Source organism: Pinus tabuliformis, chromosome 7 (genome assembly GCF_031772625.1).
Source record: "Pinus tabuliformis cultivar Carrire ecotype Pingquan chromosome 7, CPIR1, whole genome shotgun sequence".
NCBI classification, from domain to species: Eukaryota; Viridiplantae; Streptophyta; class Pinopsida; order Pinales; family Pinaceae; genus Pinus; species Pinus tabuliformis.
The window spans coordinates 169,812,636-169,884,724 of NC_142293.1; the positions used below are offsets into that span (position 1 = coordinate 169,812,636).

General features: G+C 38.9%; 4 pseudogenes; all 4 read left to right on the plus strand.

The window, feature by feature from the left end:
• The first annotated feature begins 24,933 nt into the window (after positions 1–24,933).
• On the plus strand, positions 24,934–25,479 carry LOC149246372 (protein DETOXIFICATION 16 pseudogene; annotated as a pseudogene).
• A 5,576-nt stretch (positions 25,480–31,055) lies between these two features.
• LOC149246373 (protein DETOXIFICATION 16 pseudogene) lies at positions 31,056–31,601 on the plus strand (annotated as a pseudogene).
• A 5,575-nt stretch (positions 31,602–37,176) lies between these two features.
• Positions 37,177–37,722, plus strand: LOC149246374 (protein DETOXIFICATION 16 pseudogene; annotated as a pseudogene).
• A 5,574-nt stretch (positions 37,723–43,296) lies between these two features.
• Positions 43,297–43,842, plus strand: LOC149246375 (protein DETOXIFICATION 16 pseudogene; annotated as a pseudogene).
• Positions 43,843–72,089: the final 28,247 nt, after the last annotated feature.

The window sequence follows — 72,089 nt, forward strand, 5'->3', positions numbered from 1 at the left end:
TGGACAACCTTGGGATGTCTTGTACAGCTTTGATCTTGCTGATATTGACCAGATTTTCGAAGCTGGTATGTCCAAGTCTCTTGTGCCACAACCAACTCTCATCTGCCTGACTCAAGTAGCACTTATTTTCCTGAATCTTGTTCAGAACGTAAATATTGTCTGGTGTTCTCACTCCTTTTGCTACAAGTTTCCCAGAGGCAGAGTTCCTTATTTCACAGTCTTTGGTGCTGAAAACAACCTTGTGTCCTTGATCACAAATTTGGCTGACACTCAGAAGGTTGTGTTTGAGTCCGTCAACTAGCAGAGCATCTTGAGATTTCCCTTTTCCATTGATCAGAGTAACTGTTCCTCTTCCTGCAATTTTGCCAGTTCCACTTCCAAAGGACACATTCCCTTCCTTTTTGCTCAGTGAGATAAATTTCCTTCTATCTCCTGTCATGTGTCTGGAGCATCGACTATCCACAAACCACTGGTTTCCATTATTTTGCGCAAATAGAGCCAGGCCGCATTTTTCCATTGCAGAGATCTTGCCACTCGTCTTTCTTCCTTTGAGTGGGCAGTTTTGTTCATAGTGTCCATTATTGTAGCAAAAAGAGCAAGTCAGATCAAATTTAGTCAAGGGATCGAATGAATTGAAGGTTTTGATTTGTCCCTGTCTTTTGGGAGCATATGAGTTGATTACTCGGTCCTTTTACGTTGTCTTTTCACTTCTGCGAGCCATACAGTGTCTAGCTTGGTGATCGAAGTTTTTACAGTGAAAACAGTGTTCAAGAAATATGGTTTTGAAGCAACCACGGTTTAATTCTCTTTCCTTTCTGAGAATTACTCCTCCCTCGTCCTTTGGATTTTTGATGAGCCCTTGGTGGAGTACAGGTTTGTATTTGCTGTAGTGTCCATGATTTGACTCCACATTCTTCTTTGGAGTAACTATTTCTTTATTCTTGGAATCTGGGATGCACTTTTGATAAGATACCTTTTCATCTTTTGGGTTGCAGGAAAGTGCATCGACATAGCTTTTCACACTATTCTTAGTGCTTGAGGATTCTCCCTTGAAACCTATTCCAGACTTATCATGTTGAGGTTTTTGATTTTTCAGAATAGTATCAAGTATTTGAAAGCTTTTACAACCCTTTTTAATTTGCGCCAACTCCTTTCTCAAAGATACTACTTCGGCCTCACGTTCTTCACAAGTCTCTTCTTTTTCCTTAAGCTTTGTTTCCAAGAGATCTTCTCTCCTTCTTTTTTCCTCGTTTTCCACTTTGAGAGAGATAATTTTGTTCCGTAGTTTCTCGTTCTCTTCAATGGCACTTATTAACAGTTCATCCACGTTTCCTTCTTGCCCCGAGTCATCATCATCTGTGAGTGCCATGAATAATGCTTCTTGGCTTTCATCATGATCGCTTTCCTCATCTGATTTCTTTTTGATGACCATAAACTCATCCTCATTAGACTCATCTTGCTTGGAGAGAAGGTTTTTCTTATTGAACCCTTTCTTTTTGTATGTCATTATTTTAGAATTTCTTTCATCATCACTGTCATGTTTATTAGGACATTTTGCTGCATAATGACCTATTTTACCACATTTAAAACAGATAAGAGGATACTTGCCTTTAAGCTTATATCCTCTCTTCAGCTTTTGCACATATTGAGCCAATTCAGATTCCACATCTGACTCATCACTATAGTCATTCTTTTCTTTCCCTTTCTTTGACTTTGAGGCCTTGAATGCTGCATCTTTGGAGCTAGGGCCACCTTTCCTCTCGTCTTGGTCTGTTGGAAGAGTGGAAGTCGCTCGGTATTCAGTTTGACAAAAATGCCAGACTTCAGGTCCAAGGGACATTAAATAGTAAGTCATTCTTTTCTTCCAAAACCCAAAGTTAGTGCCATCAAACAGAGGAGGTTTTCCTGATGCTTCATGATTTCTCATCATGGTTGCTGATCCTTCTTCAAGCTGTTAGGCTAGAATGAAGAACCCTGGCTCTGATACCAATTGTTGGAAATACTGAGAGGGGGGGTGAATCAATATTTCTTTTTCCACTATTGTTTTACCAGTTAAAACATATATATTCAGAACACAATATGAATAATAAGAATAAATGCTTTTATTAATATAACTGTGCAGAAAAATAAATACAATATATAGATGGACACAATTGGTTGCCAAGATCCAACTTGGACTTTGGTGAGGCTCCAACCTCCAGGGCACCAACTCTACTTTGCCAAGACACCAATTTTGGACTTAGGAGCACCAACTCCCAAGGACTACAATCCTATTCAATTCTGAGGCTCCAACCTCTTTGGTATACACTGGTGTGCTGCTGCACTCTTTTCAGCTTCCACTGCTTCTGCTGCCCCCTTTGCTTCTGCTGCTTCCACTATCTCATACACAGGTTATCCCATCTGCCAACCACAACAACAGTTCTCTGTTTTTGCTACTTTTATATGCTCCATGCCCCTGTCCATTCATTTCCTCTTACATTCTGGCTCTTTGGCTTCCTCCTCACTTGATCGCTTGACACTTCAGCTTCCTCACTTGTTGGCTCGTTTGTCGCTGTAGCTTCCTCTGTCCATTCGTTTTCACAGGACACGTTGAATCAATGGGCAAGGATCAAGTCATCAGTGGAAAACACAAGTTCAAAACTTGTAACAGCGCTGCTTTACCAATGATTGTGGGTATACACAGGGATGGCATTATTTAACGGACAACCACGTCCTTATCATCATCATAATCGCCATGATCTGGTCTCCCGCACTATCGGGACTGTTCCTCACAGTATTTTCGCCTCCACACTTTAGAATCAGAGCCACCCTTTTTTATCGCCGCTTTTATGTCTATCGGAAGCCTTTCTTAGGCTATATGCCTTCTATAAACCTTGGACTTACTTAGAATTAGAGCCACCTTTTTATCGGCGCTTTTAATCACCCATCGGAAGCCACCACCCAAGCCTTTAATCAACCATCACCGAGCGCTTTAATCAACCATCACCGAGAGATTTAATCAACCATCGAAAGCCACCACCCGAGCCATTAATCAACCATCACACAGGCTTTTAATATATATCTTAACCCCGCAGCCATGTATCATATAATACACGGAAAGCATTATAAACCCCCGCTCTAATTCAAATGCCGGACTTCAATTATTATGCACCCGTGTTATAGACATTTTTGTGCCTTACAGCATTGAGCATGAAATGTCCATAATCTAAGGGATCCAAAGTCCCTAAACATGTTGTTCCTACCCTAGAGGAATAAGGCTAACAAACCACAGCAATTCACAGAAGTTCTCCACCAAAAACTGCTCAAAAACAAGTCAATTCAGGATCATGTCAAGAGCTCTACTAGCTGTCTGTGCTGAAATGCAAAGCCAACACTGGCTACCTGCACTGCAACACAGGTAGAAGCACTACCCAGGTGCGTTGAGCGAGAAATGCCAAATGGCAATGTCATCCAGCAAGGTGTCCAAGCACTGGAAGCTTCCAGAATCTTCCTCAATGACACTTGCCTCAGTGAATTCGACTATTGATGAGTAAGAGGCTCTTAGTCTCCAAGTGGAAGCAAGAACCTCCAAGTGGAATGAAGAACTGACAGAGGGAGAGGACACTAGTCAGATCTCAAGCTGACTCATCCTCTCTCCAAACATCTATATATGGATCTCTCCTCCATGAGATCTAGAGGCTGGAATTTTGTTATTGCAAAGAATTGCTGTTGGTTTGAGATTGGAATCATTGGTTGCTTAATGATTTGAAGGGGGTGAAGATAGGAATTTCATTTGCTGGGAAGGAGATGCTGGATTGGAGCCCTTTGGGTTGTATCTCTTCCTGAACCTTGTTATTCATCAATAAAGCTATCTTGGTTCCTCCTATATGCTGATGTATTCTTGATGTATGATTGCATTAGTATGTTTAGTTTATTTCTAATCCAGAACTATTTATGAATATGAATCCATGTCTTTGTAGTGTTCTCTTCTTGTGATCTTGTAGAAACCTCTTGAAGCTGGGCGAGCGAGAAGGCAAGTAGCTGGGAACTCCCAAAGAGAAGAGAAACTGGATCGAGGGACAAACGGAAGACACCGGTGAGTCCATCCATCTCTCTTCATTCTTAATTCATAAAGGAAGAATATTAGAATAGCTGTCTCTGTTTGTTGCTAAGGCACTGTCACACCTTAGGTGGATAGGATCGTCCTGCATAGGCATTTTTCCCCACAACAAATTGGCGACTCCACTGGGGAGATCTGTTTAGTCATTTTATTTGTGTCTCTATCATTGTTTGTTTCATAGACTCAACAGCAACAATCGAACTGCATCTGCTATTCTCAGATGCAAAGTAAACAGTTGCTGCTTTGATCCAATCACTGGATTTGTCTATGATCTGAACAATAGACTCACAAATGATTTGATGATCCTTTGTGATAGATATTAGTACTCCCTCAAAGCATCCCTTTGATTGCACCTTGCTTGTTGCTTTTCTTTGGCCTGAAACAGTAGATTAATCAGCAATCTGTGACCCAGAACCTAGTGAGAAACTCTCGTTTCTCCTTCAGCGCAGAACCTGTGAAGAGGTTCTGCATTTCAACGCAGTTCCTGTGAGGGATACCTGCGCTGAATGTCAAAACCCCTGTGTTGAGGGTGTGTTGATCCAGTTTGGCCTTGTGCAGCTGGGGTTCTCTGCTTTGTTTTGCCTTGTTTTGATCTCTGATTTTTGCAGCCTGTAACCAGCATAGGTACCAGTCTGATAACTCCTTTTCTTTGCTTAAATTCTGCCTCCTTTTGTGCAAAAATACTATGAGTGTTTTTATGTGTTTGTGGCTTCATTCATGGTTTTCCTTTGCAAGAGCAAAATAGTCATCCTGTAGCCCTTGATTCAGATATGTTGATTGTGATCTTAGGAGAGAGTTCATTGGCTGTTTGCAGATTGATTATACATTTACTTTTTCTTTGGTTTGAGTTTGTCTCTTTTAAGTGTCAAAACAAGTATTCATTTCAGAAATCGTTAAGTGTTGTAATCTCTTCTACCCTCTCTGATTTCGAAAAAGTAAACTTGTTTGTATTTGTCATTTGAAAGCAAATTCAAAGTTGTACAAAAAGCTTTCTTTGTAGGCATCAATACTAAGAAAGCGGAAAACAAACACTTGCATTGTGCATTTGCATCTTGATAGTTTGCATGTTTGATTTAGGAAAAGTGCATTAGAGTGTGCTGATTTCTCTTTGAGAAAAGATGGCGTCTTTCTTTTCCCTTTGTAGCTAGGATTTTCATCTGTTGAAAAGATATAAAAGCTTGCTTATCATCTTTAGACTGCATTTAGGAGTTGTACCATACATCTCGTGGTGATCCAAAAAGGCAAACTTCTAAAAAAGATCAACCTAAAATAAATTGAATGAACTTAACAACGCTTTGTAACATAACGCACAACATAGAGGTCTAGGCTAGAGACATGTTCCGACGTCGTAAAACCTGGTATCTTACCGTTGAGTGGTTGGGTGATTCCTCCACGGTGAAGCGATAAGTATCAGTACGGATTGTGCTCCCATGTACCGTCGCGTATATATTGGGAGACCCCTATAGGAATAAAGCCTTTATCCATAGGAAGCCGTGTCGGCCGCCCTACTGATCGCAATGCACTGAACACAGCATTCGGGAAGATTGACCGCCCGTACCTTAAAAAGTATTCTGTGGTTTTGCGAAAAGTTTGGCACACCCTCTACCTAGAACTCCAGAGCAGTTCCTTTTGGCATTTTTAAGACTCTATAACGGAAAAAGTCCATCCGAGCATTTGTCACTTCGGGCTCGTTAAAACATCGAAGGAGACTAGAGTCATCTTTAGCTTTTTCTCGACTCTTTAAAATTGAAAAAGCAAGTTGTGTCTAAAGCGTCGTTAAAATTTATTTTAAACAGAACAAAATCACCCCCTTTTCGTGCGTTGATCTTTCGGTTGGGAAAATGGAGCACACCAACCAAGGAGTTCCCCTTGGTGGAAATCCTAGTCCCTTCTCCTCTTGGGGAGATGTTGGTGCGCCCCATATGGCCACATTGTCGCTTCCAGGACTGACAATTGGCCTGCCCATCTGGCTCTTCTCAACCAATGTAGTTCAGAACACCACTATTCCTGAACAGTCGAATCGACAGCTAGATGAGTCTAAAGTTACCCACCAGCCTTCTACCTCTTCTAAATCTTCCTCTCCTCCTTCCTCTTCGCTTGAGGGAACTGGTAAAGCTAAAAACCAAGTTCCTAAGGAGAAGAAGGAGAAGAAGAAGAAGGAGCCAAAAGCGCCTGGGGGCAAACATGAGTCATCTAGAAAAAATCCACACACAACACTGACCGGGCCTAAATCGCCATGTGTCATATGCAGAGGAGACCACTTCCATAGAGATTGTCCATGTATTCCCCGGATACTAAGGGACTGGTCCCCTCGGTTGCACAATCCGGTAGCATCAACCTCTGATAGCCATGTTGAATCCTTACCGTCAACTAGCGAGAGTGAAGTTCTAGGACAAAGAGGGAGAGCTAGATCTCCTTGCAGACTGTGTGAAGGCGATCACGCCATCCACCATTGTCCCTTCTTAGACGAGGCGAAAAGAGTTTTGGAAGATCGTCCGTTTTCACCGTTACGGCTTCCTCCTGGATACAAAAAACTCGTGCCAAGTCCTTCGTTAGTTGAAAATCCAGCTGGCCCGCTCAAGTGGTCAGCTGAAGCGTCAGTCATTGAAAATGAACCTACTGAATCCATACCTGACGAAAGTTAAAAGGTTGAAACGACAGTTGACCCGGTATTGCCTTCAGAGGATTCATCTTCGAATGATTCCATCATTGAAGAGAAGAAGGATGACACCATCCAGATTCTCTTCATTAACACAGACTCCGACGAACAAGGGGGCACCCCTCCCATTCCTTTATCGCAGGAAGGAAGTTCGTCAGAGCAATATCCGGCCGTCTATTCGGTCCCACCACCACGCAACCTGGTTGTGTCCTTTGATTGGAACCAACTAGGCAGACCCCGCTTGCCAGCAAGCATACCATTCAGAATTATCGTCCAAATATACAGAATGGTTATGGTTGGCACCATCATTGATGAGGGGGCATCTGTGAGTATCCTTTCCTCTATTGCTTGGAAAGCACTTGGTTCGCCAGCGCTTTTGCCTGAGATGAGAAATCTATCAGGCTTCGATAAAGGAACCAGTCGACCTTTAGGGATCCTCCCCAATGTGCCCATAACATTGAGAGGGAAGATCGTTCAAATGAACGTGATGGTCGTTCAAGGACCCTTGGATTATAACCTACTCCTTGGACGAGACTATATATATTGCATGGGAGCCATCGTCTCCTCACTCTTTAGAGTAATGTGTTTTCCACACGAAGGAAGAATGGTCAAGCTCGTAGACCAACTTTCATTTCTGGGATCACGCATCGCAAATAGTCATATACCAACCCTAAATGGTCTATTCACTCAAGAAATGTCTCCACCCCCAGTTCTTCTTCCCGATGAGCGCGAGTGATTCGGAAAGATGTAACTGGAACCCAGGGGGCATGCATCCTGGTCTGCTTCGGGCAGAGAAAACTTTGGGTATAGGGTAGGTTTCCGCGAGAGAATATGACTAGTCCGTACACCGTCCGTCTAGGAAGAGGGGTTGTTCTAGAATAAGATTCTTTTTTCAAAGTTATGTGAGTCGGCGAGCGTCGTCGCTCACCTTTGTCTATTTCGGTAGACATTGCCGAGGAAGTGTTTTGTTTGAAAATATTAACGAGACAATCTTTGGGTAACCTGAAAGAGGTAAGCCTCTCTCGTTAAAACAAATGTTTTGACGGAAAAGAAGTAGAGGTAACCTTGAAACTCTGTCTTATGCCTGGGGGCATGCAAACCTTTTGGAGTGCAAGCAAGGGGCGGCTATTTATTTTTTAAATTTTTAGGACCTCTAACCCTTTAAACTCATAGGATTAGTCGTTTCCGAACGTGCATAAAGAAAGGATCCGGAGCAAAGCTTACGTAAGATCTAAACTCCCTAAAAAATAGCATCTTCAATGAGACACTCTTATCATATGACTGGGTTAATCGAGCAGTTTTAGCACACAGTTCATGCTCGTTAAAAAATAAATGCAAGATCCGAGCAGTTTAGCGCATAGTTCATGCTCGTTAAAAAATAAACATAAGATCGAGCAAGTGTTTCAACCCGTGTTTAAGCTCGTTAAAAAATGAACTACCCGGTAAATAACCACTGCGAAAGTAAAATTATCAGCCATTAAAGCCTTGGTCGTGTTTGCACTGTCACCTCCACTTTTCTATTGGCCGATCATTCACCTCCATTTGATTGTTTACCCATTTTTAGGAACAGTTGTGAAGAGTGATTTCACTAAGCCATCCTTGTGACACTGCCGTGATTGGAACATTCCAAGCCGTACTTGGAATCTGCTGCTACCCTGTTTATCACTCGTTCCTCAAAAGACGAGTCTTCTTTAAGCTCTTTTCAACTGACTCGTAAAATATGAAAAGATTGCCGAGTTTTGGCCTCCCAGCTCGTTAAACGACTGGTAGAGCTATCCCTCCTCTAGATTTTAATCTTTTTGGACCTGAGGGATTATTGCACAAAAAGATCGAGCGCTTGTTTAGTTCGGCTCGTTAAAACTATCGAAAATTCATCCCTTCTGTATTGTTTTATACTTTTTCGGACTTAAGGGATTAGATGACGAAAAAGGAACTTTGGAGTTATCTTTACGTACCTTTTCAGACTCTCTAAAATTGAAAAGGACCGAGTTATCTTTGTCGTTAGACTCGTTAAAAGCATTAAATAGCGACAAACTTGTCTTTAGACGAGAACGAGTTTCCCTATCGCTAGGCTCGTTAAAACATAGCGATGGGCTTGCCCGAAGGGCAGGTTATAGAACAAGCATATGTTATCCTCCTCAAGCTTGACAAAAATAAAGAGGTACTGGTCAGCAATGACTGGGGAAAAATTGGGAGAAACTCAAGAAAACTTTGATGGTAGCAAGTCGCTCTTGAACATGACACTTTTCCTCCGTACCACAATCGGGTTGGGTTGTTTCATTCACCGGTCACATCACCATGGTCTTGCCATACGATCCATATTTGGGGTAATGCTACCGATCCATCGCATCAGTGTCGCCATATGTTCAAGAGAAGTCGTTCAGAAAAGTCAACCGTGTCCCATCCACTGCCATACATTATCCTTCATCCTTTCATGACCGCCACCCTGAATCATATGTCACAGATCGTTTTCACCTCCATCAAAATCATTAGCTCCGTTCCGTGTCACTAATGTGGGATACATCAAGGCCCTCCTTTGACGGATCGCTTCTTGTCGTCATCAGCTCATTATCCAAGAAGTGGATCTAGGAACAACCCCTTCAGTATGTTGGGTCCCTATAATACTAGTGATTACCCCATTAATATTGTAGTTATACCCCTTATTTATATTGTTGTGCCCCTATTACCCACATATTGTTATTTCTGTGCCCCTTAGAATCCCTCTATTATTATTTTTGTGGCTATATATTATTATTGTTAGGTTGGCTGGATTATATTGTGACTCCTTAGACTCCTATATATAGAAAGGAGGTTTTGTCATTTGTAGCATCCAAGAATTGTTCATTTATGTAATGTAAAGGAGGTTGCCCCCTCGAAGAGGCTAAATTCTAAGGCGTGGATCTCTCTTTTCTATCTTTTTGTGAGCTGGTTTCATAACATTTGGTATCAGAGCTTTGGATTCTAGGGTTTCGCTGCTCGAAACAGGTCATCGTGGAATTTTCGCTATAGCTTTTTTTCTGTGACGTTTCAGAAGTCGCAAAAAAACCCATTTGAGAAGAAATCGTGCTGAACCTTGGGTCCGAATTTCAAAGTTTTTCGCGCGATATTTTCGGAGATATGATATGAGGAAGTTGGTCTTTTTGCAGACTCCTGAATTACACTCAAAACAGGTGACCTGGGGAAAATTGTCATAACTTTCTTTCTGAGCATCGGATTGAAATTTCGTAAGAAGGTACAGAAAGAGGACGGACTGTAGTTTTCTTTTATATATTTTTCAGAGTCAAAGGTTGAAACAGTGACACGTGGCATGTCGTACAAGTTCGCTCTACTGAACTAGTCTATAATCAAGTCACTGTGGGAGATTTCACATAACTCTTCATTGGAGAATACAATTTGGGTCAGACTTGTGGCATTGGAAAGAGGACACAGAGGGCTACTACAGGTCACAAATTCAGAACTAGATAATCAGAAAGTACATAGATACATCGGAGGCAATATCGAGCTCCTACAAAGTGAAAAAAGGTGTGTAGATTTTCTTTAATTTTTGCTTAAGCTTGGTTTGAAAATTTATTTTGAAGGAATTCAAAAGGCATATTAGAGAATTATTATCGGTAACTGATTCCCCGAGGAAAGAAAATGCAAACACCTAGTAAGGAGCCTGAAAGCTCTAGCATGACTCATGAGGAAGAAGAAGAAATGATATATGATATATCAAAATTACAAGAACAAGTGCAACGAGTGTCACTTGCACAAAAAGCAACAGAATCTAAAATGGATGGTTTAAGGAAAGATGTAGAAGCTAAGATGGATGGTTTAAAGAAAGGTGTAGAAGCTAAGATGGATGGCATGGAAGCTAAGGTGAATGGCATGGACGCTAAAATTGATGGCATGGATGATAAGATGGATAAGTTGCTACAAGAAATAGTCACTAAGGGTGAAAGAGTACTAAAGGAAACTCATGATGAGAACAAAAGAAATGTTAATCATGATTGCATAGAATCTAATGTTGGATCGAAGACTCACGATGTTCCAAAAATCGATATGAGGAAGTTTGATGGCAAGGATCCCGCCACATGGATATTACAGATGGAGCAATTCTTTGATCTCAATAATGTGCAAAACACACAAAAGGTATGTATGGCAACTTTATATTTGGAACCAAATCAGTTTGTATGGTATCAATGGCTTTGTTCTCGTAAACAGTTTATCACTTGGGCAATTTTTACGGAAGAATTGATAGCACATTATGAGGATACAAAAAGCAACACTTTTTTTAGCCAATTGATAAGTCTCAAACAAAAGGGTTCAATAATGGAGCACATTGAGGAGTTCCAAAAATTGAACATAAGGGTAAAAGATATTCCAGAGGAGCATAGGATTGATGTGTTCATAGGGTCTTTAAAGGATAATATCCAACATGATGTGCGCCTTTGGGAACCTGATTCATTAGAGAAGGCATTCAGGTTAGCAAGAAAAATGGAAAGCAAAATTATGGCAACTAGGAAGCATACCATTCACAACTATAAAGACGGAAGTGTTGTTGCCCATAGTCTTCCACAACCTACAAGGTTGACACCACAACAATTGGAAGAAAAAAGAGCAAAAGGGCTTTGTTACAATTGTGATAGCAAATACACAAAAGGTCATAAGTGTGCTGAGAAGAAATTATTCTACATAGATTGTGAAGAGGAAGAAGAAAAGGAGCAAGAAAGGTCAAAAGAAGAGGATATATTCCAGGAACAAAGCCTAGATGAAGAACAAATAAACCCAACCATATCTTGTAATGCATTGGCGGGAATTACCACTCCTCAAACCATCAAGATAGAAGGACAAATCAAGAAGAAAAAGGTAATAGTGTTGATTGATTCAGGAAGCACCCACAATTTTATTCATTGTAGGGTAGCAAAAGAATTGAATTGCTTCCTATATCTAGCACCAGTCTTAGCTACACCGGACTTCACAAAAACCTTTATTGTGGAATGTGATGCTTCAGGAAATGGAATTGGTGCTGTTCTAATGCAAGATGAAAGACCCATTGCTTTTGAAAGTCGTCCAATGATCAAGGGAAAGTTTTTAAGAAAAGCTATTTATGAGAAGGAAATGTTGGCAATACTCCATGCACTTAAGAAATGGCGACCCTACGTAATGGGAAGACACTTCAAGGTAAAAACGGATCATGATAGCCTTAAATAATTTTTAGAACAAAGATTATCCTCTGAAGAGCAACAAAAGTGGGTCACAAAGATGTTGGGTTACGACTTTGAAATCATCTACAAAAAAGGGAAGCAAAATGTGGTGGCAGATGCACTCTCAAGAAAGGATGAGGATATGGAAGCATTGTTGTGTGCCATTTCTATTATCCAACCAGATTGGATAAATGAAGCAAAGGAGGAATGGAAGAATGACGAAGAAGTGTGGGCACTTATTCGAAAGCTACAACAAGATTCAAGTAGTTCTGATACATTTAGCTGGAAAAATGATTCGTTATGGTACAAAGATCGCTTATACCTCTGTAAGAATTCCCAGCTAAAACAAAAGATTCTTATGGAATTGCACACTTCTCCCTTAGGAGGGCACTTAAGATTTTTAAAAACTTACCACAAGGTTAAGAAGGAATTTTTTTGGGATGGCCTTAAATCAGATATTCAAAAGTTTGTAGCGGAATGTTTGGTTTGCCAACAAAATAAAGTTGAAACAATTAAGACACCAGGTCTATTACAACCTTTATCCATTCCAAGCCAACGTTGGGAGGAGGTTTCAATGGATTTTATCACAAGTTTACCCAAGTCTGAGGGAAAGAGTGTCATCATGGTGGTAGTTGACAGACTTACCAAGTATGCACACTTTTGTGCATTATCACATCCATTTAAAGCCAGTACAGTTTCTACTGCATTTATGGAAACAGTTCAAAAGCTACATGGAAACCCAAAGATTATTGTAAGTGATAGAGATCCCATTTTCACTGGAAATTTTTGGACAGAATTATTTTCTTGTCTTGGTACTCAGTTAGCTCATAGCTCATCTTATCATCCTCAATCTGATGGGCAAACTGAGATAGTAAACAAATGTTTGGAAGGATATCTTCGTTGCTTTGTATCTGATAAATAGACACAATGGGTCAAATGGTTGCCTCTGGCTGAATGGTGGTATAACACTTCCTTCCATACATCAACAAAAATGACCCCATTTATGGCACTTTATGGGTACCAACCACCATCAATCACATCATATTTAAGAGAAAATTCTAAGGTTCAGGCAGTGGAACATCACATCGAACATCAACAACAAGTCCTCCAACTCTTAAAGGATAACCTCGTGTTGGCACAAAATAGAATGAAACAACAGGCAGATCAACATCGCAGTGAAAGAAGTTTTGATGTAGGTGATTGGGTATTCCTACGGCTATAACCATATAAGAAAATGTCCCTAAAGCAAGCTAAGAAGGATAATAAATTATCACCAAAGTATTATGGTCCGTATAAGGTGTTGGAAAAGATTGGTACTATGGCATACAAATTGGAGCTTCCTGCAGCTTCTCGATTGCACCCAGTTTTCCATGTTTCATGTTTAAAGAAGGTTATAGGTGACAAGCTCCCAGTTCAAACAATATTGCCAGAACTTGACAAGGAAGGAAAAATTATATTGGAACCGGAAGCAGTCACAGAAACAAGAACTCGACAGCTACGAAATCGATCAATTTCAGAGTATCTTATCAAGTGGAAGAACTTATCCATTGAAGATTCCACATGGGAGGATGAGAATTTTATGCAGAAGTATCCAGAACTGCTCAAGCGTTGAGGACAACACTTTTTTGAAGGAGAGGGGCATGTTGGGTCCCTATAATACTAGTGATTACCCCATTACTATTGTAGTTATACCCCTTATTTATATTGTTGTGCCCCTATTACCCACATATTGTTATTTCTGTGCCCCTTAGAATCCCTCTATTATTATTTTTGTGGCTTTATATTATTATTGTTAGGTTGGCTGGATTATATTGTGACTCCTTAGACTCCTATATATAGAAAGGAGGTTTTGTCATTTGTAGCATCCAAGAATTGTTCATTTATGTAATGTAAAGGAGGTTTCCCCCTCGAAGAGGCTGAATTCTAAGGCGTGGATCTCTCTTTTCTATCTTTTTGTGAGCTGGTTTCATAACACAGTACTTTGAAGCTTGCATGCCTCAATGGCAAGTTTCTCACTTTCGGCGACAGGTATACATCAATGACCTTCGACCGAAAGATTTTGCGTGGTGTTCGACGCCAAGTCCTTTATTCACACCACGTGAATTGTACTGCAGTACCTTGAGGGTCATTATCATTAACGGTGATTCCTCTCGCGCTTGTTAACAATTTACATCATTGACTGGTAATCAAGCGATGTCTTTCCATGTTCGACTTTAGAAAATTCTCACATGGATTGACTTGTACATCGAGTGAAGATCGAACGAGATTGAAGACCCTGGATCTAGTTTCATCCATCTGGGCTGCGATATATATTCAGGAAATAAAGACATTGACATGTACAGCATTGCAGTAGATAATCATCCTACAGAAAGGGATGATGATTTCATCAAAATCATCAGTCTACCATCAGACGATTGTCTGTGCTATGTACAGAAAAATGAACTTATAAAGCTGAGCATGGGAATGCCCGCCTCAGCTAGATCATGAAAGCAGTATGAAAAATAATGTATTGTATTGTATTGTATTACAGGTCTCCTCCCAGCAATGAATGAACTTTGGATCCCCCTGATAAAGTATTTCTCCCGATAAATAGCCTCATACTTTATGGGGCAACTGTTATAGACATTTTTGTGCCTTACAGCATTAAGCATGAAATGTCCATAATCTAAGGGATCCAAAGTCCCTAAACATGTTGTTCCTACCCCTAGAGGAACAAGGCTAACAAACCACAACAATTCTCAGAAGTTCTCCACCAGAAACTACTCAAAAACAAGTCAATTCAGGATCATGTCAAGAGCTCTACTAGCTGTCTGCGCTGAAATGCAAAGCCAACACTGGCTACCTGCACTGCAACGCAGGTAGAAGCACTACCCAGGTGCGTTGAGCGAGAAATGCCAAATGGCAATGTCATCCAGCAAGGTGTCCAAGCACTGGAAGCTTCCAGAATCTTCCTCAATGACACTTGCCTCAGTGAATTCGACTATTGATGAGTAAGAGGCTCTTAGTCTCCAAGTGGAAGCAAGAACCTCCAAGTGGAATGAAGAACTGACAGAGGGAGAGGACACTAGTCAGATCTCAAGCTGACTCATCCTCTCTCCAAACATCTATATATGGATCTCTCCTCCATGAGATCTAGAGGCTGGAATTTTGTTATTGTAAAGAATTGATGTTGGTTTGAGATTGGAATCATTGGGTGCTTAATGCTTTGAAGGGGGTGAAGATAGGAATTTCATTTGCTGGGAAGGAGATGCTGGATTGGAGCCCTTTGGGTTGTATCTCTTCTTGAACCTTGTTATTCATCAATAAAGCTATCTTGGTTCCTCCTATATGCTGATGTATTATTGATGTATGATTGCATTAGTATGTTTAGTTTATTTCTAATCCAGAACTATTTATGAATATGAATCCATGTCTTTGTAGTGTTCTCTTCTTGTGATCTTGCAGAAACCTCTTGAAGCTGGGCGAGCGAGAAGGCAAGTAGCTGGGAACTCCCAAAGAGAAGAGAAACCGGATCGAGGGACAAACGGAAGACACCGGTGAGTCCATCCATCTCTCTTCATTCTTAATTCATAAAGGAAGAATACTAGAATAGCTGTCTCTGTTTGTTGCTAAGGCACTGTCACACCTTAGGTGGATAGGATCGTCCTGCATAGGCATTTTTCCCCACAACAACCCGCCTTTACAATTGTCGGCGGGTCCGGATTTCGCAACCATAACAAAACTCTTAAGGCCTGACCTCCGATGAGGAGCGGACCTGATATGGCTTTAGACTCCCTTTAATATTGGTTTCGGGTCCGATGTATATTGGCGCTCGCTTGTAAACAATAGACCCATTCCTCCGATGTAACGCGGACCTGATCTCCCATTCAACCATCCTCTATATAATTTCGGCTCCGGATGATTTCGCTAATTGCTACCTCCGCTGCTCCGATGCACTGTAAGGGTTCTGCGGACCCGATCTCCCATTCAACCATCCTCTATATAATTTCGGCTCCGAATTTCGAAGCTCGTCACTTAACCGCGCTGAGGTTCCTTTCGGACCCGAAAAGGTTTAGATGCCATGCTATATATATTTCGGCGGGTCCGCTTATCGGCGGTCGCCACAGATAATAACACTCCCTCCTCCGAAAAATGACGGACCCGACGCTTTATAGAGAGTGCTGAATAATATTTCGGCTCCGATATATATCAGAGCTTTCACATGATAGTTCCAAGCCACTCCTCCAATGCGATATTTGGGTTCCGGACCCGATATGGGTCTGGACCAAAATTAATATTCTTTCAATTCTGCCACAAAGGAAACAAGGCCTTTGATTATTGTAAATGCATATATGTAGGTTTGGGCGCTCAAACAATCCTGATAACATTAATACATGCATAGGTGGGTTTTCATTGCCTGAACAACTCCCGATAGTATTAATGAAGGCATATATTATTGTATTGCTTCATTTGCTCCTCCAATGGCTCCTCTTGCTCCGATATGCTCCGATAGCTCCTCTTCTTTGGCATATATATGGCATATATATATGTGGCTCCTCCTATAACTCCTCTTTGCTCCAATGTGGCTCCTTTGGCTTGGTCTACTCCTCTTGGCTCCATTTGCTCCTCTTGGCTCTGTCTGCTCCTTTGATGGCTCTGTCTCCTCCTCTTGAATATTTCCATATTGACATCAATGAAAATCTGTGTCCAATAGTGTGCCTGCAGCGCAGGATCATTCAAGACCACCCTGGGTGTAACCTGAGATTTAGGCTTACAAGGACCACTTTGAGCCTTGGTTTTTACTCCCTTTTCCTTGTTATTTTCTTCTTTGTCTCTAGTGATTTGATTCTCACAATGTTTGTCTCTATCCTTCCCTTCTTCCCTGCTCTCTTTCACCTCGTCATTTCTTCTGACTTCCTCCAGTGGCTTCTTATCACAGCTAGTAACCGCTTGCTTGTAGCAGGGAGTAGAGCTCCCTCCTCCCCGCCCTACCATGGAGAACAACACCTGCACAAATTCAACCCTAGTTGTTCTTCACTCTTCCTGTTCGCCCTCGTCCCCTTTATATCATATAATATCACTTTACCTTTGATTCTCTTTTTGACCCTATTTTTTCTTAATAAATTATTGATCTCCTAATTACTTCATTAATATATAATTTTAACATCTCTTTACCTTATTGTTTATAATAATTTGGTACTAAACCTTATTAATATATAAACTCCTAACAACCATTTATTTCTTATTCTTACCCCCTTATTAATTTTGGAGGTATTATTAATGATACATTACTATTTATAATATTAAGTAATTCCCTTTCCATTTTTAGAATATTTTGAATCCTACTCTTAACCTTATACGTTATAATATGTTAACCTTATTATTATTTAATATTATATAACAACAACTATTTCTATTAATATTTATAACCCCCTTATAACTTTATTATTATTTAATATTATATATAATATCCTAACAACTATTTTTATTAATATTTTTAAAATTATTCTTAACTCCCTTATTGATAGTATTCTTAACAATATACAACTAATTTATAACTAAATTTAGAAGATTAAATGATTTATAACTAATTTTAGATTATTAAATAATTTATATAATTCCTATCCACCTTTTAAAGATTTTTTAAGAATTTTTAGTTACATGTTTAACTAATCACCAATGGCTAACCTTGGGCAATGATGCATCCCTACTATTTATTCATGAAGATTGTATGATTTTTTCACCTTGACCCGAGGATGAACCACATTAGTTGGTTTGAAACGTCTACCAAATCCTAATGATGTGATTAATCTTAAAGGAATTTAAGAAAGGGATTATCAGCTACCTTAATCTTGTCTCTGTGAAACTCGAATTTACATCTTGACAATGCCTTTGTCAAAATGTTAGCATCTTTCTCCTCCACGGGAATTTACTCTAACAACATAATCCGCCTCAATACACAATCTATGAGATGATGATATCGGATATCAATATGCTTGGACCAATCATGAAAAACTGGATTTTCAGAGAGTTTGATTAAACTCTGAATATCACAGTAAATCACAGTTGGATCCATCTATTGACCAAAAAAACAAATCAAGATATTCCTCATCCAGATGGCCTCATATGTTGTCTGACTCGCAACCATGTACTGTGCCTCTACCGAGCTGAGTGCAACCGGTTTTCGTTTCTTTTTGTACCAAGAAACTGTCACTGACTCAATACTAAAGATCCCTCCTGATGTGCTCTTCCGGTCGGATGGACTCCATACCCAATCTGCATCGGTGAAGCTTTGAAGCTTCACTCCCTATGTTTGTCTGTACCATAATCCATACTGAGAAGTGCCCTTGAGGTATCTCAACACATGCTTTGTCGACTTCCAATACAGCTTGGTAGGCCTAACCATTGCTGGACTAAGCTTGTTAAATGCATAGCACATATCTGGTCGTGTGTTCACCAAGTACATGAGTGAACCCACAAGATGCCTATAAACAATAGCTTCCACTACTTCCCTTGAAGTAGCATCCTCCTTCCTTTAGTTACCTGCTAGAGTAGACTCCGTGGGTTTTCTTCTCTCCATGCAGAATGTCTTGAGTATTTCGTTGCCATACATGCCCTGAGACACAAACAAATCCCAATCTCCCTGCCATACCTCCATGCCAATAAAGTAATGCATGAGCCCCATGTCCATCTAAAACTCTCTTGCAAGGTCCTCCTTGCAAGACTTGATCAACTGATCATCAACTGTCAGTATGAGATAATCAACATAAAGTACAATGATCAACAATTTATCTTCGACCACTATGCAGTACACGTTCACATGCGCTTCACTCTTCGTGAATCCCAACCCAGTGAAGTAGCTATCTATCATGGTGTACCAAGCACGGGGTGCTTGCTTCATCCCATACAACACTCTCTTGAGCTGACATACATGTGACTCACAGTCAAAGGTCTCAAAACCTTCAGGTTCCTCTATGTACGCCTCTGCCTCAATCATGCCATTAAGGAAGGTTGTCTTCACATCCATCTGATGTATCTTCCAACCCATCTGTGCTGATAGTGCCAATATAGATATGAATGATGAGTACCTTGTAATGGGAGAAAAGGTCTCATCATAGTCAATCCCCTCTACCTATGAAAAGCCATGAGCCACAAATATAGCCTTATGATTCTTCACGCTACCATTTGCAACTTTATTTACCTTGTAAATCCAATGGGAGCTCACCACTGACTTGTCCTCCGGTCTCGGGACCACATCCCAAGCATTGTTACGAAGTATGGAGTCATACTCCTCCACCATGGCATCAACCCAAACCGACTATTGCACTATTTCCTTAAAGGAAGATGGCTCTGTCACAACACATTCGCCCATAAGAGCCATGTATCCATTGTACCTCTCAGGTGAACTACTCTTCATGCATTGAGAAGTGGGTGCTCCCACATTTTTCTATGCATCATCCAATAATCTGTCAGCCTCTCTGGTGTGTTTTCTTCCCTCCCTGGAAGACTCTGCCTGAGAGGATGTCTCCACTCCCGAATCCTCTGCATGTGTCTGTTCCACATCAATTTGAGGCTCTTGAACCTTAGGAGCTAAAAGCTACTCATCTGCATGTAGATCAAGCTCCCTCTCAAGGGAAACTCGCATGGCCTTCTCCTGATCGAATTTGACATCCCTGCGAATCACTCTCATCCTATTGGTCGACAAGTACACTCGATAGTTGTGAGGTGTATCAGTGTACCAAAAAAATATCCCCAACTCTATTGTCGGCTCAAGTTTCTTTCATGTATCCTTCGTCACATGGAAATATACCAATGACCCAAAAATCCTTAAGTGACCAACATTTGGCCTCTTACTGGAATAAGGCTCCTCTGGTGTGCTCATCTCAAGTATCTGATGTGGGCTACGGTTTTGAACATAAACCATTGTGTTGCATGTCTCAGCCCACAAGTGTAGTGGTAGGCCCTGATCATGCAATATTTCCCTCGCTGCCCCTACCATGCTTCTATTCTTCCTCTCGGCCACCCCATTCTGCTAAGGGTTATGGGGTGCCGTCAACTCTCGTTTAATCCTTTTTGCTACACAAAAGTTCTTAAAATCATTTAATACATACTCACCACCGTTATCACTCTGTAGAGATTTAACCTTCTTGACCGACTCTTTCTCTATCAATGATTTAAACTCACAAAACTTTGTGAATGTTTGATCCTTTTTCTGCATGAAAAATATCCAACATTTACGAGAATAGTCATCAACAAATATAACATAATATATGTGTTTGGTCGTGGATGCTATTGAGAATGGTCCACACACATCTGAATGGAATCACTCTAGAATAGCCTCTGCTCGAATGTCTCTGTTGTGAAAGGAATACTTGGTTTATTTTCCCAAACTACACCCCTTGCGTGTATCAACTTGCTTAAGCGTACCTTTGGGAAGATCGGTAGAGATCTGCTGCAATATCTTCAAAGCTCCATGATGAAAGTGGCCCAATCACCTATGCGAGAACTTTCCAATGTCTTGGCTCTGCACCCTTTCTACTTTTGTGCTTAAAGCAACACACTCCTCTACCTCTAGCTTATATATATTCTTCACCCGAATCACTATCTTCTTTACTTGACCCGTGACTATGTTTTGAAGGAACCCATTTCCTTTCGGGAAGATTACATCATAGCCTCTATCCTCAAGCATGGAAACAGATACCAAGTTCTTCTTCAACCCAAGCACATACATAACATTTTTCAAGGTGAGTGGAGCCCCATGCTCCCTCTGAAAAGTAATTGTGCCCAATACAATAACACTATACTTTCCATCGTCACCCATATCGATATGCATTTGAAGATGTTTCTCCTCCAGGTCACTGAATAAATATTTGTTGCCAGTCATGTGGAATGAAGCTCCACCGTCTAAGTACCATACACTTCCCATAATTGATGACACCATGCATGAAATGAGGGAAAAGTCCAATTCGAATTGAGAGGCCAAAGTCTCACTTGTCGCTCCTCCTGAGGACTTCTTGAGTGGATTTGTAGCAAAATGGCCCATCTCATGACAATGAAAGCACTTAAATTTTGTAATGTATTCCTTCTTACCTCCATGATAAGAATCTAATTTGGAATGGGAAGCTTTCCCCTTCCCCTTCTTTGCCTTAATCACTATGGCAAAGTTCTCTTCATCATCAGTCTTTGATGAAGAGCCATATTTGGTGTTCCTCTCGATCTCCTCATGCATCAAATCCGATGTTGGGTCCCTATAATACTAGTGATTACCCCATTAATATTGTAGTTGCATCCCTTATTAATATTGTTGTGCCCCTATTATACCCATATTTTTATTACTGTGCCCCATAGAATCCCTCTATTGTTATTTTTGTGGCTTTATATTATTATTGTTAGGTCGGCTGGCTTATATTGTGACTCCTTAGACTCCTATATATAGAAAGGAGGTTTTGTCATTTGTATCATCCAAGAATCGTTCATTTATGTAATGTAAAGGAGGTTTCCCCCTCAAAGAGGTTGTTTTCTAAGGCATTGATCTATCTTTTCTATCTTTTCTTGAGCTGGATTCATAACATTTGGTATCAGAGCTTTGGATTCTAGGGTTTCGCTGCTCCAAACAAGTCATCGTGGAATTTTTGCTATAACTTTTTTTTTATACAATGTTTCAGAAGCTAAAAAAAAACCCATTTTAGAAGAAATCGTACTAAATCTCGGGTCCGAATTTCAGATCTTTTTGCACTATATTTGTGGAGATATGAGCTGAGGAAGTTGGTCTTTTTGTAGAATCCTAAATTTAATTCCAAACAGGTGACCTGGGGAAAATCGTCATAGCTTTCTCTCTGAGCATCATATTGAAATTTCATAAGAAGGTACAGAAAGATGACAGACTGTAGTTTCTTGTATATATTTTTCAGAGCCAAAGGTCGAAACAGGGACACATGGCACGTCGTACAAGTTCGCTCTACTGCACTGGTCTATAATCAGGTCACTGTGGGAGATTTGACATAACTCTTCCTTGGAGAATTCAATTGGGATCAGACTGGTGGCATTGGAAAGAGGACACAAAGGGATACTACAGGTCACAATTTCAGAATTGGATGAACCAAAATTATAGAGATACATCAGAGGCAATATCAAGCTCCTACAAAGTGAAAAAAAGGTGTGCAGATTCTTTTAAATAATTGCTTAAGATTGGGTTGAAAATTTATTTTGAAGGAATTCAAAGGACATAGTAGAGCATTATCATCGGTAATGGATGCCCCGAGCAAAGAAAATGCAAACACCTAGTAAGCAACTTGAAAGCCCTAGCATGACTCATGAAGAAGGGGAAGAAATGCTACATGATATATCAAAATTACAAGAACAAGTGCAACAAATGTCACGCTCACAAAAGCTAACAGAAGCTAAGATAAATGGTGTGGAATCTAATATAAATGGCATGGAAGCTAAGATGGATGATTTGAAGATAGATTTGAAGACAGATTTGAAGAGAGACATGGCAGATTTGAAGACTGATTTGACAAATTTTCTACAAGAAATACTTACTAATGGTGAAAAGGTTGTAAAGGAAACTCATGATGCGAACAAAGGAAATGTTAATCATGATTTCATAGACTCTAATGTGGGATTGAAGACCCACCATATTCCAAAAATCGATATGAGGAAGTTTGATGGCAAGGATCCCGCAACATGGATATTACAGATGGAGCAATTTTTTGATCTCAATAACGTGCAAAACAAACAAAAGGTAAGTATTGCAACTTTATATTTGGAGCCAAATCAATTTGTGTGGTATCAATGGCTTTGCTCTCGTAAAAAAATTATCACTTGGGCAATTTTTATGGAAGAATTGACAACACATTATGAGGATACAAAAAGCAACACTTTTTTTAGCCAATTGATAAGTTTCAAACAAAAGGGTTCAATAATGGAGCACATTGAGGAGTTCCAAAAATTGAACATAAGGGTAAAATATATTCCAGAGGAACATAGGATTGATGTGTTCATAGGGTCTTTAAAGGATAATATCCAGCATGATGTTCGCCTTTGGGAACCTGATTCAATAGAGAAGGCATTCAGGTTAGCAAGAAAAATGGAAAGCAAAATTATGACAACCAGGAAGCATACCACTCACAACTATAAAGATGGAAGTGTTGTTGCCCCTAGTCTTCCACAACCTATAAGGTTGACACCACAACAATTGGAAGAAAAAAGAGCAAAAGGGCTTTGTTACAGTTGTGATAGCAAATACACTAAAAGTCATAAGTGTGCTAAGAAGAAATTATTCTACATAGATTGCGAAGAGGAAGAAGAAAAGGAGCAAGAAAGGTCAAAAGAAGAGGATATACTCCAAGAACAAAGCCTAGATAAAGAAGAAATGAATCTGACCATATCTTGTACTGCATTGGTTGGAATTACCAATCCTCAAACCATCAAGATAGAAGGACAAATCAAGAAGAAAAAGGTAATAGTGTTGATTGATTCAAGAAGTACCCACAATTTTATTGATTGTAAGGTAGCAAAAGAATTGAATTGCTTCTTATATCCAGCACCAGAGTGTCAAGTGATGGTTGCGAATGGAGGAACAATAAATTGCTCTAGAAAGTGCCATAATATCAAGCTATTGATGGGAGAATATGTATTGACTAGCCCAATGCTTTCCATTCCAATGGGAGGTGCTGATGTTGTACTAGGAGTCCAATGGCTACAATCCTTGGGTACAATAGCTTTTAATTTTCAAGAACTTTTCATGAAATTTTATGTGGAAGGAAAGGAAGTTGAATTAAGGGGTATTGCAGGGAAACCAGGAAAGATAATCAGCTCTAACGGTATGACAAAGCTTCTAAAAAAGGAACAAAGGGGTGTAATTGCACAATTATGTTCGCTAGATGTTTCCACATTGGAATCATCTATTTCTCTAGATCTCCAAAAAGTATTGAACAATCATTCCAAGTTATTTGAGACTCCCAAAGGTCTCCCACCTATTCGTGATCATCATCATGCTATTCATCTAATTCCAGGAAGTGTTCCTCCAAAAATGAGGCCGTACAGATATCCCTATGCCCAAAAGAGTGAAATTGAACGTATGGTTGTAGAAATGCTAGAGGCTGGAATAATTCAACCAAGTCAAATTTCTTTCTCTGCTCCAGTAGTATTAGTGCACAAGAAGGATGGATCATGGCGCATGTGTCCGAATTATAGGGAGCTCAACAAGCTCATTATTAAAGATAAGTTCCCCATTTCTGTTATTGATTAATTACTGGATGAATTGCATGTGTTATCACTGAAAATGCTGTAGTAAAATTTTTTTAGCTTGGCTTAAAGTCAGGGTATTTTCGCAGCGCCAGAATTCTTTTTAGCAGTTTCGCAGCGCTACCTGTTTGAGTGGTTTCGTAGCGTGCTACGAAACTGGGGATTTGTTTGAGTTTTCAGTGAAGGTCCAAATCCTAGCATGCTTATTGTACAGAGTTCTTCTTCCCTCCAGGAATGTTGATGAGAGCAGTGGCAGTATGTTCAAGGAGACACCTTATGATGATGCAGCTATTGTAGGATTGCCATCAAATACATTAAGGGAGTTATCTCTGAATTCTGGCTCATGGGTGATTGTGAAAGATGTACATACTAATGTGGGAGACTTGCAGGAGATGTTGTGTTGAATCCTCTAGACAAAGAATCTATTAAATGTTATAAGTCATAGAGTGTTTGATATTTGGGATTGTCTTTTCACAATCTGTAACTTCTTTCACAAAGCAGGGCGCCACAATGGATTGAAAGATTTGAAAAATATTTATGATAAAGTTCATGTTCCCGTTTGTTGGGTATTGGTGTTCAAAGTTGGATTAGGTAATAAAGGGGCTGCGCTTGCAAATAGCATTTCCAATTGGCTAAATGTGGCACTTCTATCAATTTATGTTAAATCTTCCCCTGCATGCAAGAAGACATGGACATCTTTCTCAAGGGAAGCTTTATATGACATTACAAACTTTCTTAAGCTTACTATTCTATCTGCAGTAATGCGTTGCTTGGAATACTGGTCTTTTGAAATGCTTGTTCTCTTCTCCGGTTTGTTGCCTAAGCCTGAACTTGAGATATCAGTTCTCTCCATCTGTCTTAGCACTCATGCAGTTGCATATATGATCCCCTTTGGCGTGGGTGCTGCTGTAAGTACACGAGTTTCCAATGAACTAGGAGCTGGACGCTCACGCACTGCACAGTTATCAGTGTGTGTCGGGGTTTGTATGGCAGTCAATGAGGCTCTTATGATAAGATATATTTTATTCTCTATCAGAAATGTATGGGGCTATGTTTATAGAAATGAAGTAGAGGTAGTTGAATGCATTTCAACCATGATGCCACTGCTTGTACCCTCAACATTTATGGATGCCATCCAAGGTGTTCTATCAGGTATTGCTAGAGGATGTGGATGGCAAACGTTGGGTGCCTATGCAAACCTTGGGGCATACTATGTGGTTGGCATGCCTATAGCTGTCATTTTAGCCTTTGCACTGCATGCTGGCGGCAGGGGACCTTCGGCATTTGAGCACCTGTTCTGTTGCTAAGAACATTGCGCTAACAAAGGAAAATCTTATCAAAAATTTATCACTGCTGCACAGAAAAGGATATATGGGAGCACCCAAAAGAAGTTGATCAGGTTTTGGTTAAATATGAGCGCCTTCAAAAATTTCGCATTCATACTCCAAGGTATGCACTTGTGAACAGAGATTACCCCTATTAAGAGTTGAACTACTTTGTGGAGTAAGGGATTTTGTTCAAAACCATGCATAGCGAATTATCAAGCCTTTTGTGGAAAAAACCAGTTTATGGAGATGATCACAGTGTCTATGGTTTAGTGGCCAATCTTCTGGCTTATCATATGTTTTCGAGCCTCTTACACTATTATGGAGGATTGAACTCGCGTTATCAAAGGCAAACAGAGCGAAAAGTTGTAGAAGGACAATGGGATTTCCAAGAGCTAAGGCCGCTGCATTACTTGTATCTTTTTGTCCGACAATATCCATATGGAGGAGGCGAAGGCAGATATGAAAAATGCAGTTCTGAAAGAGTCCAAGTGCAATGTCTGCAACATGAGATCACTGGAATAGTATGAACGCAATAGTATCAATGATTTGGTTGTCGCTAATTGAGTGACATCCTTGAATACTTGATCTGGTCATTAATTGTTTTTTTTCTTCAATTGAATGAACCTCCAAAGGGGTAATGTAAATGCATTAATTCTCAAATGGTTCGGTGATTCGACCTTCAAAAAAAAAGGTAATGAAGATGTTACTATATACACCTGCGCCATCCGAACAGGGTTCTTTTCGTTCAAGACTTCCGTTCTATCCTCGTAAACTATCTGAGCAATCTGAGGATAAAAGTTAAATGTAATTTAATGTGGACATCATGCACTTTTAAACAAGAACGAAATTTTAGGTCATTGGTTTGGCACCGACGTGAGTCATAATACAGATGGCGCTGAAGGAGTTAGGTTTAGCCTTTTGGCTGATCTATATACGTCCACGTCCTCGGTATCATGCTAAATCGAATCCTCATGACCGTGAATGATGTTAAGGGGCGCATAAGAAAGGGCCTACAATTTATTTCTCCGGAGCCTACAGAATCGAGACAATTGGATGGCGGAGAATTCAAGTAGCAGACAACAAAACCAGTGAATCTCCATCTGGCGGTTCGTTTGCAACTCGTGCCTAACCTCATGATATCTTCCAAGCAGTAAATACTTTATCTGATGTGTTTTCTCAGAAAGGGAGTTCATTTGTTCATAATATATTACAGAGAAGATCTAGGTTGCTTCCAGAAGAAACAGATGGATCCTCGGCTTTACTTAATTCACCGGTTCATATCACAGCTCTGAAATTTGAGAATTAAATTAACCAAGTGCTTCATGGCCTAAAAAACAGAGTCTCAAGAAGCAGAATATAAGTTTGCCTATGAAGAACTATATTTCCTCTGTTACTTACAATACCTTGTTGCTGGGAGAATTCATACATCCAGCAGTCGAATGCCATGGTGCTGCACGAATAGTCAGAGGCTGTGCAATTTATATCAGAGAAACTGGAGCACTTTGCCAAATAGTGGTGACCGGAGTATACTCTTTAAATGTTTTCCTTTCTGCGCCAGTTATGATTCTTTTTATTTAAATTCATATTACAGTTTCAGGTGAAGATGATTTTTAGAGTTGGAAAGGGCTATTTTGTATACAGTAAGTCGAAGGCCTTAGCTGCGCTAAATGGTATGAGGATGGAAAACTCAAACAAACTGGAAACGATCTATGGTCTATCTCCTTCAGGTGTGAGGAGTATCTTGAGCAAAAGGTTATACCCACAGAAGGATCAAGACATTATTACTCATCTTCTGTGGATGGTCCAGTACGCAGTAAATTACCTTACATGGATGTTGTGGGAGGTTCCAAGAGTCCTTTAACAGAGGAGACAAGTTTTTCCTCAGGAGAGATATTTGTTGCAAGCAAACCTTTTCAAAACAATCAAGTGCTTAAGCCATGAACACTGATGATTATTTAGAAAACCAGAGAGGAAGAGTGTATTTTTTGGAATCACACAGCAGTTTCGTAGCGCGCTACGAAACTGCTGTAGGTGATGATTTTAAAAGCGCAGAGCAGCTAGTCTGACACGGTGAGCAGGAGTTGAGGAAAAGGAACAGCTGTTTATCAAGACCACCTACAGCACATCAGAAACCTGGCATCGTTCCATACCTGGAGTTATTAAAAGATTTGGGAACATGCTGCTATACTTTAGGAGAATGTTGGGAGACAGAGACCGTTAAGATAGGAGCATCTCTTCTGGTCAATTAATGAGCTATCAGCGCTCTTAAGCATCCTAAATCAGCATCCATTGCACCTGTAGCTCAGCCATATCAGATTAATTGGAGGAGGACAGCTGTCAAAGCATTCAAGAAAGCATCAAGCATACGAGGAGAATGAAATTAGTATTTTATTTTGATTAGGATAGTGTGTAATTATAGTTCAGCATATTTGTAATTAATGCATTAGTGAGTAGCATGTAGGAATAATTAATAACCACCTTCGAGGCTCCCCTCATGCTGGAGGAGGATGCTCGAGGTGTTTTAGTATGCTTGCCTATATATGGGCCAAGGTTAGATGTAGAAGGGGTTGGATTGTATATACAAAAACAGAGTTTTCTAGAGCTTATGAAAGGACTGTTACAGTAATGGCAAACAGGGTTTTTTTTTTCTTCCCAAGATTCTCAATGCATCTTTTTGTTCAAATGTGATGATGGTTTAGTTTCTTAATGTTCTTTTTACAGCCTTGTTATGGCACAATCCCTCAGAATTCATATTATATGCTCTGACTTCCTGTGTGCTTGATAAGCTGTGGGTTTTGGTGAAGCATGTTTGAACATCACTCAGAATTCATTTTTTAATGCTCTGACTTCCTGTATGTTCAGCAGGCTTTGATTTAGGTAAATTATGTTTGAACATCTGATGATGCAAAGAGCCTTGGCTTCTATGAGATGACTGTGATTTGGTTTATTAACTGTGAGAGACTCCATAGCCCAATGAAGACCAATTTGATGTATGTCCAACCAGCTATATTTTTATAAATGTGTGAAGAGTTAGCCCTCTAGTGTTTGAAGGATTTTGTCAAGAGTCGTGAGAGAGCCCTCTCTGATTAGGAAGGCTAATTCCTAATCTAAAGTATGGTCTGAAACAGTTACATGAGACCTTGCTTGGTTGCAGTCCTTAGTACTGGTTTTGTGATAACATTTTGGTGCGTCTGCCGGGAGCTTAAGATTGAATTTCTGAAGGTAGCAGGAGTTCAAATGATTTTCAAGGCTGCAAAACTACCTTGGCGACTCCACACAGCAAAGAACAAATTAGAAGGTGACTCCACTGCTAGAAGATCAGTAGCTTGATGAAGTTTCAAGATGGATTCCACTGCAAGAAAGAATGCCAGGTATGCTCCTATGAATCGGTCTCATATCCCTGGTTTTCCAAATCCTATGCCAAAGGTTGATTGGGTGGATGATCTTCCAATATTCAAAGATGAAAAGAAGGATGATGCTGCTCTCCATTTGGTTAAGTTTCACTTACATGTACGCAGTCTTAAGGTTCATTTCCCTGAAGATTGTCTCATGAGGATGTTTATGGCTACTTTAGAAGGAGAGGCATGGTCTTGGTATAAAGGTTTGGAAAATGATTCATTATCTTCTCTTGCTGATTTCCATGATGCGTTCTGTGAAATGTTTAAAGAATGTTATCCTTCTTTGTTGCTGCTCAAAGATTGCTGTAGGCATTCTTTGAATCTTATTCAGTGCTTGGAGGATTATTATGGTGATGATGAATTTACAGATGAAGAAATTTTAGAGGCTCTTCATGACAATGTTTTTCAGCACCAAGAAGAAGGTATAACACTCCATGAAGCGCCGCATGAAGAGCAACAAGAGTTTACCTGTGAAAACCATGTTTTATCCTTTGATATTGATGTAGAGATGCAGCAAATTTGTCAGCCTTCAGATCATAATGAAGACGGAATTAATTGCACTCAGCAAGAAGAAATATTGAAGGAAATTTTCTATGACCCTCAGGCAGAGGAAAAGCTTGCTCAATTTTGTAATTCCTTGCAGCAGCTTACCCCAAATAATAATCATAATAGTGAGGAAAATTCCATTGTTTGTTGGAATGATTCAGAAAAGCAACTGGATAGCTTGTCAAATAGAAAAGTGGATAGTACATCAGAGGAGTCTTGTGTGGTTGAGAATCAGGGGCCTGAAAATGAAGAGTGTTATCATGATCATTATTTTCAGCAGCTTTCTATGACAGAACACAAGGAGACTACGCTGGTTCCTTTCTCTTTCACGATTGAGGAACTGAACACGGTGGTTGAAAATCAGTTTGTACAGCTGGAAAGTTTCGAGAAAAGACAAGCTGATCATGTGTTCTGGGATCCTATAGCTGATTATATGGAAGAGTTTTACTCTCCAGTATTTCAGTTGTTCAAAGAAGATCAGAGACAATTTCAGTGGCAGCGGTCTTTACACTATCACATTGGCTCTGAAATCCGATACAGTCAGAGAAGATTTCAGTGGAAGCGGTCATTACACTATCATATTGGATCTGAACTCCAGGACAGTCAAAGAAATCAAATATCAGGTGAGGCAAATGATTGGCTGCATTGGAAATTTCACATTGATTGAGCTGAAGAAGTTGAAATGGTTAGGGTAGGTAGGTAGAGGTAATTGCAAATAAGCTCAAGTTCAACTGAGCATTTTTCAGTAGGTATAGTTCTCATTCTCCTACAGTCATGCTTGTCAAGAAAATTTCAGTTTGTCAAAATGGATAAGGCACTGGAGCTGCATGTTCTTAGTGTACCACAAGGGCACACTATCCCAAGTGGAGCCACTGTTATCACTGAAAATGCTGTAGTAAAATTTTTTTAGCTTGGCTTAAAGTCAGGGTATTTTCGCAGCGCCAGAATTCTTTTTAGCAGTTTCGCAGCGCTACCTGTTTGAGTGGTTTCGTAGCGTGCTACGAAACTGGGGATTTGTTTGAGTTTTCAGTGAAGGTCCAAATCCTAGCATGCTTATTGTACAGAGTTCTTCTTCCCTCCAGGAATGTTGATGAGAGCAGTGGCAGTATGTTCAAGGAGACACCTTATGATGATGCAGCTATTGTAGGATTGCCATCAAATACATTAAGGGAGTTATCTCTGAATTCTGGCTCATGGGTGATTGTGAAAGATGTACATACTAATGTGGGAGACTTGCAGGAGATGTTGTGTTGAATCCTCTAGACAAAGAATCTATTAAATGTTATAAGTCATAGAGTGTTTGATATTTGGGATTGTCTTTTCACAATCTGTAACTTCTTTCACAAAGCAGGGCGCCACAATGGATTGAAAGATTTGAAAAATATTTATGATAAAGTTCATGTTCCCGTTTGTTGGGTATTGGTGTTCAAAGTTGGATTAGGTAATAAAGGGGCTGCGCTTGCAAATAGCATTTCCAATTGGCTAAATGTGGCACTTCTATCAATTTATGTTAAATCTTCCCCTGCATGCAAGAAGACATGGACATCTTTCTCAAGGGAAGCTTTATATGACATTACAAACTTTCTTAAGCTTACTATTCTATCTGCAGTAATGCGTTGCTTGGAATACTGGTCTTTTGAAATGCTTGTTCTCTTCTCCGGTTTGTTGCCTAAGCCTGAACTTGAGATATCAGTTCTCTCCATCTGTCTTAGCACTCATGCAGTTGCATATATGATCCCCTTTGGCGTGGGTGCTGCTGTAAGTACACGAGTTTCCAATGAACTAGGAGCTGGACGCTCACGCACTGCACAGTTATCAGTGTGTGTCGGGGTTTGTATGGCAGTCAATGAGGCTCTTATGATAAGATATATTTTATTCTCTATCAGAAATGTATGGGGCTATGTTTATAGAAATGAAGTAGAGGTAGTTGAATGCATTTCAACCATGATGCCACTGCTTGTACCCTCAACATTTATGGATGCCATCCAAGGTGTTCTATCAGGTATTGCTAGAGGATGTGGATGGCAAACGTTGGGTGCCTATGCAAACCTTGGGGCATACTATGTGGTTGGCATGCCTATAGCTGTCATTTTAGCCTTTGCACTGCATGCTGGCGGCAGGGGACCTTCGGCATTTGAGCACCTGTTCTGTTGCTAAGAACATTGCGCTAACAAAGGAAAATCTTATCAAAAATTTATCACTGCTGCACAGAAAAGGATATATGGGAGCACCCAAAAGAAGTTGATCAGGTTTTGGTTAAATCTGAGCGCCTTCAAAAATTTCGCATTCATACTCCAAGGTATGCACTTGTGAACAGAGATTACCCCTATTAAGAGTTGAACTACTTTGTGGAGTAAGGGATTTTGTTCAAAACCATGCATAGCGAATTATCAAGCCTTTTGTGGAAAAAACCAGTTTATGGAGATGATCACAGTGTCTATGGTCTAGTGGCCAATCTTCTGGCTTATCATATGTTTTCGAGCCTCTTACACTATTATGGAGGATTGAACTCGCGTTATCAAAGGCAAACAGAGCGAAAAGTTGTAGAAGGACAATGGGATTTCCAAGAGCTAAGGCCACTGCATTACTTGTATCTTTTTGTCCGACAATATCCATATGGAGGAGGCGAAGGCAGATATGAAAAATGCAGTTCTGAAAGAGTCCAAGTGCAATGTCTGCAACATGAGATCATTGGAATAGTATGAACGCAATAGTATCAATGATTTGGTTGTCGCTAATTGAGTGACATCCTTGAATACTTGATCTGGTCATTAATTGTTTTTTTTCTTCAATTGAATGAACCTCCAAAGGGGTAATGTAAATGCATTAATTCTCAAATGGTTCGGTGATTCGACCTTCAAAAAAAAAGGTAATGAAGATGTTACTATATACACCTGCGCCATCCGAACAGGGTTCTTTTCGTTCAAGACTTCCGTTCTATCCTCGTAAACTATCTGAGCAATCTGAGGATAAAAGTTAAATGTAATTTAATGTGGACATCATGCACTTTTAAACAAGAACGAAATTTTAGGTCATTGGTTTGGCACCGACGTGAGTCATAATACAGATGGCGCTGAAGGAGTTAGGTTTAGCCTTTTGGCTGATCTATATACGTCCACGTCCTCGGTATCATGCTAAATCGAATCCTCATGACCGTGAATGATGTTAAGGGGCGCATAAGAAAGGGCCTACAATTTATTTCTCCGGAGCCTACAGAATCGAGACAATTGGATGGCGGAGAATTCAAGTAGCAGACAACAAAACCAGTGAATCTCCATCTGGCGGTTCGTTTGCAACTCGTGCCTAACCTCATGATATCTTCCAAGCAGTAAATACTTTATCTGATGTGTTTTCTCAGAAAGGGAGTTCATTTGTTCATAATATATTACAGAGAAGATCTAGGTTGCTTCCAGAAGAAACAGATGGATCCTCGGCTTTACTTAATTCACCGGTTCATATCACAGCTCTGAAATTTGAGAATTAAATTAACCAAGTGCTTCATGGCCTAAAAAACAGAGTCTCAAGAAGCAGAATATAAGTTTGCCTATGAAGAACTATATTTCCTCTATTACTTACAATACCTTGTTGCTGGGAGAATTCATACATCCAGCAGTCGAATGCCATGGTGCTGCACGAATAGTCAGAGGCTGTGCAATTTATATCAGAGAAACTGGAGCACTTTGCCAAATAGTGGTGACCGGAGTATACTCTTTAAATGTTTTCCTTTCTGCGCCAGTTATGATTCTTTTTATTTAAATTCATATTACAGTTTCAGGTGAAGATGATTTTTAGAGTTGGAAAGGGCTATTTTGTATACAGTAAGTCGAAGGCCTTAGCTGCGCTAAATGGTATGAGGATGGAAAACTCAAACAAACTGGAAACGATCTATGGTCTATCTCCTTCAGGTGTGAGGAGTATCTTGAGCAAAAGGTTATACCCACAGAAGGATCAAGACATTATTACTCATCTTCTATGGATGGTCCAGTACGTAGTAAATTACCTTACATGGATGTTGTGGGAGGTTCCAAGAGTCCTTTAACAGAGGAGACAAGTTTTTCCTCAGGAGAGATATTTGTTGCAAGCAAACCTTTTCAAAACAATCAAGTGCTTAAGCCATGAACACTGATGATTATTTAGAAAACCAGAGAGGAAGAGTGTATTTTTTGGAATCACACAGCAGTTTCGTAGCGCGCTACGAAACTGCTGTAGGTGATGATTTTAAAAGCGCAGAGCAGCTAGTCTGACACGGTGAGCAGGAGTTGAGGAAAAGGAACAGCTGTTTATCAAGACCACCTACAGCACATCAGAAACCTGGCATCGTTCCATACCTGGAGTTATTAAAAGATTTGGGAACATGCTGCTATACTTTAGGAGAATGTTGGGAGACAGAGACCGTTAAGATAGGAGCATCTCTTCTGGTCAATTAATGAGCTATCAGCGCTCTTAAGCATCCTAAATCAGCATCCATTGCACCTGTAGCTCAGCCATATCAGATTAATTGGAGGAGGACAGCTGTCAAAGCATTCAAGAAAGCATCAAGCATACGAGGAGAATGAAATTAGTATTTTATTTTGATTAGATAGTGTGTAATTATAGTTCAGCATATTTGTAATTAATGCATTAGTGAGTAGCATGTAGGAATAATTAATAACCACCTTCGAGGCTCCCCTCATGCTGGAGGAGGATGCTCGAGGTGTTTTAGTATGCTTGCCTATATATGGGCCAAGGTTAGATGTAGAAGGGGTTGGATTGTATATACAAAAACAGAGTTTTCTAGAGCTTATGAAAGGACTGTTACAGTAATGGCAAACAGGGTTTTTTTTTTCTTCCCAAGATTCTCAATGCATCTTTTTGTTCAAATGTGATGATGGTTTAGTTTCTTAATGTTCTTTTTACAGCCTTGTTATGGCACAATCCCTCAGAATTCATATTATATGCTCTGACTTCCTGTGTGCTTGATAAGCTGTGGGTTTTGGTGAAGCATGTTTGAACATCACTCAGAATTCATTTTTTAATGCTCTGACTTCCTGTATGTTCAGCAGGCTTTGATTTAGGTAAATTATGTTTGAACATCTGATGATGCAAAGAGCCTTGGCTTCTATGAGATGACTGTGATTTGGTTTATTAACTGTGAGAGACTCCATAGCCCAATGAAGACCAATTTGATGTATGTCCAACCAGCTATATTTTTATAAATGTGTGAAGAGTTAGCCCTCTAGTGTTTGAAGGATTTTGTCAAGAGTCGTGAGAGAGCCCTCTCTGATTAGGAAGGCTAATTCCTAATCTAAAGTATGGTCTGAAACAGTTACATGAGACCTTGCTTGGTTGCAGTCCTTAGTACTGGTTTTGTGATAACATTTTGGTGCGTCTGCCGGGAGCTTAAGATTGAATTTCTGAAGGTAGCAGGAGTTCAAATGATTTTCAAGGCTGCAAAACTACCTTGGCGACTCCACACAGCAAAGAACAAATTAGAAGGTGACTCCACTGCTAGAAGATCAGTAGCTTGATGAAGTTTCAAGATGGATTCCACTGCAAGAAAGAATGCCAGGTATGCTCCTATGAATCGGTCTCATATCCCTGGTTTTCCAAATCCTATGCCAAAGGTTGATTGGGTGGATGATCTTCCAATATTCAAAGATGAAAAGAAGGATGATGCTGCTCTCCATTTGGTTAAGTTTCACTTACATGTACGCAGTCTTAAGGTTCATTTCCCTGAAGATTGTCTCATGAGGATGTTTATGGCTACTTTAGAAGGAGAGGCATGGTCTTGGTATAAAGGTTTGGAAAATGATTCATTATCTTCTCTTGCTGATTTCCATGATGCGTTCTGTGAAATGTTTAAAGAATGTTATCCTTCTTTGTTGCTGCTCAAAGATTGCTGTAGGCATTCTTTGAATCTTATTCAGTGCTTGGAGGATTATTATGGTGATGATGAATTTACAGATGAAGAAATTTTAGAGGCTCTTCATGACAATGTTTTTCAGCACCAAGAAGAAGGTATAACACTCCATGAAGCGCCGCATGAAGAGCAACAAGAGTTTACCTGTGAAAACCATGTTTTATCCTTTGATATTGATGTAGAGATGCAGCAAATTTGTCAGCCTTCAGATCATAATGAAGACGGAATTAATTGCACTCAGCAAGAAGAAATATTGAAGGAAATTTTCTATGACCCTCAGGCAGAGGAAAAGCTTGCTCAATTTTGTAATTCCTTGCAGCAGCTTACCCCAAATAATAATCATAATAGTGAGGAAAATTCCATTGTTTGTTGGAATGATTCAGAAAAGCAACTGGATAGCTTGTCAAATAGAAAAGTGGATAGTACATCAGAGGAGTCTTGTGTGGTTGAGAATCAGGGGCCTGAAAATGAAGAGTGTTATCATGATCATTATTTTCAGCAGCTTTCTATGACAGAACACAAGGAGACTACGCTGGTTCCTTTCTCTTTCACGATTGAGGAACTGAACACGGTGGTTGAAAATCAGTTTGTACAGCTGGAAAGTTTCGAGAAAAGACAAGCTGATCATGTGTTCTGGGATCCTATAGCTGATTATATGGAAGAGTTTTACTCTCCAGTATTTCAGTTGTTCAAAGAAGATCAGAGACAATTTCAGTGGCAGCGGTCTTTACACTATCACATTGGCTCTGAAATCCGATACAGTCAGAGAAGATTTCAGTGGAAGCGGTCATTACACTATCATATTGGATCTGAACTCCAGGACAGTCAAAGAAATCAAATATCAGGTGAGGCAAATGATTGGCTGCATTGGAAATTTCACATTGATTGAGCTGAAGAAGTTGAAATGGTTAGGGTAGGTAGGTAGAGGTAATTGCAAATAAGCTCAAGTTCAACTGAGCATTTTTCAGTAGGTATAGTTCTCATTCTCCTACAGTCATGCTTGTCAAGAAAATTTCAGTTTGTCAAAATGGATAAGGCACTGGAGCTGCATGTTCTTAGTGTACCACAAGGGCACACTATCCCAAGTGGAGCCACTGTTATCACTGAAAATGCTGTAGTAAAATTTTTTTAGCTTGGCTTAAAGTCAGGGTATTTTCGCAGCGCCAGAATTCTTTTTAGCAGTTTCGCAGCGCTACCTGTTTGAGTGGTTTCGTAGCGTGCTACGAAACTGGGGATTTGTTTGAGTTTTCAGTGAAGGTCCAAATCCTAGCATGCTTATTGTACAGAGTTCTTCTTCCCTCCAGGAATGTTGATGAGAGCAGTGGCAGTATGTTCAAGGAGACACCTTATGATGATGCAGCTATTGTAGGATTGCCATCAAATACATTAAGGGAGTTATCTCTGAATTCTGGCTCATGGGTGATTGTGAAAGATGTACATACTAATGTGGGAGACTTGCAGGAGATGTTGTGTTGAATCCTCTAGACAAAGAATCTATTAAATGTTATAAGTCATAGAGTGTTTGATATTTGGGATTGTCTTTTCACAATCTGTAACTTCTTTCACAAAGCAGGGCGCCACAATGGATTGAAAGATTTGAAAAATATTTATGATAAAGTTCATGTTCCCGTTTGTTGGGTATTGGTGTTCAAAGTTGGATTAGGTAATAAAGGGGCTGCGCTTGCAAATAGCATTTCCAATTGGCTAAATGTGGCACTTCTATCAATTTATGTTAAATCTTCCCCTGCATGCAAGAAGACATGGACATCTTTCTCAAGGGAAGCTTTATATGACATTACAAACTTTCTTAAGCTTACTATTCTATCTGCAGTAATGCGTTGCTTGGAATACTGGTCTTTTGAAATGCTTGTTCTCTTCTCCGGTTTGTTGCCTAAGCCTGAACTTGAGATATCAGTTCTCTCCATCTGTCTTAGCACTCATGCAGTTGCATATATGATCCCCTTTGGCGTGGGTGCTGCTGTAAGTACACGAGTTTCCAATGAACTAGGAGCTGGACGCTCACGCACTGCACAGTTATCAGTGTGTGTCGGGGTTTGTATGGCAGTCAATGAGGCTCTTATGATAAGATATATTTTATTCTCTATCAGAAATGTATGGGGCTATGTTTATAGAAATGAAGTAGAGGTAGTTGAATGCATTTCAACCATGATGCCACTGCTTGTACCCTCAACATTTATGGATGCCATCCAAGGTGTTCTATCAGGTATTGCTAGAGGATGTGGATGGCAAACGTTGGGTGCCTATGCAAACCTTGGGGCATACTATGTGGTTGGCATGCCTATAGCTGTCATTTTAGCCTTTGCACTGCATGCTGGCGGCAGGGGACCTTCGGCATTTGAGCACCTGTTTTGTTGCTAAGAACATTGCGCTAACAAAGGAAAATCTTATCAAAAATTTATCACTGCTGCACAGAAAAGGATATATGGGAGCACCCAAAAGAAGTTGATCAGGTTTTGGTTAAATCTGAGCGCCTTCAAAAATTTCGCATTCATACTCCAAGGTATGCACTTGTGAACAGAGATTACCCCTATTAAGAGTTGAACTACTTTGTGGAGTAAGGGATTTTGTTCAAAACCATGCATAGCGAATTATCAAGCCTTTTGTGGAAAAAACCAGTTTATGGAGATGATCACAGTGTCTATGGTCTAGTGGCCAATCTTCTGGCTTATCATATGTTTTCGAGCCTCTTACACTATTATGGAGGATTGAACTCGCGTTATCAAAGGCAAACAGAGCGAAAAGTTGTAGAAGGACAATGGGATTTCCAAGAGCTAAGGCCACTGCATTACTTGTATCTTTTTGTCCGACAATATCCATATGGAGGAGGCGAAGGCAGATATGAAAAATGCAGTTCTGAAAGAGTCCAAGTGCAATGTCTGCAACATGAGATCATTGGAATAGTATGAACGCAATAGTATCAATGATTTGGTTGTCGCTAATTGAGTGACATCCTTGAATACTTGATCTGGTCATTAATTGTTTTTTTTCTTCAATTGAATGAACCTCCAAAGGGGTAATGTAAATGCATTAATTCTCAAATGGTTCGGTGATTCGACCTTCAAAAAAAAAGGTAATGAAGATGTTACTATATACACCTGCGCCATCCGAACAGGGTTCTTTTCGTTCAAGACTTCCGTTCTATCCTCGTAAACTATCTGAGCAATCTGAGGATAAAAGTTAAATGTAATTTAATGTGGACATCATGCACTTTTAAACAAGAACGAAATTTTAGGTCATTGGTTTGGCACCGACGTGAGTCATAATACAGATGGCGCTGAAGGAGTTAGGTTTAGCCTTTTGGCTGATCTATATACGTCCACGTCCTCGGTATCATGCTAAATCGAATCCTCATGACCGTGAATGATGTTAAGGGGCGCATAAGAAAGGGCCTACAATTTATTTCTCCGGAGCCTACAGAATCGAGACAATTGGATGGCGGAGAATTCAAGTAGCAGACAACAAAACCAGTGAATCTCCATCTGGCGGTTCGTTTGCAACTCGTGCCTAACCTCATGATATCTTCCAAGCAGTAAATACTTTATCTGATGTGTTTTCTCAGAAAGGGAGTTCATTTGTTCATAATATATTACAGAGAAGATCTAGGTTGCTTCCAGAAGAAACAGATGGATCCTCGGCTTTACTTAATTCACCGGTTCATATCACAGCTCTGAAATTTGAGAATTAAATTAACCAAGTGCTTCATGGCCTAAAAAACAGAGTCTCAAGAAGCAGAATATAAGTTTGCCTATGAAGAACTATATTTCCTCTATTACTTACAATACCTTGTTGCTGGGAGAATTCATACATCCAGCAGTCGAATGCCATGGTGCTGCACGAATAGTCAGAGGCTGTGCAATTTATATCAGAGAAACTGGAGCACTTTGCCAAATAGTGGTGACCGGAGTATACTCTTTAAATGTTTTCCTTTCTGCGCCAGTTATGATTCTTTTTATTTAAATTCATATTACAGTTTCAGGTGAAGATGATTTTTAGAGTTGGAAAGGGCTATTTTGTATACAGTAAGTCGAAGGCCTTAGCTGCGCTAAATGGTATGAGGATGGAAAACTCAAACAAACTGGAAACGATCTATGGTCTATCTCCTTCAGGTGTGAGGAGTATCTTGAGCAAAAGGTTATACCCACAGAAGGATCAAGACATTATTACTCATCTTCTATGGATGGTCCAGTACGTAGTAAATTACCTTACATGGATGTTGTGGGAGGTTCCAAGAGTCCTTTAACAGAGGAGACAAGTTTTTCCTCAGGAGAGATATTTGTTGCAAGCAAACCTTTTCAAAACAATCAAGTGCTTAAGCCATGAACACTGATGATTATTTAGAAAACCAGAGAGGAAGAGTGTATTTTTTGGAATCACACAGCAGTTTCGTAGCGCGCTACGAAACTGCTGTAGGTGATGATTTTAAAAGCGCAGAGCAGCTAGTCTGACACGGTGAGCAGGAGTTGAGGAAAAGGAACAGCTGTTTATCAAGACCACCTACAGCACATCAGAAACCTGGCATCGTTCCATACCTGGAGTTATTAAAAGATTTGGGAACATGCTGCTATACTTTAGGAGAATGTTGGGAGACAGAGACCGTTAAGATAGGAGCATCTCTTCTGGTCAATTAATGAGCTATCAGCGCTCTTAAGCATCCTAAATCAGCATCCATTGCACCTGTAGCTCAGCCATATCAGATTAATTGGAGGAGGACAGCTGTCAAAGCATTCAAGAAAGCATCAAGCATACGAGGAGAATGAAATTAGTATTTTATTTTGATTAGATAGTGTGTAATTATAGTTCAGCATATTTGTAATTAATGCATTAGTGAGTAGCATGTAGGAATAATTAATAACCACCTTCGAGGCTCCCCTCATGCTGGAGGAGGATGCTCGAGGTGTTTTAGTATGCTTGCCTATATATGGGCCAAGGTTAGATGTAGAAGGGGTTGGATTGTATATACAAAAACAGAGTTTTCTAGAGCTTATGAAAGGACTGTTACAGTAATGGCAAACAGGGTTTTTTTTTCTTCCCAAGATTCTCAATGCATCTTTTTGTTCAAATGTGATGATGGTTTAGTTTCTTAATGTTCTTTTTACAGCCTTGTTATGGCACAATCCCTCAGAATTCATATTATATGCTCTGACTTCCTGTGTGCTTGATAAGCTGTGGGTTTTGGTGAAGCATGTTTGAACATCACTCAGAATTCATTTTTTAATGCTCTGACTTCCTGTATGTTCAGCAGGCTTTGATTTAGGTAAATTATGTTTGAACATCTGATGATGCAAAGAGCCTTGGCTTCTATGAGATGACTGTGATTTGGTTTATTAACTGTGAGAGACTCCATAGCCCAATGAAGACCAATTTGATGTATGTCCAACCAGCTATATTTTTATAAATGTGTGAAGAGTTAGCCCTCTAGTGTTTGAAGGATTTTGTCAAGAGTCGTGAGAGAGCCCTCTCTGATTAGGAAGGCTAATTCCTAATCTAAAGTATGGTCTGAAACAGTTACATGAGACCTTGCTTGGTTGCAGTCCTTAGTACTGGTTTTGTGATAACATTTTGGTGCGTCTGCCGGGAGCTTAAGATTGAATTTCTGAAGGTAGCAGGAGTTCAAATGATTTTCAAGGCTGCAAAACTACCTTGGCGACTCCACACAGCAAAGAACAAATTAGAAGGTGACTCCACTGCTAGAAGATCAGTAGCTTGATGAAGTTTCAAGATGGATTCCACTGCAAGAAAGAATGCCAGGTATGCTCCTATGAATCGGTCTCATATCCCTGGTTTTCCAAATCCTATGCCAAAGGTTGATTGGGTGGATGATCTTCCAATATTCAAAGATGAAAAGAAGGATGATGCTGCTCTCCATTTGGTTAAGTTTCACTTACATGTACGCAGTCTTAAGGTTCATTTCCCTGAAGATTGTCTCATGAGGATGTTTATGGCTACTTTAGAAGGAGAGGCATGGTCTTGGTATAAAGGTTTGGAAAATGATTCATTATCTTCTCTTGCTGATTTCCATGATGCGTTCTGTGAAATGTTTAAAGAATGTTATCCTTCTTTGTTGCTGCTCAAAGATTGCTGTAGGCATTCTTTGAATCTTATTCAGTGCTTGGAGGATTATTATGGTGATGATGAATTTACAGATGAAGAAATTTTAGAGGCTCTTCATGACAATGTTTTTCAGCACCAAGAAGAAGGTATAACACTCCATGAAGCGCCGCATGAAGAGCAACAAGAGTTTACCTGTGAAAACCATGTTTTATCCTTTGATATTGATGTAGAGATGCAGCAAATTTGTCAGCCTTCAGATCATAATGAAGACGGAATTAATTGCACTCAGCAAGAAGAAATATTGAAGGAAATTTTCTATGACCCTCAGGCAGAGGAAAAGCTTGCTCAATTTTGTAATTCCTTGCAGCAGCTTACCCCAAATAATAATCATAATAGTGAGGAAAATTCCATTGTTTGTTGGAATGATTCAGAAAAGCAACTGGATAGCTTGTCAAATAGAAAAGTGGATAGTACATCAGAGGAGTCTTGTGTGGTTGAGAATCAGGGGCCTGAAAATGAAGAGTGTTATCATGATCATTATTTTCAGCAGCTTTCTATGACAGAACACAAGGAGACTACGCTGGTTCCTTTCTCTTTCACGATTGAGGAACTGAACACGGTGGTTGAAAATCAGTTTGTACAGCTGGAAAGTTTCGAGAAAAGACAAGCTGATCATGTGTTCTGGGATCCTATAGCTGATTATATGGAAGAGTTTTACTCTCCAGTATTTCAGTTGTTCAAAGAAGATCAGAGACAATTTCAGTGGCAGCGGTCTTTACACTATCACATTGGCTCTGAAATCCGATACAGTCAGAGAAGATTTCAGTGGAAGCGGTCATTACACTATCATATTGGATCTGAACTCCAGGACAGTCAAAGAAATCAAATATCAGGTGAGGCAAATGATTGGCTGCATTGGAAATTTCACATTGATTGAGCTGAAGAAGTTGAAATGGTTAGGGTAGGTAGGTAGAGGTAATTGCAAATAAGCTCAAGTTCAACTGAGCATTTTTCAGTAGGTATAGTTCTCATTCTCCTACAGTCATGCTTGTCAAGAAAATTTCAGTTTGTCAAAATGGATAAGGCACTGGAGCTGCATGTTCTTAGTGTACCACAAGGGCACACTATCCCAAGTGGAGCCACTGTTATCACTGAAAATGCTGTAGTAAAATTTTTTTAGCTTGGCTTAAAGTCAGGGTATTTTCGCAGCGCCAGAATTCTTTTTAGCAGTTTCGCAGCGCTACCTGTTTGAGTGGTTTCGTAGCGTGCTACGAAACTGGGGATTTGTTTGAGTTTTCAGTGAAGGTCCAAATCCTAGCATGCTTATTGTACAGAGTTCTTCTTCCCTCCAGGAATGTTGATGAGAGCAGTGGCAGTATGTTCAAGGAGACACCTTATGATGATGCAGCTATTGTAGGATTGCCATCAAATACATTAAGGGAGTTATCTCTGAATTCTGGCTCATGGGTGATTGTGAAAGATGTACATACTAATGTGGGAGACTTGCAGGAGATGTTGTGTTGAATCCTCTAGACAAAGAATCTATTAAATGTTATAAGTCATAGAGTGTTTGATATTTGGGATTGTCTTTTCACAATCTGTAACTTCTTTCACAAAGCAGGGCGCCACAATGGATTGAAAGATTTGAAAAATATTTATGATAAAGTTCATGTTCCCGTTTGTTGGGTATTGGTGTTCAAAGTTGGATTAGGTAATAAAGGGGCTGCGCTTGCAAATAGCATTTCCAATTGGCTAAATGTGGCACTTCTATCAATTTATGTTAAATCTTCCCCTGCATGCAAGAAGACATGGACATCTTTCTCAAGGGAAGCTTTATATGACATTACAAACTTTCTTAAGCTTACTATTCTATCTGCAGTAATGCGTTGCTTGGAATACTGGTCTTTTGAAATGCTTGTTCTCTTCTCCGGTTTGTTGCCTAAGCCTGAACTTGAGATATCAGTTCTCTCCATCTGTCTTAGCACTCATGCAGTTGCATATATGATCCCCTTTGGCGTGGGTGCTGCTGTAAGTACACGAGTTTCCAATGAACTAGGAGCTGGACGCTCACGCACTGCACAGTTATCAGTGTGTGTCGGGGTTTGTATGGCAGTCAATGAGGCTCTTATGATAAGATATATTTTATTCTCTATCAGAAATGTATGGGGCTATGTTTATAGAAATGAAGTAGAGGTAGTTGAATGCATTTCAACCATGATGCCACTGCTTGTACCCTCAACATTTATGGATGCCATCCAAGGTGTTCTATCAGGTATTGCTAGAGGATGTGGATGGCAAACGTTGGGTGCCTATGCAAACCTTGGGGCATACTATGTGGTTGGCATGCCTATAGCTGTCATTTTAGCCTTTGCACTGCATGCTGGCGGCAGGGGACCTTCGGCATTTGAGCACCTGTTCTGTTGCTAAGAACATTGCGCTAACAAAGGAAAATCTTATCAAAAATTTATCACTGCTGCACAGAAAAGGATATATGGGAGCACCCAAAAGAAGTTGATCAGGTTTTGGTTAAATATGAGCGCCTTCAAAAATTTCGCATTCATACTCCAAGGTATGCACTTGTGAACAGAGATTACCCCTATTAAGAGTTGAACTACTTTGTGGAGTAAGGGATTTTGTTCAAAACCATGCATAGCGAATTATCAAGCCTTTTGTGGAAAAAACCAGTTTATGGAGATGATCACAGTGTCTATGGTTTAGTGGCCAATCTTCTGGCTTATCATATGTTTTCGAGCCTCTTACACTATTATGGAGGATTGAACTCGCGTTATCAAAGGCAAACAGAGCGAAAAGTTGTAGAAGGACAATGGGATTTCCAAGAGCTAAGGCCGCTGCATTACTTGTATCTTTTTGTCCGACAATATCCATATGGAGGAGGTGAAGGCAGATATGAAAAATGTAGTTCTGAAAGAGTCCAAGTGCAATGTCTGCAACATGAGATCACTGGAATAGTATGAACGCAATAGTATCAATGATTTGGTTGTCGCTAATTGAGTGACATCCTTGAATACTTGATCTGGTCATTAATTGTTTTTTTTCTTCAATTGAATGAACCTCCAAAGGGGTAATGTAAATGCATTAATTCTCAAATGGTTCGTTGATTCGACCTTCAAAAAAAAGGTAATGAAGATGTTACTATATACACCTGCGCCATCCGAACAGGGTTCTTTTCGTTCAAGACTTCCGTTCTATCCTCGTAAACTATCTGAGCAATCTGAGGATAAAAGTTAAATGTAATTTAATGTGGACATCATGCACTTTTAAACAAGAACGAAATTTTAGGTCATTGGTTTGGCACCGACGTGAGTCATAATACAGATGGCGCTGAAGGAGTTAGGTTTAGCCTTTTGGCTGATCTATATACGTCCACGTCCTCGGTATCATGCTAAATCGAATCCTCATGACCGTGAATGATGTTAAGGGGCGCATAAGAAAGGGCCTACAATTTATTTCTCCGGAGCCTACAGAATCGAGACAATTGGATGGCGGAGAATTCAAGTAGCAGACAACAAAACCAGTGAATCTCCATCTGGCGGTTCGTTTGCAACTCGTGCCTAACCTCATGATATCTTCCAAGCAGTAAATACTTTATCTGATGTGTTTTCTCAGAAAGGGAGTTCATTTGTTCATAATATATTACAGAGAAGATCTAGGTTGCTTCCAGAAGAAACAGATGGATCCTCGGCTTTACTTAATTCACCGGTTCATATCACAGCTCTGAAATTTGAGAATTAAATTAACCAAGTGCTTCATGGCCTAAAAAACAGAGTCTCAAGAAGCAGAATATAAGTTTGCCTATGAAGAACTATATTTCCTCTGTTACTTACAATACCTTGTTGCTGGGAGAATTCATACATCCAGCAGTCGAATGCCATGGTGCTGCACGAATAGTCAGAGGCTGTGCAATTTATATCAGAGAAACTGGAGCACTTTGCCAAATAGTGGTGACCGGAGTATACTCTTTAAATGTTTTCCTTTCTGCGCCAGTTATGATTCTTTTTATTTAAATTCATATTACAGTTTCAGGTGAAGATGATTTTTAGAGTTGGAAAGGGCTATTTTGTATACAGTAAGTCGAAGGCCTTAGCTGCGCTAAATGGTATGAGGATGGAAAACTCAAACAAACTGGAAACGATCTATGGTCTATCTCCTTCAGGTGTGAGGAGTATCTTGAGCAAAAGGTTATACCCACAGAAGGATCAAGACATTATTACTCATCTTCTGTGGATGGTCCAGTACGCAGTAAATTACCTTACATGGATGTTGTGGGAGGTTCCAAGAGTCCTTTAACAGAGGAGACAAGTTTTTCCTCAGGAGAGATATTTGTTGCAAGCAAACCTTTTCAAAACAATCAAGTGCTTAAGCCATGAACACTGATGATTATTTAGAAAACCAGAGAGGAAGAGTGTATTTTTTGGAATCACACAGCAGTTTCGTAGCGCGCTACGAAACTGCTGTAGGTGATGATTTTAAAAGCGCAGAGCAGCTAGTCTGACACGGTGAGCAGGAGTTGAGGAAAAGGAACAGCTGTTTATCAAGACCACCTACAGCACATCAGAAACCTGGCATCGTTCCATACCTGGAGTTATTAAAAGATTTGGGAACATGCTGCTATACTTTAGGAGAATGTTGGGAGACAGAGACCGTTAAGATAGGAGCATCTCTTCTGGTCAATTAATGAGCTATCAGCGCTCTTAAGCATCCTAAATCAGCATCCATTGCACCTGTAGCTCAGCCATATCAGATTAATTGGAGGAGGACAGCTGTCAAAGCATTCAAGAAAGCATCAAGCATACGAGGAGAATGAAATTAGTATTTTATTTTGATTAGGATAGTGTGTAATTATAGTTCAGCATATTTGTAATTAATGCATTAGTGAGTAGCATGTAGGAATAATTAATAACCACCTTCGAGGCTCCCCTCATGCTGGAGGAGGATGCTCGAGGTGTTTTAGTATGCTTGCCTATATATGGGCCAAGGTTAGATGTAGAAGGGGTTGGATTGTATATACAAAAACAGAGTTTTCTAGAGCTTATGAAAGGACTGTTACAGTAATGGCAAACAGGGTTTTTTTTTTCTTCCCAAGATTCTCAATGCATCTTTTTGTTCAAATGTGATGATGGTTTAGTTTCTTAATGTTCTTTTTACAGCCTTGTTATGGCACAATCCCTCAGAATTCATATTATATGCTCTGACTTCCTGTGTGCTTGATAAGCTGTGGGTTTTGGTGAAGCATGTTTGAACATCACTCAGAATTCATTTTTTAATGCTCTGACTTCCTGTATGTTCAGCAGGCTTTGATTTAGGTAAATTATGTTTGAACATCTGATGATGCAAAGAGCCTTGGCTTCTATGAGATGACTGTGATTTGGTTTATTAACTGTGAGAGACTCCATAGCCCAATGAAGACCAATTTGATGTATGTCCAACCAGCTATATTTTTATAAATGTGTGAAGAGTTAGCCCTCTAGTGTTTGAAGGATTTTGTCAAGAGTCGTGAGAGAGCCCTCTCTGATTAGGAAGGCTAATTCCTAATCTAAAGTATGGTCTGAAACAGTTACATGAGACCTTGCTTGGTTGCAGTCCTTAGTACTGGTTTTGTGATAACAGCATGGATCAATTTACTTCACCAAGTTGGATCTTCATTCAGGATATCATCAAATCAGAATGAATACTGAAGACATTCCAGAAACAACATTTAGAATTCATGAGGGTTATTATGAATTTTTGGTCATGCCTTTTGGCCTTACCAATGCACCTTCAACATTTCAAGGTTTGATGAATTCCATTTTCAAACCATTCCTTAGAAAATTTGTGTTAGTATTTTTTGATGATATACTAATCTACAGTAATTCTTGGAAGGATCATGTTGAACATGTTGACAGGGTGCTACAACTATTGGAGTAGAAACAATTATATGCAAAAAGATCCAAATGTTTCTTTGGAGTACAAGAGGTGGAATATCTGGATCATATCGTATCTCATGAAGGAGTTAAGGTAGACCCTAGCAAAATTAAAGCCATTAAGGAATGGAAAATCCCCACATCCATAAAGCATCTGCGAGGATTTCTTGGGTTGAGAGGATATTAGCGTAAGTTTGTTAAGAATTATGGGAGAATAAAAACACCTCTAACAACATTATTGAATAAATATGCATTTTCATGGACTCCAAAAGCAACAAAGGCCTTTGAACATCTTAAAGAGGAAATGTGCCAAGCATCGGTCTTAGCTACACCAGACTTCACAAAAACCTTTATTGTGGAATGTGATGCTTCAGGAAATGGAATTGGTGTTGTTTTAATGTAAGATGAAAGACCCATTGCTTTTGAAAGTCGTCCAATCAAGGGAAAGTTTTTACACAAAGCTATTTATGAGAAGGAAATGCTGGCAATACTCCATGCACTTAAGAAATGGCGACCCTATCTAATGGGAAGACACTTCAAGGTAAAAACAGATCATGATAGCCCTAAATACTTTTTAGAACAAAGATTATCCTATGAAGAGCAACAAAAGTGGGTCACAAAGATGTTGGGTTATGATTTTGAAATCATCTACAAAAAAGGGAAGAAAAATGTGATGGCAGATGCACTCTCAAGAAAGGATGAGGACGTGGAAGCATTGTTGTGCGCCATTTCTATTATCCAACCAGATTGGATAAATGAAGCAAGGGAGGAATGGAAGAATGACGAAGAAGTGTGGGCACTTATTCGAAAGTTACAACAAGATTCCAGTACATCTGATACATTTAGATGGAAAATTGATTCTTTATGGTACAAAGATCGCTTATACCTCTGTAAGAATTCCCAACTAAAACAAAAGATCCTTATGGAATTGCACACTTCTCCCTTAGGAGGGCACTCAATATTTTTAAAAACTTACCACAAGGTTAAGAAGGAATTTTTTTGGGATGGCCTTAAATCGGATATTCAAAAGTTTGTGGCGGAATGTTTGGTTTGCCAATGAAATAAAGTTAAAACAATTAAGACCCCCGGTCTATTACAACCTTTATCCATTCCAAGCCAACATTGGGAGGAGGTTTCAACGGATTTTATCATAGGTTGACCCAAGTCTGAGGGAAAGAGTGTCATCATGGTGGTAGTTGACAGACTTACCAAGTATGCACACTTTTGTGCATTATCACATCCATTTAAAGCCAGTACAGTATCTACTGCATTTATGGAAACAATTCAAAAGCTACATGGAAACCCAAAGATTATTGTAAGTGACAGAGATCCCATTTTCACTGGAAATTTTTGGACATAATTATTTTCTTGTCTTGGTACTCAGTTAGCTCATAGCTCATCTTATCATCCTCAATCTGATGGGCAAACTGAGATAGTAAACAAATGTTTGGAATGATGTCTTCATTGCTTTGTATCTGATAAACAGACACAATGGGTCAAATGGTTGCCTCTAGCTGAATGGTGGTATAACACTTCCTTCCATACAACAACAAAAATGACCCCATTTATGGCACTTTATGGATATTAGCCACCATCCATCACATCATATTTAAGAGAAAATTCTAAGGTTCAAGCAGTGGAACATCACATCGAACATCAACAACAAGTCCTCCAACTCTTAAAGGATAACCTCGTGTTGGCACATAATAGAATGAAAAAACAAGCAGATCAACATCGCAACGAAAGAAGTTTTGATGTAGGTGATTGGGTATTCCTATGGCTACAACCATATAGGCAAATGTCCCTCAAGCAAGCTAAGAAGGATACTACATTATCACCAAAGTATTATGGTCCGTATAAGGTGTTGCCAAAGATTGGTACTATGGCATACAAATTGGAGCTTCTTGCAGCTTCTCGATTGCACCCAGTTTTCCATGTTTCATGTTTAAAGAAGGTTATAGGTGACAAGCTCCCAGTTCAAACAATATTTCCAGAACTTGACAAGGAAGGAAAAATTATATTGGAACTGGAAGCAGTCACAGAAACAAGAACTCGACAGCTACAAAATCGATCAATTTCAGAGTATCTTATCAAGTGGAAGAACTTATCCACTGAAGATTCCACATGGGAGGATGAGAATTTTATACAGAAGCATCCAAAACTACTCAAGCGTTGAGGACAACACTTTTTTGAAGGAGAGGGGCATGTTGGGTCCCTATAATACTAGTGATTACCCCATTAATATTGTATTTGCACCCCTTATTAATATTCTTGTGCCCCTATTATCCCCATATTTTTATTACTGTTCCCCATAGAATCCCTCTATTGTTATTTTTGTGGATTTATATTATTATTGTTAGGTTGGCTGGGTTATATTGTGACTCCTTAGACTCCTATATATAGAAAGGAGGTTTTTTCATTTGTATCATCCAAGAATTGTTCATTTATGTAATTTAAAGGAGGTTTCCCCCTCGAAGAGGCTGAATTCTAAGGCGTTGATCTATCTTTTCTATCTTTTCTTGAGTTGGTTTCATAACATCCGACCACAGTTGTTCCCAATCTAGCAGCTTCTCCCGACCATTGATAGAATCTTGATAACTATGCTAACACTTTGGGAGTCCTAGAAGAGCAAGACTCGCCATATCATCCTCGACAACCATGATTCCAACACTTCCATGTTCATTAGGACATTGAGTGAACTTGGTTAAGTATTTTGGAATAGTGTCGCCTTTCTCCATTTTGATTTTTCGAAATTTGTCCTTCGGTGCCAATTTCCTTTGGTCACTGTTGTTCTTATACAAGTTCGTCAATTTTTTCCACATAGCATATGGATTTTCCTTGCCATGGAAACTCGAGACAATGTGGTCTCGTACTCCCTCAAGGATTATCCACCTTGCCTTCGCCACACGCTTCTTCCATTTGACCAAATTATGTGCATCCGATGTTGCTGTCTTAGGAAGTTCTTGATGAACAAATTACTTCCAGCCATTTTCCTCTAGTACAACCTCCATTATGCCCCTCTAGGCTATAAAATTTGAGCTACCTTCTAAGTCATACTCGAGCCACAAACCGTAGAATGCCATCTGTCGATCCTAAAGTATGTATTGCAAATTCAAATTTCACTTGTAACCCAAAACAAAAAAATTTGAAATCTTCTATAGCATACTATTCTCAGCTCTGATACCATGTAGAAAATCATGTAGATTCACAAGATCATGCAATGTACTAAATCACATGACAAGAATTTACTTCTACTTTCAACCAGCGGAAGCCAATAGATCGATGAAAACAATATGAAGAAGAAGAAGATAAATCAATGGCACATAACACAAGATGTATATGGGGAAAGGAAATGCTCAAAACCTTGCTATATATATTGCATATATCATAAATATGAGTGAAGATACAAAGCTTGTTCTCACTATAACAATTCTGCACAAGTATGCTCAACTCTCTTAGCTCACAAGCTAGCTCTTGGCCAACACTTAGCCAATTCTACAGCTCTCCAAGCTCCTAACCTCTTGCGTAATTCCTAGGATGAATAGCCCATATTTAAAGGGAATTTATGCTTCCAAAACTGTGCAATCCAAACATAGGATCAATGTCTAACGCATGCATGATATTTACACTCGAATAAATAATACCATTGGTAGTACATTGTCCCTGCACTCTAGTCTCAACTGGGTCTTTCTTTGAATTGAAATGCACGAGTTTCTCATGAGGGAATCTTCAGTTAACTAGAGTAGCACTAGTGGATGCACTCATGCATCAACTGGCTGTTAGTCCTCTATTAGTTCCTCAAATAGTTTGGGACTAATTTAACCGAACTTAACCCAGTAAACTGAGTGATCGAATTTCCAACTCAATTTAAACTCATACTGGACCCCTAAAACTTAGGGAGGACATATACATGACTTTATAAAGACTTCCAACTCAAAACTCCTAAGATATTTAAGTTAATTCAACTTAATTAACTATTTACATGTTGCTATGGGAATAAAATTTGATTTTAATTCTCAGTTTAATTCAAGGACAAATTAAATTGGAATTTCTTGTTGCCATTTCTCAACATATCATGGAATATGTGTCTGGATTATAGGGAGCTCAATAAGATCACTATTAAAGATAAATTTCCCATTCCTGTCATTGATGAATTGTTGGATGAATTACATGGAGAAATTTACTTCACCAAGTTGGATCTTCATTCAGGATATCATCAAATTAGAATGAAGACTGAAGACATTCTGAAAACAACATTCAAAACTCATGAGGGTCATTATGATTTTTTTGTCATGCCTTTTGGCCTTACTAATGCACCTTCCACATTTCAAGGTTTGATGAATTCCATTTTCAAACCCTTCCATAGAAAATTTGTGTTAGTATTTTTTGATTATATACTAATCTACAACAAGTCTTGGAAGGATCATGTTCAAAATGTTGACAGGGTGCTCAAACTATTGAAGGAGAAACAATTATATGAAAAACACTCCAAATGTTTCTTTGGAGTAAAGGAGGTGGAATATTTGGTTCATATTGTATCTCATGAGGGTGTTAAGGTAGACCATAAAAAAATTATATCCATTGCAGAATGGAAAATCCCCACAACCATAAAGCATCTTCGAGGTTTTCTCGAGTTGATAGGGTGACACCTCTAACATCATTACTGAAGAAAGATTCATTTTTTTGGACTCCAGAAGCAATGAAGGCCTTTGAACTTCTTAAAGAGGCAATGTGCCAAGCACTGGTCTTAGCTACGCCAGACTTCACAATTTTTTTTTTATTGTGGAATGTGATGCCTCAAGAAATGGAACTGGTGTTGTTTTAATGAAAGAAGGAAGATCCATTTCTTTTGAAAGTTGTCTAATTAAAGGAAAGTATTTACACAAACCTATTTAAGAGAAGGAAATGTTGGCAATACTACGTGCACTAAAGCAATGGCAACGTTACCTAATGGGAAGACACTTCAAGGTAAAAACAGATCATGATAGTCTTAAATATTGTTATGTGGACATATCCCTCTTGTGGATAAGAGCGATCTCCATAGAATTCAAAGAACCCTAGTAACAAACAAACATGAACTGCTACCTTTCTCTAGATTTTGATAGACTGAAAGCAGATAGAATGATAGAGGCCTCTTACTAATTTAAGGAAATGATTGACGAATTCCCTCAAATCTTTCGACCATTCTCTCCTCAATGCTCTAGATTTCCTCTCATCACTCCTGACAACTTCTCCATAATGCCCTAAAATAGATCTACAAAGATGAAGACAAACAAGATATCAAAGCATACAACATATAATCAAAGAGATAAATGGACTAATTAACCAATCATATATTATAAACTGATCAATTATGCAATCAAAATCTATGTAGGTGAACAAGGAATCCTACAAATTAAATCAATGAATATGTAATTTAGAAATAACAATTTATTTAATATTCATAAAATTGGATAAAATCCGTACAACCATATAGCCTTGATGTTGCAAGTCCCTTCTACAATCTCCAACCCTCTCCCTTGCAAGAAAATCCTTCCAACCTACTCTCAACAACATAAACCTACTCCCAATAGTCCTGTCCCAATCCTCAAGCCTGTAGTAGCTTTATAGGCCAAGAAAGGGAATTTTTGGATCCATTATCTAAGGGATGAGATCCACTATTAGTGGGATAGAAGTTCCACAAAAGAAGGGGAGTTACTCCATGATGGGAGGGATTAGTACTGAATAATAACCCATTCGAAGTCTGTTGGTTGGAGAAGATGCTACCAAAAATGCTTCTAGACTTTAATTTTTATTTTTACATACTTTAAGTCATGTTCGTAGGTCATAGTGTAAGACAGTGCGTAATTATGCGCAACTATTAATGGTCTTCTCTACGTATGCATAGAAATCAACTAGGGAACTGTGCAGGTAGCCAAAATCAAGGTTTTGTACCATAGGATCCAAAAATTCCACTTTATTTGGGATGATTTAGATTCAAACTTTGTAGGGGAATGCTTTGAGACACATTTTTGGATAGCGAGAGATCCAAACCGATGGTCATTTGCCTAATGTGACAAAATGATGTGTAATAGATTGCCCCCTAAAGCGTAAAGTCATAAGAAATATTTTGATGACTGAAGTGCTTTATCATGCGAAGGTTTGGGTTAGAGACTGTAGTCGGAGACCTGAAACAATCAAACAAATGTTACAATGTAATATATAATATCATCACTAATTTAGGTATTCCCATACTCAAAACATAAATGTATCAAGGCAGAGTGCATAAGTACATATGAAGATCCATGTCAAAAGAAAACATAGCATGGATGCAACCATCTATGAATCTATGGTTTAAAATCATGAATATTTAATAACTCCACGCAACCTAGATGGATGAAAGTATACCTAGGGTCTTGATCTCCATCTCTCGATCCGTAGTACTAATCTAGCCATGCGAGTGAATGTCTCGAAGTCAAACATGGTAGAAACCACTTGATTGCCGGTCAATGACGTGAACCATTAATAAGTGTGAGAGAAACCACCAATAGTAACAATCGCTCTCAAGGTACTTCTAGTACAATCTATGAAGTGCGAATATATGTGCTAATGTCTAACACATATAAATGTTTGATCGAAGGTCAATGATGAGAACCTGTCGTTGAAGGCGAGAAACCTACCATTAAGGCATGCGGGCCTCAAGGTACTGAAGGTTTCCAGCTCAGCTTCTTAGATAATGAGTTGAAGTCGATAGGAAGCGACCCATCGTAGGAGGGCCTACGACACGAAACTCATGTCAAGTTTTTAAGAAAAACAATTTGGAGTAATCTAGGACTGACTCAGGGATGGTTGACGCAACTAAAGGCTAAGATTGACATAGTAATTTGACTGAGGTTGAACTTTTCTTGAACATATCAGAGACATGACATGATGACTTGGAAACATTTGACTCAAAAATAAAACCCAAACCAACTAAAGACTTTCAATGAGGTATGGTTAACTGAGTAGTAAATGGATTTCCCAACCCGGACACGAAAGTGACAGAGTGTCATGTTCAAGAGCGATAAACTGGCTTTTACAAATACAAAACAAAGATTCTTTTCCACTTTTTCCCCACCATTACTGGAAAGTACCTCTTTATTTTTTACAAGCTTGAGGAGGATAACATATGCTTGACTTGTAAGATCATCCTTCAAACGAGTCTTTCGAAGTATTTTTAACAAACCCTAAGAAAGAGTGGTTCAGTCTCATCATTCTTAACGAGTCATGTACTCTTTAGATTTTATGAGACTAGTAAAGGGGTAGCTCGATGTCGTTTTCATATTTAAAGAGTTTGAAAAGATGAAAATAAAACTCATTTAGCTTTTTCAATGTAATTTTTAACGAGTCCGGAGAAGTAAATCTCGGTGTTTTTCAATTTTTAGGGAGTCAGGAGAAAAACATAAGTAAAATCCGTAGTGTTCTTTTTTGTAAATTTAGTCCCTCAAGCCTAAAAAAGGATAAAATAATGCAGGAGAGAACTCTATTGACCATGATTAGTGAATGTATACCTTTTTCGTAAATAGTTTGGTTCAGTCCATAAAAGGAGTAAACTTATACTGAATAGATAGTTGTTCATTTACTTTTACGAGTTTGAACAATCAAGTATTCGACGATTTCATTTTTTTCGTAAGTTTTAATGAGTTCAAAAAAGTGATAAAAATATACTCAATACCAAAATGATTCGTTTATGTAATAACATATAACCTGCAGACTTAAACTCGAAATAATTATCTCTGCTAAAAAAAATAATGTGAAAGCATTGTAAAATTGGATTTTAAAAGTCAATAGGAAAAAAATAATATTTAAATAACCCTCCTTCCCCTCCCCTGTGGCCCAACGGGTCCATGGGAGTGGATGCCCGATTCTCTATGGGTCGAGGCCCAATTCTAAGAATCAACCCTCACCCTTGGCGGGCTGGGCCACGAGGGTGGGTGCCGCCAATGGGCATGACTGGGCCCACCATGCCCACTGTAGACGTAGTTTCCTTCTGCCTACCATGGGGTTGTCGAGTAAGCCTGGCTCATCTTGTAAAAAAAATATAAATTTCATTAATAAAAAATTAAGTAATATTCCACTGGAATATGTTTATGTTCAAGTATTTTACACGAAAATAACAACCCAACTAACACATAACTACTAGTAAACCTATTGAATTTTAAAACTTGCACACAGCAAAAGGGAAACTAACCTTTCAAATGCGATAATCTTCCGTTGAATATGTTGTCGATAACAATGTAGTTGCTCCACAAAATCGCTCCAAGTCTTTTAACGAACCTCGAAAAGCCTTGATGTGATGTGAGGAATAGTGATAATGAAATTTATGATATAGCAGAAATTATGGAATTGTTTTACCGCACGGTTAATGTGGGATTAATTTGTTTTTATAAAAACTTTAACATATAAATTTTGTTATGGCGATATAGGGAACTATGATAAAACAAACATTACGGAATTGTTTTACCACACGGTGAATGTGGGATTAATTTTATTTTTTTTTAATTAAAACTTTAACATATAAATCTTGTTATGGCAATATAGTAAATTATGAGAAAGTGAACATTACGAAATTGTTTTACTACATGGTGAATTTGTTATTAATTTAGTTTCTATAAAATTTTAACATATAAATCATGTTATGGCGATATAGAAATTTATTTAAATGTGTGATAGACTATATAATAAAAATAAAAAATAAAACATTTAATTGTCTGGTAAATGTTATATAGTTTAAGTCAAAAAATAATTTAGGTAAAAGATTTAGTTTACAATTTTAATTTAAATATTAGTTTAAAAGATTAATTTCATAAGAAAATTTTAGTTAAATTTTTTCAATAAATTGTAGAAGAAAATTATGGAGGAAAATACATGAAACGAAATTTTTGGAGGGAAAAATTTCGGCAAAAAAATTTAGAGGGAAACTTTGGAGGGAATTTTCTTTCTTTAAGCTATATATTATCATTAGGAGAGAGTTCATTTGTATCATTCAACCTCTTTTGTTTGAAAGGCATGGATTCTTCTGATAGTGAAGTTTCGCTTTCTGAAGCATCAAAATCTTTGTCGCGTAACAAATCTATTCATATTGATGAATATAACGGAAATTCCTCCACTATGAATAGAGAGTCAAATCTTCCACTTAGTCCTAATCCTAAGGACTATGAGAGCAGCACTGATGAAGGGTGGGATGAAGAATTTCAAATAAATAAAGAGTCACGGTTTCCACTTAGTCTTAATCCTATGGACTATGAGAGCAGCAGTGATGAAGAGCATGATGAAGATTTTCAAATAAATAAAGAGTTGTGGTTTCCACTTAGTCCTAATCCTATGGACTATGAGAGCAGCAGTGATGAAGAGCATGATGAAGAATTTCAAATGAATAGAGAGTCACGGTGTCTACTTAGTCCTAATCCTATGGACTATAAGAGCAGTAGCGATGAAGAGTATGATGAAGAATTTCAAATGAATAGAGAGTCACGGTGTCCACTTAGTCCTAATCCTATGGACTATGAGAGTGGCAGTCATGAAGAGCATGTTGAAGAATTTCAGATGAATAGAGAGTCGCGGTTTCCACTTAGTCCCAATCCTATCGACTATGAGAGCAACAGTGATGAAGAGCATGATGAAGAATTTCAAATGAATAGAGTTACAGTGTCCACTTAGTCCTAATCCTATGGACTATGAGAGCAGCAGTGATGAAGGCTAGGATGAAGAATTTCCAATGAGAATCACATTTTCCACCTAGTCTTAATCTTAAGGACTATGAGAGAAATAGTGACGAAGGGTAGGATGAAGCACTTAGTGCTAATCCTAAGGACTATGACAGCAGCAATGACGAAGGGGAGGATGAAGAATTTCCAATAAGTAAAGAGTCACATTTTCCACGTAGTCCTAATCCTATGGACTATGAGAGAAACACTGACAATGCACATGATGAAGAATATCCAATAAACATCGAGTCAAATTTTCCATTTAGTCCTAATTCTAAAGACTATGAGGGTAGCACTGAAGAAGGGAAAGATGAAGAATATCCTCCAAGTCAGTATTTCAAAATCATAGATGATCATAGTGAGGATAATGTTCTGCATAATGTGGTGAAAATGCTTATACAGATGATGATCCAATGATGGAGATGTTGCTAGAAAATATTGTATCGAGGAGTAGGAGAAAACCTTTTCGTAGCAATCCAAGATGTTCTAGTTATACAAGGGGTAGAGCAGAATATCTAATGAGAAGAAGTTCTATCAATTCTCTCATTTCAAGTGAATGTTGTCAAAAAGATTGTTTGAAACATATGGATTTCAAGTTTGCATTGGAGAAAAGGAAAAGATATTTTTCAATGAATAAAAGCATGCAAAATTCATATTTAGTGGGGTGCATGCAATCTACATTGTCATGTTATGATTATCATATTGGGCCTTTATTTATCTATAGAAAGGCTTTCAAAATGTTTCATTCAATGGGTAATTTTTTTCTGTCAAGAATCTAGGAAAATCTGGAAAAGTATCCCACATTTTATTCAAAAGTGCATCATAAACGACAGTTTGGGCCATTATCAAATATTGAAATGTCATGGATGAAAGACTTCTTTTCAAAGCATGGAGAGTGTTTGCCAAATATAGAGACAATACATATTCCAAATAATTTCTCAAGACGAGAAATCTACAACTTATACAAATAATCTGCAGAAGGTGCTGAAGGACATGGTTGATTTTATTACATATCAATATTTTGTGAAGATATGGAAGAAAGAATTCAACAATGTTCATATTCCTAAGAAGACAAGGATGGGGATTTGCAGTACATGTGCTTCTCTTAAAAAAAAAGGGATAAATATGAAGGGGCAGAAAGAGGTAAGCATTCATAACATTAATTTTTAAATTTGTATAGTCATCAACTATGAAAACGTATTTATTAATTACTTTCTTTTATGTTGTGTAGATTCCATTGTCAAAGCGCTTCAAGAGCATCGCGAACAACAAACAAGTGAAAGGCAAAAGTTGTACAAGCATTGAAAAAAGTGTTATGATAATCCAAATAGATATTTGGGTTTGATAATTGATAGTATGGACTAGAAGAAAACACTTCTACCACATTTTGTTCACATGCCCAAAAATTTAAAGGAGGACATTTTTATTCAGTATCACTTGGTCGGTTATATGGTCTTCAATGGGAAAATATTGCCAAGGGTATACTTCACAGCTCCAAATATTCATAATGTTGTAAATCTAACAATAACCATAATTCATGATGTGCTTTCTCATTGGTATGGTAATCTTCCTGAAGTTTTGTATCTACAATTGGACAACACTTGTCGTGAAAACAAAAATAAGATTGTTTTTGGATATCTAAACATGCCTGTTGAATTGAGTTTTTTTCAGAAGGTAAAGGTTGGCTTCCTTCTTGTTGAGCACACTCATGACCATATTGATCAGATGTTTAGTCATTTTTCAGTCTCATTGAGGAGGTAGGAAGTTGGGAGCTTTCCATCATTAATTGAATGTATTAAGAAATCATACATGCCAAAGCCAATTTTTTATGTCTTGGAAGAAACTATTGACATGTGAAGGTTTATTCTGGGATCGCATGGTGAGGAGAAATGCATTGAACAACTTAATGACATTAGCCTCCAACATCAATTTTGTATCAAAAACATTGATGGGAAAACACTAATATGGGGCAAGAATTATTCAACTACTGCAAAATGGGCATCATCATCAAGTTTGGCATTTTTGAATTTCATTCCAGATCATCCAATATTTGCATCAAATATATTGTTATTACAGTCAGTTGTTGAAGTTCATAATGCACGTAGGCATAATAGAGATATAAATTATTTTGATTACCTAGAAGAAATTTAAAAATGTATTAGATATACATATGAGTACTTTGATATTGTTGATTCAGTTTGGTGGGAGTCTTTTTTCAATAACCAAAGTTTTATCATTTCAAGAACAACAAATGAAGATATACCTTTGAAAACTCCATTTATTTTGCCACAAAATGTGTCAAATGAACATGAGGAAAGAAACATTGTTGAGCAACAACAATATCAAGGTATTTTTAATTTTTCATAGGTAGAGGAAAGAGAAATGTATATTGGTTCCAGAAGATCTCGTGCACAACGTGAAGCCATGGAACACCTTTACAGGGGTTCAATATAGGATATTAAGGAGGGTTGCATGATCGCAATGCTAGCAGATGGAGATCCCAATGGATATCCATTCTGGGTTGCTAAGGTTATAAAGTTCATTACAGAAAATGAAGATGTTGTAGGTGTTGAAGTACATTTGTATGCCGCAAATACACACCCATTCAGTGGTGTGTACAAGCCAGAGATGCTAGTTGATAAAACAAAATGGCAGAAAGAGAAAAAGAAATGGTACAAATATAAATCGTCGCCGCGCAGACCTCTTAAAATTGGAGGATGTTGACATACTTGTTTATGACTTCAATTTAACAAAGAGAGTAACTCTTCGCTTTAAGACAATAGAGATTCGAAAGAGTTTGTTACCAGAAGGAACAATGTTGAGATGGGAGTCTGCTGAAACCAGTCGTAGATCCATAAGAATTTTGAAACCTGATATGGTGGGCATGCATGTGGTCAAATGGGGCACTAGTTGATGAAAGAGAAGAATATGGAACATCTTCATCTGCATCCAATCATTCATCTGAAGATGTGAATTCTGATGGTGTGTAAGAAAATATGAGTGATTTTGAATAATTGTCTAAAACATTTTATATAACTGATGTTTGCATCGTATCTTGAAATAAAAATTTTGATTTCCATATGGTGTTAAATGAAGTTATGAGTCATTTTTATGTTTGTTGGATTATATGTTTTAATTATGATGACTTTTATTGTCTATAATATCTACAATGCAACAATAACTTAGAGATATCATTTATGTTTCATTCAATCTACAAGTATTGACATTTTGATTAATATAGTCATGTAATTTGTTCATAATGTCATGGTTTAAATGTGTTGAAAACTTAGAGTTTATTTTTTCTATGGTTAAAAATTTTCCAATTTTTTTGTATCTTTAATGTTATGGTTGAAAACAATCAGAATTTTAGAAATCTTTAGTGTCATGTTATTATATGTTTAACAACATGGATGAAAACTAATGGAATTTTAATGTGAATTAGGTCCCATTATTTTATTTTTATCGTCATTACTAAAAAATGCTGAAACTATACCTAGAAAATAAAAATGTTATTCTACCAAAAAAGTTAGTGTGTTTTTTCCTCAAAAACAATTGTTTTTTTTTCACAAAAAAATCAATTTTACTGCCATTTTTTAAATATGTTGAAAATTAAACCTAAAAAGAAAACATCGTTCAAGTATACACACTTTTCATTTTTTGCATTTTTTTCATGTTTTTTGGGGGTTTTTTGGCTAGAGCTCTCATTTTGAGTTTATAGTTCCTGTTTCAAAGTTTACATTGTTCCACAACGACCTTTTTTCTCACCAACGATTTTTGGGGTTACCAGACATTTTAAAAAAGCGACAATTTGGTCACTGTCGGTGGCTACAACAGTACAATTTATTGCCTCCTTAGCAGAATCCGGCGATGCTTACTGGGTTTCCATGTGTCGCTCCCTGATTGGTACATACAAATAACTAGGTCGTTGATCGAGTTGCTGATGTCATGCTGACACATGTCATGTTTTGGTTGGCTCTCCTGTGTCCATATGGCCATGTCAACTGTTGACATCATCATCTGTATGGCTGATGTCAACATCCGCACTACTAACGTCAGCATGCCAAGTGTGCCTACGAATCCTGCCTGCAAAATTTTTAATTGTTTTCGAAAAATTTCAGTGGGCCATAAATTCTTCATACGATGTCGGATTGAGGTGTCATTTGCACCGTTGGATTCAAAACTACGAGCTCTTTTATTTGAGACTGGTTTTGCTACATTTTGAGGACTTTGAAAATTTGGCCTTTTAGGATCCTCCTATATCAGACTCACTCTCTCTTTCCCTTCCATGAAAGTACCTTATATACATTTCAATTGTATGCCTCATAGTGTGAACTTGCTAGTTTCAAAGATTATTTATGTAATCTCTTATGTTGATACTTTCAGTGAAGGAAAATCCCTAAGAATAATGGTGTCTAGGACTATCATCCAAATGGGGCTCCTACTCCAAACAGTGCGAGGTCTAGTTGGGACTTCATACCATGGAGACCCCCTTTGTTGGTGGATTTCCAACACCATAGACACCCATATACTGTAAAGTCTGCAGATTAAATGCGCTCCACCTGTTAGTGTCAGTCTTTGCAGCCTTCCTCCAGTAATCAAATATGCTCTTACAAAGTGGTTTCAGAGTGTTAAGGTCAAATTTTGTCATTTCAAAGAGTTTACAAGCAAAATTTGGTCACTAGGCATTAGGTCTAGGGTTTGCTTTAACTCCTTCTAAAGTTGCCCAAATGCCAATCTATGTCACTGTTCAGCTGAGTCTATCATCATTCATAGGGTTTTCATTATCATGTCAGTGTCTAATGAGTCATTTTACATCTTGTTCATGCTTCAGTTGTGCCTTGGCAAGTTCATTTCCCTCTCCTAGGGTTTTGAAGCCAATTTCTCTTGGACGGTCAAATCATCGGCAAAACTTGTATCCAAATGTTCATACACCTTCCCCTATCCTTAAAGTACCTTACCAAATGCTTCCCATCACTGAGATCCTCCAAATTCCTCATTTTCGCACAAACCCTAGTTTCTAGCTACAACCTGGCAATTTTCTAGGTTGGGCCTGTGTTTTTCCCTTTTGGACCCCTTCCCCTTACTCAATCTCTGAAATTCCACTTTCCCCTGCTCCCTAACATCCCTCCCCACTCCCAAAAATTTCCCCAAGAATTTAGAAGTCCCCTATCCCCTTCATTTCGCTCCATTTCGACAAAATTCCTTGTTTCACACATCGGGACAAGTCGCACTCAAATGATGTTCCAGAGCAATAAAAGATGAATTTGGGAAAACTGAGAGAGATTTTTGTCCAAAACATGCCAAAGAAGAAAAGCCTCCTTCAATTTTTTCACAGGTGTCATGGTTTGAGAGAAATGTCAAAGAATATCGTTGCCTCAGGAGAATCAAAGGCACCTCTGAAGTGACCTTGGGAAAATCAAGTTTTCTCCTAGCTTGGTTGGCAAAATGATTTTCTTGATGGGTAAAATGATAACTAGACACAAAGATATTTCCAATGAGCTATCATGAGCTCAATTTTGGGTTGGGGAAGGCATTCAAAAGTTGACTGCAACAACACTCTTCCTTGAGGCAGTCTCATTTGGCACTTTTTGACCAGTCTTGGGAGATTTGATTTTTGATAGAGAAAATGAACTCCAAATTGAAAAATTCCAGTTGGGTTGGAAAGTAGACTCAAATAACTTTCCAACGAGCTATCCTTCACCCGATTCCGACACCGTGAAGGCCTCCAAAATCCTCCTGCAAAATGGCGCGACCCGTTAGAGGCGCGCGACCCGTCAGGGCACCTCCAGCAGTGTAAAAATTACACAGGCGCGACCCGTCAGAGGCACGCGACCCGTTGGGAATTCCTCCACCAAATTTCGCCAGTAAGCTGCCAAACAACCCCGGATTGCTTCAAGGTTGCAAGTAGGCCTCTCCTCATGAAAATACATTGTTTTCCAAAGTGTGAAAAGCATGTGAATGTGGTTTAAAGCCAATCATTTTGAACTAATGAATCCAATGCATATTTGCTCAAAAATGTCAAAGTGTTGGTTGAACTAGGGTTTGTCTTGTTGTTTTCAAGGTTATCCTTTATACCCCCACTTTTTCCCTACATCCTATTTCCACCTCCCTCATCATTTTATTCATTCTCCCTACCAAAAAAATATCAAAAGCCCTAAACCCTACCCCTATCCCTAAAAATCAAGAAACTAAACCTAAACCCTACCTCTCATAAAGCCTTTGCAAATCATATATATGTGATGGGGTATATATCATGATTCCTTCCCTTAACTCCCTATTTCATATGTTTTTCCCAATATCCCTTCAAAGTCTCCCTTCCCTAACATTTCCCTTGTGCTATTTGTCCCCTTGAAACAACATCTCAAACAGTTGAAACAACATTCAAACAGTCAAAACAGCAGGGTATCCCATGGGAGGATTTTATCTCTTGAGAGGCTATGCTTATCCAGCTCAATGCTCACTTGGAGAGGTTGTTGGCTAAGGCCAACCAAGATAAGAAATTGTTAAGAAACATGAAGAACCATTATTGGGCGAGAATGCACGTGTGCAAGGCAAAAATGAAGATGTTCCAAAGGCGGTTGGCCAAGGCACAAAAAAGGAGAAAGATGCCCGATCCCCTCCATATCTTGGCCGAGGCTTCACTGAAGGACCAAGGCACTAAATAGCCTAGCCACAACACAAATCCCAAGAAATTTTGAGCATTTTGGGTAAATTTTGGTTTTTTCAGGCAATTTACAGGTTTTCTCCATTAACGGGTCTCACCCCCCGCGCGACCCTTCATTTTGGCAACTCCATTTTGCAAAAACTCAACATTTCCAGATTTTTCATGCAAAGTTACACATGATCATCAATGGACTAGAGATTTTATGAAGTTTTGGGCCTCCAGAAAGTCAAAAAACAAGCAAAAAATGAATTTTTGCCACATTTTTGAGACACAGAAAGCAGTCTTGGGAGATTGAAATTTTGGAGGGGAAAATGACCACCAAATTCAGAAATTCTAGTTGGGTTGGAAAGCAGACTCACAGACCTTTCCAACAAGCCTACTCTTGCTCAATTTGGCCACCTAGAAGTGCCCCAAAAGTGGTCCCAAAGGCGCACGACCCGTCAGGCAAGGCGCGCGACCCGTCAGGCAAACTTCTCCAAATTTCAGTGCACAGCTCGGAAAAACGCAGTTTGACCCTGTTTGACTTTTTGGGGTGGATTATTATCCCCTTTGATGTAATTAATGTACTTTTTTGACACTTTTGACACTTATTTACCTTCTCTAGAAGATTCATTCATGAAATAGCATGCATTAAATGAATGAATTGGTTTCCTAGCTTATAGAGGCAAGTTGTTTTGACTGCCTAGATTTTAGTGCTCAGTTTAGAATTGGTTGAAACAGCTCCTAGGATAGTGAGCTCGACCCCTAGAGGCAAGGAAAGATGTTAGATTGCCTATATTATGTATTTTCTTAGTCATTTTTAGAGGTTGGAAGGTTGGACTCTTGAGGGAGAAGCTATCATTGTATTATTCGCTGTATCTCTGCAATTTTTGGCTAAGGAAGACCAGGGTTTTGCAGTCCTCTTTGGGATTCTTGTGGACTCATGTGTTGATGGTGTGTTTCTCAATGTTCTTGTAAGTGTGTTATGTGAATGATTTCCTTTCTTTTACTTCTGCACATTAAACAAATGAAGTGTTAAAGTAAGAATTCATGCTTGCCATGCTCTGCTTTTAAATTTGTTTAATTTCAATGTTTTCTACTGTCTAAGGGGAATTAAAAGTTATTGTTTGCTCTCCTTGGCTCCTCACCTGTCATTCCTTATCACCCACCTCAATCAAAGGCATCAATACTGTCTCCTACCTCGCCCCAAAGAACCCCCTGCAGAAACTGTGTCCAATCCCCGCACCCAAAGTTGCCATCCTCTCAATTTGCCACCAAAAACCCTAAAAACCCCAAATCAATCTTTCTGATAAGTTTACTAGCCTAAAATCAGTGTTACCTTATTGGTCATCTCATCTATTGAAGATTTTACCGAGATAGACCGGAGAGAGCCCTCTCCTGCCCCGTAGGGCTAGCTACGAGGCTAAGTGGTTTGATGTGGCCTTGAGGTTTACCTTTCTCAGCCTGAGGTGAAATTTAAAGCGCTAACATATTGGCGACCATACTGGGGAGAAAAACTTGTCTGTTGATTGATGTGTTTGTTTCATAAGTCTTAGACGGAGCCTGAAGTTATACCAGGTAGCCTTCGAAACGCTTTTGCTTTGCATAAGCGGAAGTAGATAAACGTTGCTTCAGTCCATCTCCGTGAGCTTGTGAATACAACACTTCATTTGCATTTTACCCCAGTACATGTATCAAGTTCAGATCTGATTGTTGATAGTGGACAACGATCAGACACTGACAAGGCTGAAATCATTCACTGGCGACTCCTTCACTGAAAACTCCAGAGATCAATGCTTCATGGTGACTTCACTGCAGAGAGATCAGTAGCTTTGAGTTTTTCAATATAGACCGGATCAGAAGAAGATATGCTCCCTTGAGTCGAGATCACATCCCTGGTTTTCCAAATAAAATTCCAAAGGTAGATTGGTCAAGGAATTTGCCTACATTTAATGATGATGGTAAGAAGGATGCTGCTTTACATCTATTTAGATTTCACATGCATATTCGCAAGTTAAAGGTTGATTTTCCTGAAGATTGATTGATGAAGATATTCTTGGCTACTCTGGAAGGTAAAGCCCAATCATGGTATGAAAGTTTGCCACCTGCTTGTATTTACTGTTTAAAGGATTTTCATGCCATGTTCATTGAACGATATAAGGACTCTTATCCATCATTAAATTTAGTTCAAGACTGCTACAAGCATGCTTATAGTTTTATGGAAAGCCTTGAGAAATATTATGAAGATGATAATTTTATGGATGTTGAGATTATGGAGGCTCTGTACGAGAATCCATTTCAGCAACATGAAGAGAACCTAGAGGATTCCCATAGAGACGATCATGAAAATTTGCAGCAGGACCAAGATCTTAGTACAGTGGAAAATGAAACAATTTCGCATCTTGACAGTCAACAGGAATTGCATGAAATGGATCAGCAGTATGAGGAAAATCTGTATACTCCTTCACTTGAAATCAATGAAGACAATCACTGTTTGAACAAAAGAAAACAAAAGGTATTATCTCCTCTATCTGAAGATGAGATAGATCTACTTTTGAGAGGTCTTGTTCCAGCTCAAGTTAACGTAGAAATGCAGTGTGCACATGGTCAAGAAGATGATGGTGGACCTTCTTCCTCTTCTGAAAAGGAGGGTTTTGTTGTTGAGACCATAGACAAAGCTTTTGATCCAAATGTTCTCATGCCATCAGAACAGAGCCTGCATGAGGAGGTAATTCAGTCAGTTCATGAAAAGCAAGATGACATCTTCATTCAAGTAAGTGAAACAGTTCCTTTGGATGAATTTATGGTAGATGATAGAAATGTCATTTTTGCACTTCAAGAATCAGCTGAAGTTTCTTTCCTTATGATTGAAGAATGTAACAAGGAACTTGATAATTTGGTTATGATACCATATGAAGATGACCTACCATATTGTCAGACTACAGAAGATCATAGCATACAGGATTACCTTTCAGATTCTTCATATGTTTCATGTGCTGAAATGTTTTTCCAAGAAGAGATCTGCTCATCCATTTGTTCAGAGTTTTTTGAAGCCCATGAGCATACTTTTACCGAAGCACATGATGAAGGCAGATCAGAATTTGAAGCAAAAGACACCTTGTTCTTTCAGCAGGAGGTGGCAGTGGCAAATCTTCATGTTTTTCAAGATCCTCTAGCAAGTTTGTTGCAGCCAGCAGTGATAGTGTTTATTGCAGTGTTCAGTGATGAAGGAGATCATGGTCAGCTATGTTTTTGGATGCCTAGTTATCAGTTTGTATTGATGACTAGAAGATCTGATCAGGAGAATCAGTCAAGAAGCCATCTTCTTGATTGGTTGCATTGGCATTATGATATAGTTTGATGGTATATTGTTTTGTAAGAACCACAAGCGGTTATGTACTGCCATCAAGTTTTAAATTTTAAGTTAGTGTGTTAGAGTCAAGTTAGTTTGTTAGAGTCAAGTTAGGTCTTGAGTTAGTTTGTTAGAATCAAGTTTTTTCCATCATTTCAATTTGTCATCAAGACGGTTTGAGTCAAGTTTCAGTTAAGTTTTAGTCAGTTTTTGAAGTCAATAAAGCTGTCTCGGTTTGGGTCACATATGTAAATAATGACTCCATCGCCCAATGATCGAAAGGCACTGGTCTACTCTCCCAGAGGTCTAAGGTTCTTGGTACCTCCAAGGAGCTACCATCCCCATTGGAGCCAATGTTAGTGTCAGTATTTCCAGCCTTCCTCCAGTGATCAAATATGATCTTACAAAGTGGTTTCAGAGTGTTAAGGTCAAGTTTTGTCATTTCAAAGAGTTTACAAGCAAAATTTGGTCACTAGGCATTAGGTCTAGGGTTTTCTTTAACTCCTTCTAAAGTTACCCAAATGCCAATCTATGTCACTGTTCAGCTGAGTCTATCATCATTCATAGGGTTGTCATTATCATGTCAGTGTCTAATGAGTCATTTTACATCTTGTTCATGCTTCAGTTGTGCCTTGGCAAGTTCATTTCCCTCTCCTAGGGTTTTGAAGCCAATTTCTCTTGGACGGTCAAATCATCGGCAAAACTTGTATCCAAATGTTCATACACCTTCTCCTATCCTTAAAGTACCTTACCAAATGCTTTCCATCACTGAGATCCGCCAAATTCCTCATTTTCGCACAAACCCTAGTTTCTAGCTACAACTTGGCAATTTTCTAGGTTGGGCCTGTGTTTTGCCCTTTTGGACCCCTTCCCCTTACTCAATCTCTGAAATTCCACTTTCCCCTGCTCCCTAACATCCCTCCCCACTCCCAAAAATTTCCCCAAGAATTTAGAAGTCCCCTATCCCCTTCATTTCGCTCCATTTCGACAAAATTCCTTGTTTCACACATCGGGACAAGTCGCACTCAAATGATGTTCCAGAGCAATAAAAGATGAATTTGGGAAAACTGAGAGAGGTTTTTGTCCACAACATGCCAAAGAAGAAAAGTATCCTTCACGTTTTGCACAGGTGTCATGGTTTGAGAGAAATGTCAAAGAATACCGTTGCCTCAGGAGAATCAAAGGCACCTCTGAAGTGACCTTGGGAAAATCAATTTTTCTCCTAGCTTGGTTGGAAAAATGATTTTTGTGATGGGTAAAATGATAACTAGACAAAAATATCTTTCCAATGAGCTATCATGAGCTCAATTTGGGGTTGAGGAAGGCATTTAAAAGTTGACTGCAACAGCACTCTTCGTTGAGGCAGCCTCATTTGGCACTTTTTGACCAGTCTTGGGAGAATTGATTTTTGACAGGGAAAATGAACTCCAAATTAAAAAATTCCAGTTGGGTTGGAAATTAGACTCAAAGAACTTTCCAACGAGCTATCCTTCACGCAATTCCAACACCGGAAAGGCCTCCAAAAGCCTCCTGCAAAAGGGCGCGACCCGTCAGAGGTGCGCGACCCGTCAGGGCACCTCCAGTAGTGTAAAAATTACACAGGCGCGACCCGTCAGAGGCGTGCGACCCGTTGTGAATTCCTCCACAAAATTTCTCCAGTAAGCTGCCAAACAACCCCGATTGCTTCAATGTTGCAAGTAGGCCTCTCCTCATGAAAATACATTGTTTTCCAAAGTGTGAAAAGCATGTGAATGTGGTTTAAAGCCAATCATTTTGAACTAATGAATCCAATGCATATTTTCTCAAAAATGTCAAAGTGTTGGTTGAACTAGGGTTTGTCTTGTTGTTTTCAAGGTTATCCTTTATACCCCCACTTTTTCCCTACATCCTATTTCCACCTCCCTCATCATTTTATTCATTCTCCCTACCAAAAAAATATCAAAAGCCCTAAACCCTACCCCTATCCCTAAAAATCAAGAAACTAAACCTAAACCCTACCTCTCATAAAGGCTTTGCAAATCATATATATGTGATGGGGTATATATCATGATTCCTTCCCTTAACTCCCTATTTCATATGTTTTTCCCAATTTCCCTTCAAAGTCTCCCTTCCCTAACATTTCCCTTGTGCTATTTGTCCCCTTGAAACAGCATCTCAAACAGTTGAAACAACATTCAAGCAGTCAAAACAGCAGGGTATCCCATGGGAGGATTTTATCACTTGAGAGGCTATGTGTTATAAAACCAGCTCAAGAAAAGATAGAAAAGATAGATCAACGCCTTAGAATTCAGCCTCTTCCAGGGGGCAACCTCCTTTACATTACATAAATGAACAATTCTTTGATGATACAAATGACAAAACCTCCTTTCTATATATAGGAGTCTAAGGAGTCACAATATAATCCAGCCGACCTAACAATAATAATATAAAGCCACAAAAATAATAATAGAGGGATTCTATGGGGCACAAAAATAACAATATATGGGTAATAGGGGCACAACAATATAAATAAGGGGTATAACTACAATAGTAATGGGGTAATCACTAGTATTATAGGGACCCAACATGCCCCTCTCCTTCAAAAAAAGTGTTGTCCTCAACGCTTGAGCAGTTCTGGATACTTCTGCATAAAATTCTTATCCTCCCATGTGGAATCTTCAGCGGATAAGTTCTTCCACTTGATAAGATACTCTGAAATTGATCGATTTCGTAGCTGCCGAGTTCTTGTTTCTGTGACTGCTTCCAGTTCCAATATAATTTTTCCTTCCTCGTCAAGTTCTGGCAATATTGTTTGAACTGGGAGCTTGTCGCCTATAATCTTCTTTAAACATGAAACATGGAAAACTGGGTGCAATCGAGAAGCTGCAGGAAGCTCCAATTTGTATGCCATAGCACCAATCTTTTCCAACACCTTGTACGGACCATAATACTTTGGTGATAATTTATTATCCTTCTTAGCTTGCTTTAGGGACATTTGCTTATATGGTTGTAGCCGTAGGAATACCCAATCACCTACATCAAAACTTCTTTCACTGCGATGTTGATCTGCCTGTTGTTTCATTCTATTTTGTGCCAACACGAGGTTATCCTTTAAGAGTTGGAGGACTTGTTGTTGATGTTCGATGTGATGTTCCACTGCTTGAACCTTAGAATTTTCTCTTAAATATGATGTGATTGATGGTGGTTGGTACCCATAAAGTGCCATAAATGGGGTCATTTTTGTTGCTGTATGGAAGGAAGTGTTATACCACCATTCAGCCAGAGGCAACCATTTGACCCATTGTGTCTGTTTATCAGATACAAAGCAACGAAGATATCCTTCCAAACATTTGTTTACTATCTCAGTTTGCCCATCAGATTGAGGATGATAAGATGAGCTATGAGCTAACTGAGTACCAAGACAAGAAAATAATTCTGTCCAAAATTTTCTAGTGAAAATGGGATCTCTGTCACTTACAATAATCTTTGGGTTTCCATGTAGCTTTTGAACTGTTTCCATAAATGCAGTAGAAACTGTACTGGCTTTAAATGGATGTGATAATGCACAAAAGTGTGCATACTTGGTAAGTCTGTCAACTACCACCATGATGACACTCTTTCCCTCAGACTTGGGTAAACCTGTGATAAAATCCATTGAAACCTCCTCCCAACGTTGGCTTGGAATGGATAAAGGTTGTAATAGACCCGATGTCTTAATTGTTTCAACTTTATTTTGTTGGCAAACCAAACATTCCGCTACAAACTTTTGAATATTTGATTTAAGGCCATCCAAAAAAAATTCCTTCTTAACCCTGTGGTAAGTTTTTAAAAATCCTGAGTGCCCTCCTAAGGGAGAAGTGTGCAATTCCATAAGAATATTTTGTTTTAGCTGGGAATTCTTACAGAGGTATAAGCGATCTTTGTACCATAACGAATCATTTTTCCAGCTAAATGTATCAGAAGTACTTGAATCTTGTTGTAGCTTTCGAATAAGTGCCCACACTTCTTCGTCATTCTTCCATTCCTCCTTTGCTTCGTTTATCCAATCTGGTTGGATAATAGAAATGGCACACAACAATGCTTCCATATCCTCATCCTTTCTTGAGAGTGCATCTGCCACCACATTTTGCTTCCCTTTTTTGTAGATGATTTCAAAGTCATAACCCAACATCTTTGTGACCCACTTTTGTTGCTCTTCAAAGGATAATCTTTGTTCTAAAAAGTATTTAAGGCTAATGATGTTTTTACCTTCCCATTAGGTAGGGTCGCCATTTCTTAAGTGCATGGAGTATTGCCAACATTTCCTTCTCATAAATAGCTTTGCTTAAAAACTTTCCCTTGATTGGACGACTTTCAAAAGCAATGGGTCTTTCATCTTGCATTAGAACAGCACCAATTCCATTTCCTGAAGCATCACATTCCACAATAAAGGTTTTTGTGAAGTCCGGCGTAGCTAAGACTGGTGCTTGGCACATTGCCTCCTTAAGATGTTTAAAGGCCTTTGTTTCTTTCGGAGTCCATGAAAATGAATCTTTCTTCAATAATGTTGTTAGAGGTGCTGCTATTCTCCCATAATTCTTAACAAACTTGCGATAATACCCTGTCAACCCAAGAAATCCTCGCAGATGCTTTATGGATGTGGGGATTTTCCATTCCTTAATGGCTTTAATTTTGCTAGGGTCTACCTTAACTCCTTCATGAGATACAATATGACCCAAATATTCCACCTCCTGGACTCCAAAGAAACATTTGGATCTTTTTGCATATAATTGTTTCTCCTCCAATAGTTGTAGCACCTTGTCAACATGTTCAACATGATCCTTCCAAGACTTGCTGTAGATTAGTATATCATCAAAAAATACTAACACAAATTTTCTAAGGAATGGTTTGAAAATTAATTCATCAAACCTTGAAATGTTGAAGGTGCATTGGTAAGGCCAAAAGGCATGACCAAAAATTCATAATGACCCTCATGAGTTCTAAATGTCGTTTTCAGAATGTCTTCAATCTTCATTCTGATTTGATGATATCCCGAACGAAGATCCAACTTGGTG